The 60,948-nt window shown below is 33.1% G+C and overlaps 8 protein-coding genes across 9 annotated transcripts; 6 read left to right on the top strand and 2 right to left on the bottom strand.

The window, feature by feature from the left end:
- The first annotated feature begins 274 nt into the window (after window positions 1–274).
- Window positions 275–2,459, top strand: LOC11423688 (uncharacterized). The gene is made up of 5 exons (XM_039828960.1): window positions 275–465; window positions 690–1,297; window positions 1,592–1,700; window positions 1,782–2,102; window positions 2,197–2,459. Exons 1-5 carry the CDS (start codon window positions 313–315, stop codon window positions 2,233–2,235), a joined length of 1,230 nt encoding a protein of 409 aa, XP_039684894.1. The 5' UTR covers window positions 275–312; the 3' UTR covers window positions 2,236–2,459.
- Window positions 1,230–5,877, bottom strand: LOC11423689 (putative pentatricopeptide repeat-containing protein At1g68930). Of its 2 annotated transcripts, XM_039828959.1 has the most exons (3): window positions 3,024–5,877; window positions 2,031–2,133; window positions 1,332–1,364 (listed from the first exon to the last, which is right to left on the bottom strand). In XM_039828959.1, exon 1 carries the CDS (start codon window positions 5,591–5,593, stop codon window positions 3,347–3,349), a length of 2,247 nt encoding a protein of 748 aa, XP_039684893.1. In that variant the 5' UTR covers window positions 5,594–5,877; the 3' UTR covers window positions 1,332–1,364; window positions 2,031–2,133; window positions 3,024–3,346. The 2 variants fall into 2 exon arrangements, with proteins under 2 accessions (XP_003628710.3, XP_039684893.1); XM_003628662.4 differs by lacking the exon at window positions 2,031–2,133 and having other exon boundaries at window positions 1,230–1,364.
- Window positions 5,878–6,900: 1,023 nt separating this feature from the next.
- Window positions 6,901–11,076, bottom strand: LOC11423690 (transcription factor bHLH49). The gene is made up of 6 exons (XM_003628663.4): window positions 9,623–11,076; window positions 8,905–9,132; window positions 8,757–8,822; window positions 8,586–8,654; window positions 7,982–8,053; window positions 6,901–7,886 (listed from the first exon to the last, which is right to left on the bottom strand). The coding sequence occupies exons 1-6, from the start codon at window positions 10,355–10,357 to the stop codon at window positions 7,653–7,655; spliced, it is 1,404 nt and encodes a 467-aa protein (XP_003628711.1). The 5' UTR covers window positions 10,358–11,076; the 3' UTR covers window positions 6,901–7,652.
- Window positions 11,077–17,281: 6,205 nt separating this feature from the next.
- Window positions 17,282–20,776, top strand: LOC25501373 (pyrrolidone-carboxylate peptidase). The gene is made up of 5 exons (XM_013590568.3): window positions 17,282–17,441; window positions 17,685–18,009; window positions 19,065–19,169; window positions 19,312–19,359; window positions 20,284–20,776. Exons 2-5 carry the CDS (start codon window positions 17,749–17,751, stop codon window positions 20,524–20,526), a joined length of 657 nt encoding a protein of 218 aa, XP_013446022.1. The 5' UTR covers window positions 17,282–17,441; window positions 17,685–17,748; the 3' UTR covers window positions 20,527–20,776.
- Window positions 20,777–22,134: 1,358 nt separating this feature from the next.
- On the top strand, window positions 22,135–24,567 carry LOC25501372 (putative pentatricopeptide repeat-containing protein At3g05240). The gene has a single exon (XM_013590567.3). The coding sequence runs from the start codon at window positions 22,221–22,223 to the stop codon at window positions 24,192–24,194; it is 1,974 nt and encodes a 657-aa protein (XP_013446021.1). The 5' UTR covers window positions 22,135–22,220; the 3' UTR covers window positions 24,195–24,567.
- Window positions 24,568–24,708: 141 nt separating this feature from the next.
- LOC25501371 (probable polygalacturonase At1g80170) lies at window positions 24,709–28,127 on the top strand. Its single transcript, XM_013590566.3, has 9 exons — window positions 24,709–25,094; window positions 25,213–25,341; window positions 25,425–25,595; window positions 25,706–25,726; window positions 25,817–26,024; window positions 26,385–26,466; window positions 26,972–27,080; window positions 27,533–27,649; window positions 27,744–28,127. The coding sequence occupies exons 1-9, from the start codon at window positions 24,849–24,851 to the stop codon at window positions 28,044–28,046; spliced, it is 1,386 nt and encodes a 461-aa protein (XP_013446020.1). The 5' UTR covers window positions 24,709–24,848; the 3' UTR covers window positions 28,047–28,127.
- An 11,359-nt stretch (window positions 28,128–39,486) lies between these two features.
- LOC25501370 (polygalacturonase At1g48100) lies at window positions 39,487–43,405 on the top strand. The gene is made up of 7 exons (XM_013590565.3): window positions 39,487–39,945; window positions 41,125–41,256; window positions 41,361–41,585; window positions 41,923–41,967; window positions 42,061–42,268; window positions 42,366–42,556; window positions 42,758–43,405. Exons 1-7 carry the CDS (start codon window positions 39,574–39,576, stop codon window positions 43,148–43,150), a joined length of 1,566 nt encoding a protein of 521 aa, XP_013446019.1. The 5' UTR covers window positions 39,487–39,573; the 3' UTR covers window positions 43,151–43,405.
- A 1,364-nt stretch (window positions 43,406–44,769) lies between these two features.
- LOC25501368 (1,4-dihydroxy-2-naphthoyl-CoA synthase, peroxisomal) lies at window positions 44,770–47,567 on the top strand. The gene is made up of 9 exons (XM_013590562.3): window positions 44,770–45,163; window positions 45,234–45,356; window positions 45,946–46,047; window positions 46,125–46,163; window positions 46,248–46,346; window positions 46,473–46,520; window positions 46,611–46,706; window positions 47,032–47,154; window positions 47,292–47,567. Exons 1-9 carry the CDS (start codon window positions 44,924–44,926, stop codon window positions 47,406–47,408), a joined length of 987 nt encoding a protein of 328 aa, XP_013446016.1. The 5' UTR covers window positions 44,770–44,923; the 3' UTR covers window positions 47,409–47,567.
- The last annotated feature ends 13,381 nt before the right edge of the window (window positions 47,568–60,948 follow it).

The raw sequence follows: 60,948 nt of genomic DNA, 5'->3' as shown, positions 1-60,948 counted from the left end.
AAAATTCCAAGAGCACTGCAGATTTTGGCCGGCATAAGGAAAAAACCATTTTGAGGTATCAAGCAACTTTGAAGTTGCCAAATAAACCTGTAAATTTGGTTTGTTTCGTATAAGTAGTACTTATCAAACTTAAACATCAGTAAATGTTTTTAAAGATATAAGTTGGCCATATACGGCAGAGTAATAATTTTAACTAGCTTGTCACATCATTACCCAAAGCTATATTAAATCATATCTTGCATCATACAAATGCACATTTATATGATAACAACATCACTCATTCAGATCAACCATTCCAAGTTAGAAAAAAGAATGTCTTCATTTTCAATAGAAGAATTTATAGGAAATGGAGTTTTGAAGGAGCTGCTCCCGAAATTGTTGGATGAAGGTTGGGATGATGTGCCAACAATGAAGGTTATGGACTCCGATGATATGAACTCGATAAAAATGACACAACGGCAAAAGGTTGGTTATTCTTTTCGTCAGCTTTCATCAAACTCGAAACACGTCTATATCAAAGTATGCTTTTACTATCTTTCAATTATAGTCCCTTTCAGAATGAACATTTATCATTTAACAGTTCCCATCGGATATGAATCCTCTACACCCACTTTAGAGTGTAAGGCAAGTGATATCAACTATCAACTATAATATTAATGTTTCTAAGTCTTTATTTTCTGATTGCATAGGACTCAATTGGAATAAGGGCATACCTACACGATCGTGGATTGATGCAATATGCAGATAAGCTAGAGGCCAGTGGAAAAAATCTGTCAGAGCTTATGAGTTTAAGCAGCATGGATCTTTCTACTCAGTTTGACATGAAGAGAGGCCATATTGTCCGTTTCATAGACAGAACAATCGATGAGTCCTTTAAATTACGCGGAATTATGGCTAGGAGAAGAAGCAGCTTGATGTATAGACATGAAAGCATCCCAAATAGACTTGCATCTAATGGCTCCAATAGTATGATGAGAATGCAAATGAGGAGTAATACAATTTCTGATAGATCATTTGAACAATCACTTACTGAGCTAAAGATTAAAGATGGATATGTGTTTAAGGGGATTGTGGCTTCTGAGCCAGCTGATCCAAGAGCATGTGGTTGTGTGCAACCTCCTCCAGTCAGTGACCAAGTTGCTCCTTATGTTGCTATTGAAAATATATCGGTTCAGAAAATAACTCCAGAGTATAAGATTGGCATGGAACCATTGGTAAAAATGAAGACACCTCCAATGAAAGCTGCAGAACTGTGGCGAGATAAACCAGCTGTGTTCCTTTGTCTCCGGCGACCAGGGTAAATTCCTATAATATCTGTAATTTCCATCATTGTGTTGCACCCGTGTCCTTGTTAGTTGTAATAGCTGCATGCACGAGTTCAGAGAAGTAAGCTTGCAACAGTTGTTATATGCTTAACAGCTTAAGTAGACAACACACACACACACACACACACTACCAGAACAAATAAACAAGAAACAAAAGAAACGGTATACACAACAGGGATGGGATGAACAGATGCAAAAGTAGAACAAAAATATAACTTTAAGCTATAAATTCAGGTTTGATTAGTTCCCCTTGAACATGCAAACAGGTGCATCATGTGCAGAGCAGAGGCACACAAGCTCTTCTCCAGGAAACCCATATTTGATGCACTTGGGGTTCAACTATTTGTTGTTGTTCATGAGCACATAGAGTCAGAGGTATTAGCAAAAACATCAACTTCAATTATTTGTTCTTTCAATCAACTAATCATTATTTGACTTATTATCATATTGGAGTAGATCAAAGATTTTTGGCCTCGGTACTGGGGTGGTGGTGTACTTCTTGATCGGGGTAGGGATTTCTTCAAAGCTCTTGGAGGGGGAAAACTACTCAAGGAAAATTTTTTCTCAGGATTTTTGTTGAACCCTCGAGCAATTTGCAATTACAAGCGTGCAAAGGCTACAGGATTTCAAAAAAACTTTAGAGGGGAAGGAGAAATAAAGGGTGGACTCTTCATAGTAGGGAGTGGAAGGACTGGCATTGCTTACCAATTTATTGAGATGAACTTTGGTGATTGGGCCCCTATAGCCGAAGTAATCGAAATTTGTACCCAGCTGCAGGTTATTGTTCATGTGTTTTCCATTTCCTGCCCTGTATGAATATTGTTCCCCTTTATTTTATAGTTTTTAACCAAATCTTCTGTATCTCATGCAGAAACAACAGCAAGATCTAAGTGTACGTGAGGAGCCTTAAAAGGAAACGGTGACTGGATATACTGCATGAGTATTCACTATAATTCTGTTCCTTGAATATAACTCCATCTCCATTACAATTATTGCACAACATAGTAATATAGAAATCAGCAGTTGCTCATGCAATCTAAATGGATCAACACTAATTCCAATGTAAATTGATCCAATACTGTATTATTTTAGTTTTTACTATCTGTTTTCTGTTAAAAAAGTATATTACATAAATATATAGAACCAAATAAAATGATAAACTAAAACTGATGAAATGGTATTACTAGTAAACTCGGAGGATCGACCCGCTATACAAAAGATACCGATACAGTAAATGAACAATGGGTGGAGATGAATCTCATTGAAGAATGATAAAAGATACATGACACTCTCAATGAGAAGAGGGAGCCCTCTGCTGAGATGAGAATCAACTCCCATTACTCATCGACAAACTACCAACTACACACTCAACATACCCCCATGTTACCCTTTATAACAACCCCACCTTACCCTCCAATCACAACGTGCCACCTGTCTATTCAGCTATAATTTCCCCTCTCCTTTCTGACTGTTTTACTCTATACTCACTGCACTTTGTTGCATGCTCATCAGAATTTACTAAGATATAGATTCATTAGGGAAACAGTAACCTGAATATGAAAGACTGCCTTATTTAGAGAGAAAAAATCAGTATCTCCAAATATGCTTTTGATAGTTGAAATTATTGAGAAAAATCAAAGTCTCCCATTGACTAGAGATAAGATCTGAAGGAGTCTATAAGGAATGGACACCACTCACCTTAAAGTCGGATTTGTTGGGTAGAATCCAAATCTAAGATGGTGTTGAAGTCTGTTCTATTCTATCGGCCACCCACTATAGTATTCACCCACCAAACTCAAGCGGGGCATATTGAAAAAAACTCCAACTGTCACATTTGACTAGAGATAAGGCCTGAAAGTGTTAATAAAGAATTGGAATCTCTAATCTTGAAAGCTGGCTTTGAGACGTTGAGTTAGATCCAAATCCAAGAGAAATAAATAATCAACAGGGGATAGTGAAGAAGTTTAATTGATACAAAAGAACATAGACGATATCCCATCTGCAATGACTTCAATACACAATCACCAAAAGTCTCCACATGAACACGTTCCATCTTTAAACAAGTGGAACCGGGCTGTGTCTCTTACAAGAATCTCTCTATTGGTGATCTTAGAGATATATTTAGTTGCATTGTGGCAATCGCTACAAACCCTCAGATTTTTAACTACTCGTATGGGCAGACCAGGAGGAATAAATAACAACCCAAAGGCAATTGCAAGCTTTTCACTGTGGTGGTTAAGCATCTTTATTTTCTCTGAATCACCAACATCATGCAGAACAGAATTCATATCAGGCACATAACCCTCTTTTATCATTTTGTAGTTCAACTTTTCAAGCTCAGAATATATCTGATCTGAAAATGGATTTGACTTATCATCGGCAGAGAAAACGTGCACTTGGTTCTTGTATTTGATCCAGCTACATCCCGGTTCCTTTCTCAGACCCTTATCTCTCATATCTTTTCTTAACCTAGCAACTTCCTCCCATTTTCCTTTAGCAGCATATACGCTCGAAAGTAAGACATAGCTAGCAGTGTTATGTGGGTCTAATTCCATAAGAAACTCAGCTGCCCACTTGCCAATGTCCATGTTTCCATAGAATCTACACGAGCTTAATAAGGTTGCCCAACTAATTGCATCAGGACTGAAAGGCATCTTGTTTATAAAATTCCTTGCTTCTTCTATCCTCCCAGCTCGGCTGAAGAGATCAATCATGCAAGTGTAATGATCTTGAATTGGTACAATCCCATGTTCATTAATCATAGATTCAAATATCTGATTTCCTTTTTCCACTAATCCTGCTCTACTACAAGCTGAAAGAACCCCAATAAATGTAACCTTGTCCGGTTTTAAACCATGGGCTAGCATGCTTTCAAATAACCCGATTGTTTCATTGGCTTTACCAAACTGAGCATATCCAGAAACAAGTGCAGTCCATGTGACTTCATCCTTGAAGCTAATTTCATTAAAAAGTCTATGGGAGTCTTCAATGCTTCCACATTTACCATATAATGTAACCAAAGCATTGGAAACAGTGATAAAAGAAATTAGACCAGAAGTGAGAGCTCTAGCATGGAATTGAGCACCCTCTTCTAGACTTGCAAGGTTTGCACATGAGCTAATTACACTTCCGAGGGTGAAGTCATCCGGCTCAATTCCATATTTTTGCATATCACTAAATGTTTTAACAGCTTCTTCACTATAACCATTTTGTCCGTAACCCACTAACATTGCAGTCCAAGACACAACATTCTTGCAAGTCATCTTTTTGAAAACTGCTTCTGCTGATTTTATATTCTTACACTTGCAATACATGTCAACAAGAGCGCTGGCGACAAATATGTTATCTTTATAATCCGTCCTAATAATATAGGCATGAACTTGCTTTCCTTCTTGCAAAGCCATAACACCGCCACAAGCAGTTAAAACACTTCCAAACGTATACTGATCCATCTGTAGATTTTCCAGTTTCATCTCCCTGAAAATATCAATTGCATCTCTATCCAACCCATTCTGAGTAAACCCCGTAATCATCGATGTCCAAGAAATCGAATCCCTTTCTCGCATTTCAAAAAACAATCTTTTTGAATCTTCAACCCTACCGCACCGCATCAATCCCATTATCAACGTATTATACATAACAACATTCTTCTCAGGCAACTCATCAAAAACCTTCCTTGCACAAGATATCATCCCCATCTTCGAATACATATCCACTAACGGACTCCCAACAAAAACATACGACATAAAACCAAACTTCACCACATGTCCATGAATCTGCCTACCCAATTTCACACACCCTCGTTTCGAAGCAAGTATAAGCAAAGTCGAGAACGTAATCCGATTCAAATTAAACGACCCATCATTCTTCAACATCAAATTATAAGCCTTTACAGACTGATAAATCAAGCCACAACCAGCATAGCCCGAAATAAGTGAATTCCACGACACCCCATCTCGTCTCGGCATTGCATCAAACAAGTATTCCATCTCAGAAACACGACCCAGTTTCGAATAAGCGGAAAGAATGGTGTTCCATGAGTAGAGATTTGGGTGGGGCATTTGATCGAACACCTTGCAGGCGTAAGGGATTGAGCCGAGTTTGGCATAGGAACTGATGAGATTGTTTAAGAGGAAGGTTTCAGGGTATGGAAGGGTTTTGATGATGTGAGAATGGAGGTTTTTTGCTTTGGTGAAGTTGTGAGTTTCGCAGCAAAGTTTGAGTAATGCACAGTAATGGTTTGAGGAAGAAGAGTGTGAGAGTGACATGTATTTGGAATTGTAGTGTAATGTAGAGTGATTGTGAGGAATGGAAATGGATTGAATTGTTCAACATTAGAAGAACATGAATGAATTCAATGGTTTTGTTTGAGGAACAATAATATGATACGCTAAATTCTTCAAATTTTCCTTGTCAAAAAAGAAATCTAAATTTTCATAGACATTTATTTGAGCTCGTTAATTGTAGAGCATACTTTTGGTTTACTAGAAAAAAGAAAGAAAAGAAAAAAAGTAAATGTCGAAATTGCAAGCTGAACGTCGTGACTCGAGTTCAAACCTAAGACCATATAGTTGTGTGTGAGTTTAACTTTAAGTGGTAAATATCAACTAAGAATAAAAACATTATATCTTTTATTTGTAGACAAAGTGATAAATATCAACTAAGAACTCGGTCTTATAGATTTTCATTATCATAGGATTAATTATAAGTTTTGTTTTCTTTTTTTACTTTTAATTGTTTGAATTTTATTTTTGAAATTTTTCAATAAAAAAAATTATCATCGCGGTTAGGTCTAACAGAAGAGACTAGACTCTTACAATGTACAAACTAATGTTTGAATTAGACTCGCGCCTAAATAATGGTTATATCAAATAGAAGGAACTTGCGAAAAGAAGAAGGAAAAAAAAGACAATTTTTAGGGCTCAATTTTTATTTTGAAGGACGGGTTAAAACTATGTTCCTAAAGGATATATTATGTTAGTTTATTTTATCAAAAATAAATATTTCAATAGTATCGAACAACTTGAAATCATTGTTTTAAAATTTTCTTTTCTCTTATTATAACTTCTAATGCCAATTACAAATAAAAGTTCTAATTTTTTTTTTTCTCACATAAGAGGTTTGATGTAAAGGAAAATAAAGATACTTAATCACCATGATGGAAAACATGAAAAGTTGATTCACAAAATGATAAATGAGGGTTATGTGCGTGATATGAATTCTATGATGCGTGATGTAGAAGACTCCGAAAAAAAAAAGTTTAATTAAATGCAACTAATATCATTAAAAATATGTGCATTCTCAAAAGTAGCATTCATGAAAACTTGTTTCATGAGAATATTTTAAGAATAACATCATTAAACATATTAAAAGTAATTAAATATATTTTTGTTGGTCAAGAAAAGTAATTAAATTTACTTATATTTGAGACTAATAGAGAACTAGAAAAAGATACATCCCCCACCAATTAATTACCTAAGGCAGACCTACATAACTTACCCATTTTAGTTACATTGATTAGTACAGTTATCCCCTCATTTTATAAAATTTAATATTTGGAGTGAAATCACAATACAAAAAAAAAAGTGAAGATACATTATTTTAGTCAAGTTAAAACATTAAAGAGCAAATTTAACACTGAACAAACAAGGCATTAAAATTAGACTAGTAATAAGAAACAAAACCATTGATTACTTCCTTTAACCTAGAGTTAATCCCCTTCACAGCCTTGACACTTGAGAATTACCAAGTATTTCATCCATAAAAGGTATTACACCGGTTATATATATGATACTAGGGTATTTGTGCATTTGAATCCAGAAAATACCAAAGAGGCACTGTGCTGCATTGAATATGCGCCGTATGATGAAGAAAGAGGATCAAGGCTTAACTTTCATCTGACCTGCTGGCACGATACCTGCATCAGCATGGAACAGGGCAGTCCACTACCTCTCTCTGGCAAAATTTTGCTGTATTGAATATGCGCCTTGTTTGCTTGCGACAGCTTACCATCCAAGTTGTGGCTGCTCGGGAGAAGTTGCTGTGAAGGTTGTTTGTGGCGTGTTAAGAAGTTCAGCCTCGCACACTTCATGCAGCTATATTGCAAATTGTATCAAATTTGTACATAAATTTATAAAACAATCAAAGTAAACCTAGTAGAAAGAAATAAACTTTCGAATATTGCAATAACTGCAAAATAAAGCACACTAAAGCAAAATCATTGTTCATCGACTCCAACCATCATTCCTATTTACTATTTAGCATGCTGTAGAAACTAAATTTTAAGTGTAAAACTGAAATTAAAAAAGGATTGGTGTTGAGGAAATTTCAGTCCTTGGTTGCTTGCAATGGATTAACCTGATTTGGCTCTTTAAACCCTCCAGCCAAAGGTTCCAACTGTGGTTGAACAGTCTGCCTAAGCATATCTGATAAATTTGCCATGTTAGGTAGAGTTGAATGAATCAGTCCTGGTTGATATGAATGTGATAATGGAGGAAAAGCCATTGGCATTTCTCTGAGAAACCCCAGAGCAGATGATGGACCCGGTTGATGTTGAAGAATCTGACAAAATATTCAATTTTATAAAGGTCAGTCAGGCATATATAGCTACTTGTAAGCTTTAGAATTGCTGGTATGCAAATTGACTAGAACCGTACATCTTTAGGAAGCAGCCGTTCCATATTAAAATCCACATGTGGATTTACTGTTGCAAGTTTCATTGATAAAAACTGCCAAGAGGGAGAAAAATGTGTCAACTTCAACTGAAAAAGATGCATAGATTTCTAGAAACATATATAAGGGACAACTAACAAAACAGTTTATCGTATAATTATTTGTCATCCTTTACCAATTGTAACAAAGATGACACTGGCATTTAAATCATCAGCGGTGAGAGTTAAAATTATTGCAATTTCAAGCAGGTAAAATAACATTATAACAGTCAACGATGTTAATGAGACTGGAACATATGCTGATAGTGTACTGAAGCCTATGTTGTCAAATAACAGCTATAGCACCAATAGCTAATGGCATAGAAGAATTTGAACAAATTGCTATTGTTTCACGATACACTTAGAGGACAAGTGTTATCAAATAGAGGCTATAGCAGTGTGCTATAGCACTGTGGAATAGCGGAATTTGAACAAATGTATTTTCTCTGATTCATGATTGACAACACTTACTGAAGCAAAATCCAAAATTATGGGAAAATAAGTTGGATGATTTAATAATCAGTGGTTAGAAATATGCTTTTATCCATACCTCAACTTGTTGCTGAAGAGACTGTACATAATTAATGATTTCATCTAGCATCACTGCCTTGCCAGTGACCTACAAGCAGAATAACAATAAAATATCAAAAGAAAACAACACTCTAAATCCTCATATGAATATAAGGTAGTGAAATCTTCCAGTCTCAAGTTTTAAATGTACCTTGTTGCATCCAGGTACAAGATCTTGAAGAAACTTCATTCTTTCACTGATCTTTTCTCTCCTCACCTACAGTTGAAATCTAAATAATTAGAAATCTAAATCCAAACAATTTTTTTCTCATCACATAAATTTAGTTAGAACATCTTACTCTCTCTGCAAGGCTATGGCTATTTGTTGCTTGACCACGGCGAGCCCTAACATGTACGTATCCCTCATTAGGCGGATCAGAAGCTTGAGACCCCTGTTTGGCATTCTTCCCAGAAGCCTTGGCTGTTGAACTTGTTTGCTGCTTTCCCTTTTTTCTGCTCTCACAGTTGTCCTTTGCGGTTTCACTTGGTAACTCAAGAGTTCCGGTGGCTTTATCACTATCACCGTCCTAGCAGAACATAAAATAAAATAAACTCACATGGACAAGGGGAAAACAATATCAATCATGGTTATCAATATCTTACGATACATGTTAATTGTATATCGATTCGATACAAAACTAAACTCAATCAATACAAATCCCTAGTGTATATATTTTGGATATGAACCTCATTTTTAATCCCAATTCACTATGATGAATTTTGATTGTTTCTAATGAATCACAACTAAAATTAGTGTAGCTCTAGTCACTTTCCTTTTGTCGTTTGATTAATGACTTGGACCTACGACTATATTGAGGTTCATCTACAGCTTATAATTTTGCTATGTCGCTTGATTTTACTTACAAAATTCATATTTTATTGGTAATTCATCTTACGATTCATAATAAAAGATTCAATCCACGATTCAGAAAATAGATCGTCCGAATCACGATTTGAACCTCAAATTGATAACCACAGTATCAACTATACTAAAAAATACAACTCAGAGAAATATACCTGTCCATTTCTTTTCCTTTTCTTTGGATTTAGACCTTTAATAGAAGGTTCTCCACTTGCACAATCCAACATTTGGGAACCATCATCACCACTTGATTCATCTCCATCAGCTTCATTACAAGACCTACCAAGAACTTGTTTCCCTTCATCTTGAGACATCACAGGACAGTCACTTCTTCGATCATTCTGGATTGGACTTCCATCACTACCAAGATGCTCAACAGACCGAGACACGTGTAGAGGTAGAGCCATAGATTGAGGAATCCCACATGAGTTCATCATATCTACGAAACTCCCGGCACTAAAACAAGACATCCTTGCAGCATCAACAAATCCAGAATCAGTTGAAAACTGAGACAAACTTTGAGGAAATATCTCAGCCCCATTTGGTAAAACACCATCCCTCTTTATCATAGAACTACTACCAAGGTCCCAACCCATTCCAACTGTTCTATCATCACAACCAACTCTTGCAAAACCAAACCCATCTTTTCTCACCTCATTACTCTGACCATTAACATCACAAAAACCACCCAAGTTTTCAGAGTTAGTAAGAAGGTCCAAGAAGTTAGGACCATATGAATCCACCATTGAATTAGGACATGAAGAAGTACCCATCATAGAATTTTCCATGGAAACCAAACCTACAGATGAATTTGCAAGGTTGCCACTAACAAACCTCCAATCTAAAGTACCCTCTTTTCTATCTACCTCAAAATTTTCACTTTCACTCATTTCCTCAAAATGTATATACCAAAACCACCACTATCAAACCCTCTCCTATAACTTCTTTGAAGTAAACTCAAAATAGTTAACTTCAGATTAAACTAGACAATAAAGTAACCTTATACAGTGACCAAATAGTAGATTATATAGAAAAATTAAACATTATAAAAAAATGTGTTAGAGAATTTAACATTGAAGTAAATGAACAAAGCCCAAATCAAAATCTAAAACCAAACTGAACAAATGAGACAATACCCAACTCCTAAAAAGTTGCAAAAACACTAAAAATTGTAACTTTTCTCAATTTTTGAGAAAAATTTCAAGTTCCCAAAAGATGTACTATAAAGGGTTACACATACACACACGAGTTTGCAGAAGAGGGTAAAAAAGGGTGTGTTCAAAGGAGTGGTGAAGGGAAAGCATGTAGTCAATGAATCAAAGAAAGAGAGAGCATTGAATTGAGTATCATAAATAGCCCCAAATTGAAAAGCTAGGTCAGAAATTGCAGAAGCTAGAAGAAGGTAAAGAGAAAAGGAAAAGTGAAGCAAAAGTGGGAAGAGAGAGAATCCATTTATGATTCTGAGCTACTTTTAGCACCCTGCTTTGAGCTTTTTTACTAGAAAACGTTTATTGATTTTGGGAACTCTATTTCTGTTTTCTTGCTATCAAACATGCCATTTACTGCTCAGAGGAGAAAAGAGAGTGCACACACAAGTAAAGTAGTAAACAAAGCCAACTAATTAGGGTGTGCAAATTCTAATTCAATCGATAAAAATATCAAAATTGTTCGATCAACATTACGATAGTGGTTTGAATTTCAACTCAGATGTCTTGTTTGGGTTGGGTGAATTTTCAAGTCAACTAATTAGTAACTAACGTATATGTATCTTGATGGATAATTGTAAGTGATAGGGAGAAAAACACCTTTATTAATACTTGGGTTCGTGTAAAATCCTAGTAGTAATAATATTAATGGTAAACTAAATGCGATAAACGACATTTAGAATAAAAGATCTAAACAATGATATTTAAATGATGAAAAAAAAATGGTTTTTGACGAGTGTTCCTATACAAGAATGTACTATTTTTCCTTTAGAATTTTCTTCCATTTCTTTTTTTTCACGGTAAAATTTTAATAAGTCGTATCATTAATGATTTGTTGAATGAAATGTTTTAATTATAGTTAGTTGTCTATATCCCTCAGCCTTTTTCATATTTCATAGAATTCACTAATAATTTAGTTTAACACAAGTTACTGCACTTTATATGTTGGTGATACATCGTGTTAAACTCTAGATATGTGTGTAAGTTACAAGTCTCGTGTTCTATAAATAAATATGTCTTGTGTAGCATTGTGAATGATAGCCTCAAGAGTAAAATATAAGGTTAATTTTTTAAATTGATCTTGTAATATACGTGAAGTCTTAAAAATAACCATGTAAAAAAAAGACCATGTGCTATCGTTATAATTTGAAATTCTTCCTATTTTTGATCTCTTATTTTTGTTTCGGGAGTTTTTACACGCATGTTTATGATGTTAAAATATTACTTTCCACAAAAAAATGTAATTTTCTGACAAAGGATAGAATAATTATGAATTTTTAAAACACCAAAAACAAAAACAAAAAAAAAAATTAAAACTCAACCTAAAAATCAAATTTTGAGATAATTGTTTGAAAAGACATCTATACAAAAACATAGAAAGGATCTAGAATTTTTCAGCACATATTTTAAAGATGTGTCAAATTATTTTGATTTTTTAATCAAGACATATAAAAAGAAATTTTGAAGTTTTTAAACGAGGGATAAATTAATTATGAGGGTGTGAATAATTTTTATTAAATACGTTGACGGATTCTGTAATTCAAACCATGATTATTAAAGCCATGATTATTAATTTCGTTTATTACAATTAGAACTAGAACTATTACCAGAACATTTGCTACTAGGAATCTCAAGAACATGAAGAGGGTGTGAATTAGGTGCAAGACAAATTTAATTCTAAAGCATCAAAGAAAATTTTCTCAGTAGAAGACTAAGCGGGTCATAACACATACATGGTTTTTGTTCAAAATCTTTTTCCATCAAAATATGGCTTATATATTTCACTGCTTCTGAAAAATTAGCATCTTTAAAGGTAGAATCTTTGGTTGCATCAGAAGAAAAAACGAGTGGCTCCAAATTGGATGGGCCCACATAAGAGTTGGTGATAGTGAAATCTTTAAGAGTTGTGTTATTTGAACATCCATATATGTGACAACTTTCGTGATAATCAAAATTTTACAAAGGAAATGAGGTAGTGGCACAAAAACCAAAGCAATAGAGAGAGAAAGTAAAAAGATCATGTGAGTATGAGAGAGAAAGTTGTCACAAAAGTTGTAAAAAATGGTTGTTCAAATATCATTTCTCAATCTTTAGGCTATGTTTGGATATTTTAAAACGAATGGAATGGAGCGGAGCGGAATGGAATGGAGCGGGATGGAATGGAACGGAGCGGGATGGAGTTTCCATTCCATTGTTTGGGTATTTTATAGAACTCATTTTACGACGGAACGGAACAAACTTGTTTATTCCATTTTTACCCTTATTTAAAAATACTATCATATATAGAATTGTATAGTTATAATAAAATAGTAACAAAAATAATAGTAGCAAAAAAGTTTTAATTTTGTTTGAAAAATTTGTCCATCACGTTACCCCCACCATCTCCATTCGTTGCGTTTTTTACATTTTTTTATTTAATTATAATGAACTTTCATTGATTTTCATGAGTAGTTTGGCTTTGTAGAAAGGATTTTGATGTATTGGACTGTCTAGTGCTATGTAGAACAGTGTTGTAGAGTTTGATGTTGTTGGGTATAGAGATAACGTGTGTAATTAAATAAAAAACTGGGTTCAATCGGAAATTCGTGGCTACCAATTGGAAATTAAAAAAAAACTAGGTTAAAAAGGTAATTGTCAAATTAATAGACCTCATTCCATTTTATACACTCCAAATTGGGAGGAATGAAAATAAAGGAAGATGATGGAATGGGATGGAATGGATTCCATCATATACCACTCCATTCCACTCATTTTTTAAATATCCAAACAATGAAACTCTATTATATACCACTCCATCCCATTCCATTCCACCACATGCCATCAATCCAAACAAAACCTTAAGGTTTGAATTTGGATCAGAGAGAAAGATTAGGTTAACATGGTCATCGAATTTGCAGGTTGTTTCGAATCCAACAAAATTTGGATCCATAGCAGGGGCGGAGCCACTCACATGATTGTGGGGGCTCCTACATGCACAAATTTTTCTAAACTTTTTTAATATATATATATACTGCTAATAACACCCACCCACTATTGCTTTAGTAACATATCAAACACACCCACCCAGCAACCCAACTGCCCAAACCCAATTGGCTAACACAATTTTGATCCACCAACACACGTCCTGCCGTCACAATTCACAATTATAGAACACGTTTTCTTTCTTTCTTTCTCACGGTGAACAAACAAACTCCCTCTCTGTTTCAACCACATAAAAAAATCAACCACTTCCACATCCTTGTTTCAAAACAAAACTTCCTCCTCTTTGTTACTTGTGTCTCTAATCTTCTTATTCCTTTACTATTTTCTCTCTTCCTCCATTGGTGGTGATCTTCTAAGAGGTAAACCCTTTTCTAATTTTATGATTTTAAACTTATTTGTTTCATTTGTTTATTATTGTAATGAGAGTTAACATCTATTATCACCTTGTTGATTGTCGCGTCATTTTTTGGAGATCAAGGCTATTTGATTAGTTTTTGACTCGCTAATTTATTTCACGACTGAACATTTATTTTTTTTAGAAAAGGGGAAAAAGAGGTTCAAACTACCCCATTTTGAAAAGATTTAGGGTTCGGGGGTTAGTTACATAAAGGGAAGGTATTAGCACCCTTTTGTGTGTAGTACTCTACGGGAACCTCTTGGTTTTATTTAACGTTTTGTTCTATGACTTGTTTATTTTTGAAAATAGAATTTAAAGTGATAAAAAGGGAAAAGAGGCTTATTTTATTTACATTTTTATGATTTGAAAGGACGAGTGTCCTTTGCCTACATACCCGTGAGGGATCAAAACCTCGTAGTTCGGGGTAGAAATTAATGTTTGATTAGTTTTGTGTTATTTACATTCTGGCTTGTGTTGTGTGCCAGACTGGACCTTTTGCTACGTGTGTGTTGACTGATACAGGTTCGGATTCTGGTTGCTTGCTGGTCGTCGGTGTAGGAACGGTTGCGGTTCTCTGCTCCTCTGTGATGTGCAATTCTAGAATTTCATGTGTGTTTCTCTGGCTGAAAATGGTTGTCTTTTGCAGGTTTAGGTGTTTGGGTTTTATAGTACTAGATTGTACTGGAAAAATGTTTGAATTGGGGAAGGGGCAACACACTTTTGTTCCTGGTTTTGTTGCAGATAGGGTTGGATTGGAACAAGTTAATGTGACAGGCTGTTTAGAATTGGATTGGGATGAATGCCGTGACAGGTTTTTTTGGATTCATCGAATAATAACAAAAGAATAAGATAATAAATGAAAAATAAAAAATAAAAAATAAAAAGAAATGCAGAATTGACTTTTGGACTTATCTTAAAAAAATGGAATAATTAAATAAACAAATAAATAAAGACTAATATAGAATAAAACAAAAATTAAATGGTTTTTTTTTAAAAGAATAAAAGATGGAAATTTCAACTAAAACAAAAAATTAAATGAGAGAAGAGGGCCCGACTCAGAACCAAAAATGAGGTATTTTAAATTACTTCTCTTCCGAATTTTTCTGAAAATTTAAAGACTGATCAGGATCCAACGACAAAAATTGGGGTATGACATTGATATTGAATTTATGTTGATTGTGTAAACTTTATTGTTAGGGTTTGACAAATGATTATTTAGGATTATTCAATAATCTTGAACTTTGCTGTTATTTTATTGCTTTAAGTGTTTGCTTTGATGTTTTTATGTTGATTGATTTTCTATGATTGTTATGTACTCATGAACAGTGTTTATTGGATAGTAGTTTTTTGTAGTTTTTCGTGCTACATTCAATTGATTGTATTATGTGTTTGGTTGTCCATAAAGCAACATACTCCACAACCAACATCCACTTTCTCACAACACAAGCCATTGGGTTTCAATTCCATTAGTAGAAAAGGTAAGATGGGATTTTTAAATGAGTTAAACACCACCGCCAAGACACCACTTTAATATCGTCCACCAATTCCAACACCTTCATAATGAGTTTTATTACTTATGTGAGACTCATTTTCAAAGTGTAAAACCGGCGTGAATCTCATTAATAAGAAAATGATTGTTAAAAGAATGTTGACAATAGAGTGATCATATCATTTTTTATGTTTATTTCATATGATGCTGCTTAAATAAACGTCGTTGATTCAAATAAATTAAGAGTGTGTTTGGATGGGAGAATGTTTTGAGGGAATGTAATGTTTTAAAGGAATCAATCCAATTCTATTTTTAATATCCTTTTAACATTGATTTTATGGTGGGGTTTAGGATGGGAAATGGGAGTTGTTTCCCACGATGGGAAAGTTATTCTTGACCATTAAATTAAAGAGGTGTACAGATTTTACGATAGTCAATCAACACTATATATTTTCCCCACATCATCTTCAACCTTGAGAATGCAAATCTGCAGTTATAGATTTCTTATCTTCATTTTTTTTTCCTCAACATGAAATTAAAAAAAAAAATACAAGGAATTGAAGCTCTTTTGCAAAAATTCCAAAAATAAAATACATGAAATTCGTGTGAGCACTGAATTTTGTGTTTTCTGGATTCAAAATCTAACTCTTGTAAATTTAAAATTAGGTAGATTTAGAAAAGTGCTTTTGGTTTGTGCTGTATCTGGATCTGGTTGCTAAAAGTCTTAAACTAGGATGATAATAAGCATTAAATGGATAATGAATAGTGTGTCCGTTGTACACGTGAGCAGGTTGACGATTTTGCAAAGCTTTGTCATGAATGTGTAAGCAATTTATGAGAGTTTAGTCAATACCATTTGAATCACTACTCATGGAGCTTGAAGGATGACGAGGGATGTGGTAAAGGAACTGCAAATCCAGGTCAGTGAGATTGCTGCAAGCAGGGGCGGAGCCACCCCCAGCTAGCCTGGGCACTTGCCCAGGCTCAGCTCCAATTTTCTTTGTAGCAAGCCCAGCCATTACTAAAACTTTTAGTTTTTCCTGCGGATTTTTATGTAAATTCCGCAGGAAACACATTTCCTGCAAATTTTGCCTAGAATTTCCTGCAGATTCTGCAGGATATGTGAAATTATCTGCAGAAAATGTGAAATTATTCGCAGGAAGGAAGTAACATTTTGCGATAATTTTTTTGCCCAGGCTCTATAAAATTTCTGGCTCTGCCATTGGTTGCAAGTGGTGTGTGAGAGATATGAGGAGAGTGAAAAAAATCTTGTGTTGAGGGTTTATAATAAAATCATGTTCTCCATTTAATCTAATGATCAATAATAACTTTTTCATGGTGGGAAACAACTCTTATTTCCCATGCTAAACCCCACCTGATTTTATAGATGAAACTCATGTAAACCTCCATAAAATGATTAAATCCAAATTTCACTCGATAAAAGAGTGGTTATCGTAGAATATTATTATAAAAAGAATATTTTTAACATTTATTAAAAGAAAGTGTTATGTTAACCCATACCTCCGAAACACTAATTAAAGAACTAAAAATAACACTTTTTTCAAGTTTTAAAAAGTAAAATGCTCAATATTTGAAAAAACATTTTCTTTTATAATTTATTTCTTAAACAAAACAAAGACCGTCCAATGACATATTCTCCCGCTGTCACTCCCAATATACTATACTAATCACACGAGAAACACGACAGTGGCATTACTGTAATATTTTCATATCCCAGTGGCATTTTCTTCAAACAGAAGAAGAGTCAAACAACACGGTACCGCAAAGCATTGCTTTCTTCTTTCTTTCTCCTTTTTGTATTATTTTTATATTTAAAATAAAAATAAAAATCATCAAACCAAACAAAATTGTCACACGCAACACACTTCGTGAATTCCCAGGTACCATTTTTCTCTGCTTTTCATGTTTTTTTTTTTGCTCCAATTATGTTTCTCTGTCTCCACAATCTTAATTATTCACTAATTTTTGTAAATTATGTATGAATTAATCAATTTAGTGAAAAGGGTGTTATTTATTGATTTTGATTGAAAATTAAGCTGTGCAAAAATATTTTTTTGCTTTTGAAGTTTTTTATTGATCAACTATAAGCATAATTTAGTGTGACAATTATTGAAAATTTGCAGATTAATTGTTTGTTAAAAAGTTTAAACGAAAATTGGGAACTGTATAAGAATTCAGAATTCAGAAATGGGATCTGAAGGGCCAAAGAAAATTACAATTCATGTAACTGGGTTTAAGAAGTTTCAAGGAGTGCCAATAAACCCTACAGAGATTATTGTTAATAATCTGAGGGATTATGTTGAAAAGAAAGGTTTTCCAGCTGGTGTTACTCTTGGAAGTTGCACTATTCTTGAAGTGGCTGGTGATGATGCACTTCCTCAGCTTTATCAGACCATGGAATCTGTTGTATCGAAAACGGATACAGAGAGTAATGCAAATCTTGTGTGGGTTAGTTTGTTTTCTCTTGTTCAATTTGTTGATATCGTTTGGATTGACTTATTTGAGCTTATATATCAGTATGAGATTGTTTTAGAGATTTTATAGAAATAGCTTATGATATGTCCAACCTATAAGCTGTTTTCAGCTTATTTGTATAAGCTTTTCAGAATAGCTTAAGTAATGAAAATAGCTTACTTGTAGCTATAATGGAAATAGTTTGACTTTATTTATCTTTTGCTATAGGAATAGCTTATACGTAAGCACTTATGTGATAAGTGTTTATGCTATAAGCGCTTAATTAAATTGTTTTTCCAAACCGATTATATGATAGTACCTTTAAAATTTTAGTAATAAATACCATACAAATATAGGATCAGTTGCTTTAGATTGTCTTAATTACGTCTTTGAAATAAGTTTAATAAAGTATGCAGCAAATTACTATCTATTAGACTTGAAGATTGTTTGTTACACTTGTCATTTTCACCACATTTCTGGTAGAAACAAATTGAATTGCATTAGAAATTTGGGTTTTCTTGTCATGTAATCTGTAGCATTTTATTTCCCTCGTCACATTAATGACCTGAAATTGCTGCTAGACATTGTAACACATCGGCTTAAAGAGAGTTGAGAAGAAATCTCGCACCATTACTGTTATGCAATCGACACCTTGTTGAGTGTTATTTTGTTTCTCTCCGTTTTCTTTCTGTTTCTAAGTACTCTTGTTATATGATCCTCATTAATCATGAGATAGTTTTATATGTCTGTGGGAAACTAGTGTTGTCAATCGTGGATTGCAGAAAATAGTCCTACAGTGCTTCTATAGCCACTGTTTGACAATACTTTTTACTAAATCACGTATCGCTAAACAATAATGGTTTGTTAAAATGGCACCATGCAATAGCACTATAATGCCACCATAACTGTTATTTTACAACCTTATGGGTAAGCAATGATCGGTAGATGTTGAATAAAAGATACTGTGATGCAGAAATGCGTGTTGATTTTATAATCATATTTCCTGGATTATTTTGATAATAGAATTTTTCCTTGAATTTGTGCTTCAGCTTCACTTGGGGGTGAATAGTGGAGCTGCAAGGTTTGCAATTGAGCGGCTGGCAGCGAATGAAGCTACTTTCCGCTGTTCTGATGAATTAGGATGGCAACCACAAGTGAGTTATGATCTTGCTTCTTGTTTATCTTTTATAGATGAAATTGGAAAAAAGCTACAAGGTTTTCTTGTATGGTTTGAAGAATACCATGTTTGGCATTATCTGAATTCGTTTTTCTTTGTTTTCCGATTTTCTTTTGCAGCAAGTACCAATAGTCCTTGAGGATGGGGGAATTTCTCGAACAAGAGAGGTAAAACTGCAATTACTTGTAAAATTCTATCGCATGATCTGTAACATGTTGGATTGCATTTTATAGGACAAGTTATGATTTGCACAAACTAGTTTTTCATTCTTTTTAATGTATAGGGAAAAACCCGAACTTCACGTTAGTCTGAAATAAAGGCTAAACAAAGCTGATTAAGCTTACAAACTCTCTTCACCTTATAAATTGGTTTTGTGAGGTTGAGTTAGGTCTAAAACGCTAATGTTGTATTAATTGGTTGAGGGAATATCTATTCTTTACTCCTAATAACTGAATGAAGATTATACTTTTCATTGATGTTGTATTACTTAGTTGAGAAAATTAGAGAAAGAACAAATCAATAAGGAAAGAAAAACAGTTTTTTTTTTTTTTTTTCTTTTTCTTTCTGGTTATGTTTGTGTTAAATAATGTGTATACCCCACGATTGATGTTGCAAATTCAAATGCCCTGGAAAGTGTTAAGTGGATGCGTTTATGGTTATAGATTTGTATGGTTGGAGTTTGTTAGAACCGCAACCTTGGTTCAAAAGTAAAAAGATACAAAAATCGTAAAGAGAGAACACACGATACCCATTATGCCTATGTCCGACTGCAGAGCGGCTGCAGTACCTTTCTATTATTCTAGCATAGGGTTGGCATAGTACGACCCGGTCTTAATATTATGATCCAGTTCGCATGATTACCCCTGAACTGTACCTCGAGCGACCTACCCACTTATCAGTAAACTATGTGTCATACCCAACAGAGTTCAGTGATTATTTGAATCTTTAAACCGATGGAAAAATACTTTAAACTATAATGAACTTGCAAAGGAATATCTTGTTCATGTCTCTCGTACTTGCATACTATTGTAGCTTTGCTATGATTGTCTTTATTATTTTTCTAACTTGCTACTATTTTTTGTTTTATATAGACTTCTCTACCCGTTGATGCAATCTTGAAATTCTTGAAAAAGGGAAAAGATTATGATGTGATGATATCAAACGACGCAGGACGATTTGTTTGCAATTATGTGTATTACCACTCTCTTCGGTTCGCAGAACAGAAGGGTAACAAGTCTCTATTTGTTCATGTCCCCTTATTTTCAAGAATCGATGAAGAAACTCAGATGAGATTTACATCCTCTCTTTTGGAGGCCATTGCTTCTGCATGTTAATAATGCAATTGATTGAATTGTATGCAAGGACTGCCATGTCCTGTCATCTGGTTGTGTATGTAAATCATTTGTCTCAATAGAAATGCAATTGTATAACAATTATTGAGTGAAGAACAAAGTTGTTCTTTGATTTATTTTCTTTGGCGAGTCGTTAATCGATGTATAATTCATGAATGTCTGTTCTTGGATTGCACAGATATATACATATGCTTGTGATTACTGAATCTTATTAACTGCAAATGTTATGCAATTCCACATCATAATATAGTTCTAAGTCCACCATCAAAAGAAATAAATAATTTGCTATTGGTAATGACACACATGTTGGCAAAAAGGACCAACCTTACGCACAATAAGTAAAAATGTCACACATGCTGGCTGAAAAGTCTAATATCTCTCAGTTTGCTTTAAGCATCTGCATCATCACTGTTGAGTCAACCTTGTATGGTTGAGTACAGTTTTAAACAAAACATTTGAATGGCTATATTTGTGTATGACTAGGATGGTGTGTATTTTATTTTCTTCAATTGGAAGGAAGTGGAATATAAGGTTGTTAGCTTTACCTTTTATTACATGTGAATGTCATGATAAGGTTATAGTTGGCGGTAAAGTTAGTCTAGAAGGAAAAAAAAAATTAGTATATGTGGGAATTATCTTCCAAGAATGGTTAAGGTCTTAAGGATGATCAGCTTTTGGATTTAATGTTTTGAAGCTTAATTGAGTTTTATGAGTTGAAAGCAAATATTGGAGTAGATTGGAAAATGGGTAAGTGATTAATTAAGTTATTACAATTATTCATTATTATACGACTTGATTTACAATTTGTCTAGTGCAAATTTCTGGCATATAACATCATTTGCTATTGGATATAATTAATTAATTTTAGTTAAAAGGAACAATCGAGTAAAAGTAAATAAATTAAATCTATTGCAATTAAATAATTCAAAATACAACATGATGTATCTGATGTATATTTTTGATATATTGTATGTTAATAAAAAGTTTAGATGAATTGAATACCGTATAACACCAAATTCTAGATAGATGTCATGAATTATAAAAGATTAATCAAGTTACTTAGAGATCATCCAACAACCAAATCTTTATCATCTAATTTGAATTCAGGCTCTTGCGCCATGATTTGAACATCATGAATCTGTTTGGTAAAACACTTTTTTGATTTTATAGTTTATGTCTTATAACCTCATATGATTAGAAAAGGTCGTTTGGTAATAATCATTCTCTCACGAGTTTATATCTTATTTTTATTAGCTTATAGCATTTTTTGGTAAGTTAATTCAAGTAGTTTATAGCTTATAATATTTTATCACAATTTGACCCCTATAATTTTAGTTGAAAAAAAATTAAAAATATATTTTTTATGACATTTGATATTTATAAGCTACGTCAACCGTTAATTTTTTTTTTTGTTTTTGTTTTTGAGGGAAACCGTTAATTTTACTAAATAATACAAATTCAATTAGTTAATTTATCCGTTATAAGGAAACTTATCAACAATCTACTATAAGATCGCACTCATCATTATAAACTACCTAATTATCCATTCTAATTTTAATTTTACCACTCCCATGGTCCCTAAATAACAAAATTTTGTCACCTCAATCATATGAGAAATTTTCTTCCTTCTGAAAAATCAATCAAACATTCAGTTTCTGAAAATCTTCTTCCAAATTATGAGTATCTTAACCAAACAATTACAAACTAAATGTTGCCGAAAACTCAAAAACACCATCATCGTCAGAGCCATAACAACATCTACACAAATGCTGCAAAGTGACTATGTTTACATTAACAATCGCCAAATCGATGCTTTTATAAAATCAAATAACCCAAACTCAGCACTTGATCTTTTCCACAACATGCAAATCCGTGACACTGTCACCTACAATTTACTCATTTCATCCTCTTGCTTGCCACCCAAGAAAGCTTTTCAACTTTATTCCGAAATGGGGTTGTATAGAATAAGAGAAACCGCGACTACGTTTGCTTCTGTTGTAGCTCTTTGTACAAATAATGGGTTTTGTAGAGAAGGTTCTCAGGTTCATTCTAGGGTTGTAAAGTTTGGATTTTTGAATAATGTGTTTGTTGGTGGTGCACTTGTTGGGTTCTATATGAATCTTGGGCTAAGTGGGGTTGCACTGAAGTTGTTTGATGAGTTGTCAGAGAGAAATTTGGGTGTGTGGAATGTGATGTTTCGTGGGTTTTGTGAAATGGGTTGTGTGGAAGTTGAAGAGTTGCTTGGATTTTACGCTAGGATGTGTTTTGAAGGTGTAGAAGCAAATGGGGTTACTTTTTGTTATTTGCTTAGGGGGTGTAGTAGTAAGAGAAGGTTTCATGAAGGGGAGATGATTCATAGCTGTGTTTTGAAGATGGGTTTTGTGGAATATAATGTTTTTGTTGCTAATGCTTTGGTGGATTTTTACTCTTCATGCGGGTGTTTCGTTAGTGCAAGGAAGTGTTTTGAAGGGATAAAGGTTGAGGATGTTATTTCGTGGAATTCTATGGTTTCTGTTTATGCTGACAATAATTTGGTAAATGATGCTTTGGAGTTTTTTAATTTTATGCAAATGTGGGGTCATAGGCCATCAGTTCGTTCGTTCATCGGTTTCTTGAATTTGTGCAGTAGAAATAAAGAGATTGGTTTGGGGAAGCAGATTCATTGTTGTGTTATGAAATTTGGTTTTGATGAAAGGAGTGTGTATGTTCAATCTGCTTTGATAGACATGTATGGAAAATGTTTGGACATTCAGAGTTCTGTGAATGTATTTGAATGGCTTCCTAAGATGACATTGGAATGTTGTAACTCATTGATGACATCTTTGTCTCATTGCGGTTGTGTTGAAGATGTGGTGGAATTGTTTGGTTTAATGGTTGATGAAGGTCTTATGCCAGATGAAGTAACCGTCTCGACGACACTGAAGGCGTTATCGGTGTCTGCTTCAGCAAGTTTTACTAGCTCTCAGTCACTGCATTGTTTTGCATTGAAATCTGGTGTTGAAGGAGACACCACGGTTCTGTGTTCTCTTATGGATGCATATTCAAGATGTGGACATTGGGAACTTTCTCATCGGATATTCGAGACCATTCCAACACCAAATGCTATTTGCTTCACTTCAATGATCAATGGTTACGCTCGAAATGGGATGGGGAAAGAAGGACTTCTGTTGCTTCATGCTATGATTGAGAAAGGCGTAAAACCGGACGAAGTTACCTTCTTATGCGCATTAACAGGGTGCAGTCACACTGGACTGATCCAACAAGGGAGAATACTCTTTAACTCGATGAAATCTCTTCATGGTGTCCACCCAGATCGGCGACATATTTCATGCATGGTGGATCTTTTATGCCGTGCAGGACTTCTACATGAAGCCGAAGAGTTTCTTCTAAAGGCTCAAGGAAAAGGAGACTGTTTTATGTGGAGCTCTTTGCTCCAAAGTTGCAGGGTTTACAAGAATGAAGAGGTTGGAACAAGAGCAGCACAAATGTTAGTTGATCTACACCCAAATGACCCTGCAGTGTGGTTGCAAACTTCAAATTTTTACGCTGAGGTAGGAAAATTTGACGAATCAAGACAACTAAGAGACGTCGCTCTAGCAAGGAAGATGTCTAGGGAGATTGGTTGTAGTTTAATTGAGATAAGAAAGTGACAGAAGAAAATAGAGTTTCTGAATTGATGAACCATCTTGATCTTGCTCATTATTCACACAAGATAAAACACTCATGGAAAATTTTTCTATACTTGTGTTTATGTTAGTTTTCCTAAGATGGTAGTGTCTTGTCTATTCTAGCTATCCTAAAATTTAAGGGAAAGGTTTCTTTTTGGAGGAGTTTTTGGTGGGCATGCCAAGAAAATGAGGGTATGCATTTGTGTTTCCCTTGTTTGGTGTAACAAACTTAATGATTCTATAAGTAGAAAAATAATTTCCCGCCCCATTTTGTGTGTGACATTGTATTATGCAAAAAAAGATATAGTTTAGAATATGCAATAATCAAACTTTCCTATCTTCAATTCTCTTTCAGAGAGGCATAGTGGAGATAGTGCATAATGGTTGTGAGTTCTTTAAATGGTTGATGAGTAAAGCAAACTATTACAAATATTTTTATTTCTTGTACTTTAAGTGTAGGCATGTGGAAAAATGTAACACCTTCATCCACTTACAAGCCAAGCCATAAAGCCCTCCAAATCCTTCATTTTCCAAAGCTAATCTATGCTATATAAATTATAACCAAAGTATTCATATGCATTAATCAAATCAACCACATTCCTTACAATATACAGCCAACAAACAGGAAAAAAAAATATGGACAAATTCTTCTTGGTTTCTTTACTCGGTTTGCTTATAGTGGCGAATGGAGTTTCAGGAAGCATGATGTGCGACAACAACTTTGGCATGCTAGAAGAACTCAACAACCTCGACACAGAGGAAGATTATGAGGTAGAAGAACTTTCTGACATACCTTCATGGACAAGTGAACGCGGCGGAAAAGTTCTTGTGAATATTGATAGCTTTGGTGCTGCAGGAAATGGAGAAACTGATGATACTGAGGTAAAGTTCTTTCATTATTTGCAAATTAGTCCTATTTTTCTATGTTCAACATGCACTTTACACATTCGAGGTTGTTGAACATATGAAACTGATGATACTGATCAATTCTTATTTATAGGCTCTTCAAAAAGCATGGGGAGTTGCTTGTTCTACACCAAAATCTGTTCTATTGATTCCAAAAGGACGCCGTTACCTTGTTAATGCGACGAAATTCATAGGGCCTTGTAAAGACAATCTAATCATCCAGGTGATGCATACACAAAAATAATTATTTAGTTTTATCAGCGACTCTTCATTACAATTACTGACATGGTATTTGCATTTCTCCAGATTGATGGAACACTGGTTGCTCCGGAAGATCCAAAGAACTGGGATCCAAAACTTCCACGCGTTTGGCTCGATTTTTCTAAATTGAAGAAAGCTGTTTTCCAAGGCTCTGGAGTTATCGACGGCTCAGGAAGTAAATGGTGGGCAGCATCTTGCAAAAAGAACAAGACTAATGTAAATTTTTTCATAATTTTTGGCTTTGTTATCTTACAAATATTTTTAAAAATAACTTATATTGCAAGCAATAATAATGTTCTGTGTTTTTTTTTTATCTTTTCTCACAGCCTTGCAAAGGTGCACCAACGGTAAGAACAACTTTCTTAAACCAATGCTGTATTCTATATTTTAAGCACAAAAAAAATGTAGTTTTAACTCCGGAGGGTGATTCATTGCAGGCACTAACTATCGATACAAGTTCATCTATAAAGGTTAAAGGACTAACTATCCAGAATAGCCAACAGATGCATTTTACGATATCGCGATGCGATTCTGTTCGAATTTTAGGAGTTAAAGTGGCGTCACCAGGAGACAGTCCAAACACTGATGGAATTCATATTAGTGAATCAACAAATGTCATTGTCCAAGACTGCAAAATTGGAACAGGTTCTGAACTTAGAATCAACATGTTTATGATTGAGTCGTGCGGTCCTTGTTAAATGCATGTTTCTTCTAATCACAGTTGCACCACGATTTTGTTGAAACTCCGGTGTATAACTTTTACCAAAATCACGGTGGCACATTGTGCTTATGTCAAACTTACTGTCAATCCAAACATGCAACTAGAATTTAATTAAAAGTGATTAAAATAACATGTTATGTTGAAATTTCACATTAAACATATCTGAACATAAATCGCTTTATTTCGAACTCAATTATACTCAAAACAATTTATAATTTTCATTTAAAATCATATAAAATGGTCACACACAAACACATTGACTATATGTGTGTTATATTATTCAGGGGATGATTGCATTTCAATTGTGAATGCTAGTTCTAATATCAAAATGAAGAGAATTTTTTGTGGACCGGGACATGGAATCAGGTATCATCAAAATCTTCATCCCTCAATTTAGTCCAAAATCAATGTTAATACTTGTTTGTTACGTTTACAATTAGAGTGCTTATGGTTGCACAAAAATTTTCTGACACTAATAGCCGTTCATGAAACTTGTGTGTCTAAACGCTTTGTAAAACTATCTACTTATATAATAAGTGCTTTATTAAGTTGTATATACAATTAGACTAAAAGCATTCAAGCACAACTAACTTTACTTCAAAGTATTTAACTCAAATTTAATCAAATCAAATATATTCAGCTCCAAACACACATGAAGTTGATGCCACGGTTGTGGTTCCCACCATTTTTATCTTTCTAGAAGAATTGGTTACAGGAACCACATACATAACATTATTTTAATGGTTACGTGACTTGTGTAAACATAGGATATTAAACTCAAAGATAAAAATAAATTTATATTGTACTGGGAAGTGGAAACCATATTAGGTAAAGTAGTTATTTTCTTTCTCTAAACACTACTTTTTTACAGCATTGGAAGTCTTGGTAAAGATAACTCAACTGGTGTAGTCACGAAAGTGATTTTGGATACAGCATTTCTAAAGGGGACTACCAATGGTCTTAGAATTAAGACTTGGCAGGTAGAATTTTCTATTTCTATCTTGATTAAATTTTGGTAAATATTTATTATGTAGTATTATCAATTAATTTGACAACGAAGATCGACTCAATTGGCAAGGAGTTTAATCATGAGTATTTCAATAACATGAGTTACATTACCGGTGTGAGGATTTCTTTGTGGGGGATTTGTAAATACCTTGTTAGCGTTCTTTTGAGCCTTAAAGTTTATTGTAACCCTAATGAGCCCCATGAACCTAACTAACATAAACTTTATTCTATTAAAAAAATATCATTAATTAGTTTAACTACGAGTTTAGTGGATCTACACATAGAGTGAAAAATAAAATTATACCACATTTAATTGGACATTTTATAATTATTTTTCACTTACATTTTAAAACTATGGGAATTGATGAATTTGAAAATGACAAATAATGCTTTCTCTCTATCTTGTTTTGTTCGTGACATGTAGGGAGGTGCAGGATATGTCAAAGGGGTACGCTTTCAGAATGTGAGGGTGGAAAATGTATCAAACCCCATTCTTATAGATCAATTTTACTGTGATTCTCCAACCTCATGTCAAAACCAGGTACTCAAAACCAACACATCATTTTAAAGATTTGAGTTCTTTAATGTTTCATTTTTTTTACTGATAGCAACCCCTTGTTTTTTTCTTCTTCCAGTCATCAGCATTGGAGATAAGTGAGATAATGTACCAAAATGTAAGTGGGACTACAAATAGTGCTAAGGCCATTAAATTTGACTGCAGTGACACTGTTCCATGCAGCAATTTAGTCCTTAGCAATGTTGATTTGGAGAAACAAGATGGCACAGTTGAAACATATTGTCATTCAGCTCAAGGATTTGGATATGGTGTGGTTCATCCTTCAGCTGAATGCCTTAATTCCAGTGATAAAACTTCTCAAGATGATGAATCTCAATCTATTATTTCTGAAGATGATTATACCCGTCACACCGAACTATAGTTAAATTACATCTCGATACGCATGCCTTATACAATAACTCTTTCCTTAGAAATCGGAGAGTTAAAGATATAAAAAAAAAAATACAATAACCTTTTGATTATAAATTTAATATATCAAAAGGGGGTGTAGACATTGTAGTAGTGGTATGTTTGAGGTGAGGTAAGAGACTAATGGAGGTATGTAATATTGAATATTTAGAAATTACATTGAAAATAGATAATACTTGCTCATAAGTATTCCATCTACATTGGAGATTAAGAAGAAGAAAAGAAGACATAAATTTTAGAATATTGATGTAGATTTTTATTTTAAATCCTACTATTGTGTTTCCAAGTTTGCATAGTGATATTTTATGAACTTTTGAGTTTTAAATTTGTGTAACTACTTTCTTTCTTGGGTTGACTTTTGTTGATGTAATATAAGATATTAGTAAACGTTTGATTTGACATTGATATTGAATGTTTTCTTCTTTTGACCTTCTTTTTCAAAAAAGAGTGAAAAAAAAGAAAGTAATATAGTATATTGATGCCAAATAGGGTAGTATCCTAACATTATTCATCCAAAGCAAACATGTATCGACTTTGACTTATTATGAAATTGTTAGCTAATAGGATTGCTCGTGGTCCGTCGAATTGAATTGAAAAATTGCTTTTCTTCCATCTGTTTTTCCTCATTTCCGTCCTAACAATATTATACTCTAGTATAGTATTAATTAATGACAAAATACATGAATAAATTATAATTAAGAAGTTGTGTAGTATTACTAACATCAACTAATGTTATTATTTTGTTGTCGGCCACTGCAAAGAAACAAACATATGAATGAATTCCACATAACAATTTCTGTGCCTGCAAGTGCAAGGCATTACAATGTGGTCCAAAACATTGAAAAGGAAATGTATATTCTTTAATAAAAAAAAAGAAATTATTTCTTCAGTTGTCTATGTTACATAGCTTATTAGTTTGTATTTTGATTGCAATAATGTTGGAGCTGGTAGCATTTGTTTCTTTCAATTGGTTCATACAACACATGCATTAAAACAAAATGTTGGTCTTAAAAATTTGGCTTGGAGTTCAACTTATAACTGACCTGTAAGAAACTCAAAACAAAATACTTATTAGGCCTGCAGTGTCCATGCTCCATTCCACATGGGTTTCAATTCAACAAGAAGCTAATATAAATGGTATCGTAACCGTCTCCGAAAATGTAGTCTAGTGGTATGAGTTGAAACGTTAAAGGAATATTATGAAAGTGGTTGCGTCTGCTACTAATAAAGTGGTTGATGTGCAGTGTGTATGACAGTATGAGTATTGTAAACCCTAAATTAATGAATTAAATTCCTAATCATAAAAAAAAGATTGGATAGACATGACTCAAAGACAAAAAATATATAATATATTCCATGTGTGGATGGATGTAAGGGTCCAATTTTGTATATATGCTATGCTATTTAAGGGTTCTTTCTCTCTGGCTTTTGGACCACCTTATTTCATTCTCCTAATTTCTGTACATTACGACCAATCACTTCAGCATAGGTTTGTCCAGGTTGTAGGAAAGCAAAAAATCATGAGCTTAAATGTGACATTATGAAAATCTAAAAAAAAAAAAGTAAAAGATTTTGGTGATGCATATTTTAATTAAGACTAGTAACACCAATTGGGAACTAAAACCAAACATTAGAAAAAGTATTTACCTAATTTGATTATTTTTGTAAATTTTCCTTGTTATTATTATTTCACTTTTATAACTTATGGTCCCTTGCTTTTTCCCTTTATATGCAGAGCTCATTACAGCAAGAAATGCATCAATTATACATATGTACAATTTTATAGAACTTTGTATCAAAAACTATGCATTGAACATTTTAAATTGACACGGTGGGCAAAAAGTCATATCTCATATATGTATGAAATTTTGTTTAACAAGACAAAAAATAAGTCAAAAGAATTTAGGAATCTACACTATGATACTACATTTTTTTATTTCAATATTATGATACTACATTGATATCATATTAAACTAGTGATACCAATTTTTTAAAATTTTATTCACAGAAAAATGCTTTGTTTTACTGTTTATTTAAAATGTATCGCGTCCCTTTGTTGACAAATCGTATCGATGAGATATGGCTGAAAATATGTTTATAAGTGATGGATAATCATCATCTTATAAGTTGGTTTTGAAGAATTGAATTATATCAAACCAAAACCCTAAGATAATATCGAGTCTATCTAAAATTGATTCTCCCACTCAATATCGGATCACTCAAATCACGCTCCAAGTATTCAATCCTCAAATTCTAGTGCTTGAATATTTTACATCTATCCTATCATATATTACCTATTATGGAAGCTGTGATCTAAATGACAAAATGAACATTCCATAGTAGATCATATATAAAACAAAAGGGCACATGGATGAGCATAGTGTACAGTAATCATAGCCACAATGAGGTGGTTATTTGTGTGTGTCTCATTTTCAACCGTGAGATAAGGGTAATGCAAGTGCATTATAGGCCAAGAATTAACAGATAAATGTCTTTGCATTTTCCTCCAATGAAATTGTTGGTGAAGAGAAAAAGCTTAAAGGGTTCATAGTGATCCGTGAATATATATTGCTAACATGGCTTTTTGTACTTCATTACCAACATAAGGAATAGCAAGGACCATGACATATATAAACAAAATAATAAAGACAAAAATAATTTGTTTTTAGCTTTTAAATAATTTTATATAGATTTCAAGATCACTCACATGGACAAACCAATTTTCTTTCAACTAAAATTTCACATGCACCACAGACTATAATATATATCATTGCAACAAATTAGGAAATTTTCAGATTGCATCTGAATTGTTGGATATGAAATTTTTTATAAATGTGATTTTGTTTTTACATTCTTAGCTTCAAATTCTAGAAATATCCGTGAACAAAAAGTTGTGACTAGCAAGAAATAGCACTACCTCTATTGCAGCACATTTTCTACAAACATTTGCATTCATTATTGAGGTATAGAAGAAGAATTGAATGGTTGTTGAAATGAACTAAGCTTACAAATGTGTACTATATGATTAAAACTGCCTATAGTTTGTCATATTAGTCCTTCCCCACCAAAAACATATATTTGGATTATTCAGAAGAAAACAAAAAGAAAGTTGGTAATTAAATGAATATCAATAATTCAATAATAAAAATCTTGAATAACTAATTTCCTTTTAATTTTTTTCAACTGAATATGATAGCCCAAATTGGATATATAAAATGAAAATGTGACCCCACATTAATAAACGGGTTCCATAGTATCTAATGCTATAATAATCAATTCTTATTGAGAAGAGATGTATAATTAACAATGAAGGACATACATAAACACCTGATACGATACAAACACTGATACGTCGACAATGATAATAATTATAAGTGTTGTGTCAAAGTTGGATACCAACACTTATCCGATACCAAGACACGTCTAATCCAAAAGTATTCATGTTTCATAGATAATTAACCCAATTTGTTGCAAGGGAAAAGAATAGACAAAAAGTTATATAGGAATCTTTCTAACAAATTGTTATGGGCCATATTTTGGTGGCTGAATGGATGATCATAGCTTCAAATTGTTTAATAATTACCCTTTATTTGGTTGCTTTGAAACATATTCACAAATAATGGATCAGAAGCAAAGCCAATCAATCATGTGTTGTGTGCATTGATGAAGTTCACGAGTGGAGACTTAATAGTTCACGAGCACATTAACACAAAAAGACGGCTAACAAAGATGTGTGGTACACCTTTTTCTGATTATTGTTGGTACCAAATAGTATAGGAAAAAATTATAATATGCAAGTAGGGCAAATTTGGAAATAAAGAAATAATAATGTATACCAAATTGATAAGTGTACGTGAAACCAAAATTTTAAAATAAAAATTGATAAGTGTACGTGCCAGTTTCTTGTGACTTGGTAAGCTGGAATAAATGCAATTTAGAATAGTTATTCTGCTCGTGAGAGACATCTAGGGACACTTGAACACTTTCTTTTATAATGATTTTATGTTTTGAATTAATATTATGGATCTCTCTAATAAAACTTGTCACCAATGAAAACAAACAGAGTCACAGGAATGTGTAAAAAGGTACCAATGGGAACTTGATGAATGTTATTATAATGTTTGAAAATAGGGCATGTTATTATTATTAGTTATTACCTCTGCATGTTGTAAACATAGCAAGAATACGGTTGATTGGGAATTAAAAACTTCCAATAAAAGACTATCATTTTTTTTTATAATAAAATTTTAAGGTGAAGGGATGATGCACAATTTAAGGAGGATCGTTTACAAAATGGTGTCTATTTATCTTCCTTCAATGGTGCAATTGAATTAGAACTTTTGGATTCAAGATCTATCTTTTTAACCCTAAATCAAACCTTCTTTTAACTCTAGATCAAACCTTTAGAGTTATAATACGCCATCGATTAATATTTAATTCTAGCTTCAACTTTATTTCAAATTTTGTTTGATTAGCTGGTTGTAGGTACAAAATATTTACGATTGTTAGTGTTGATTTATCTCGTCAAAGAATTTATCCTTGTTTTAATTTTTTAAGTAATAATTGTTCTCGATTGACCTAAGACATATAATCCACTGCCTATAAGGTGATGACACGTCATCTTACATTATTTTCAATATATTTTTTAGTCATTTTATTTAGGTTTGATCCAATTAGAGGAGTTTTAGTAAAAATGTCTATGGTTTTCAGAACATTTTGTAATATTTTCATTTCGAGTCATGTAATTCTAGCTTTCTTAAAATCAAGTAGTTCTTAGGTGTTTTTGATGTAATTCAATACAAATTCATGCAAATCAGCAAAGCAAAGCATCTCAAGAGGATTTTGGAAAACAATGAATGATGATTTAAGAGGCTTCTTAAGACATTACAAAGAGGATAAATTCTATTTCAAGTCCCAAGGCAAGTTTCAAGGAAGAAAACACTCAGAAAGACCAAGAAAAAAGGCAAAAATGCGTTGCTAGCGCGCACCGGGTGTGCTCTTGCGGGAAATCCCACATGCAAGAGGCGTGCGCCTCCGGCGGGTGTGAGGAAAAATCTCAATGTTTCAACCCAAACTCACTTGGAAATCAGCCTATAAATACAACTTCTCTCATTCACAAATTCTCATTCAGAACAAATTAGTTCAAGAGGAAGGCAAACACTAGGATCTTCAAGGAATGAGTCTCTCTCCTCATTCTCAGTCTCTAGAGTATGTTTTATTCTTTTGTAATTTTATCATAGTAATTAAATCCAAATTGGGTAGGATTCTAAGATAAACCTCTATTTAATTGTTGGATCTTTTTAATTCAATTATGTTATAATATCTATTTAATTTTATTAGGCAAAAGTCTTAGTGCTTTCACTAGGACTAGGGAGTGTGACATACCTAGCACCTATGGCTGAACCTAGAAACAGAGCAAACACTCTCTTCTAAACGTTGGATATTAATCTTATTCTTCCCCCTTGATAAGGTAGACGTAATAAGATTTCCTATTTGTTGAACTACTAAGATTGTATTGAATATGTTATGAACTTCTAAGATTCATAGACAAAGTTGGAGTATTTAGATAAGGATTTAAGAATATCAATTTACCTATGTTTCAATTATCTACGAGAGAGTAAGGGCCCACTTTAATATTATATGTGTACATCTACTAACACATGTAGGCTTGACCACGCTTATAGTGTTGTGTATAACCTTAGAGTGATCAACATGTGAAACTTGACAGTTGGAGGGACATATGGCCCACAAACTCATAATAGAATTATTGTCGTAAAACTGAATGAAGATTGTCTGATTAATCCAACAAGAGAATAGAGTGGATTAGAAGAATTCTAACCGTTACTAACATTCTGCAAATAGAATAGAGGAGATTCGAATAATCCTAATCGCCGCTAACATTCTACAATCAAACTAGGTTACTAACTCACTCCCGCTTTGCACAATCAAATCAAACTTGCAAACCCTTTAATTTACCCGCTTTATTTTATTTAACTGTTTTTATTTTCTGCATCTAATAAATAACACTAGTTGCAACAACAATCCATGTAGAGACAATCTTACTTACCCGAACTCAATCATGATCCAATCCAACAACTTAGGATCCCTTCCACCCAACAAGCGCCTCAACGACTAGTTGGACTCATCCATTTCGTAATGCCTCAATGACTTCTAAAATACACCGAACTATCTCTTCATTTTAAAATGAATGTTGTTTAAGTTTTTACACATAAATTAATAAATACAATAATATCGTCAAAAGACATAACAATTTTCATAAACAAATTATCGATGTGTTTCCCACCTTTATTAATGTAGAGTAAAACATATAATGCTATCCAGAGTCTAATACTCTCTTTCTAACACATGTGGATTCCACCAATTTTTGTGGGATCCGATTCTAAATTAAAAAATAATATTAATTCTATATTAAAAAGTGAAAAAAAAATATTCATTTAAAACAAGTTTTTTTTAATAGTAACATACATTGTGAAATCAATGAATTATCTAAAGAAAACATAAATATAATAGAAAATGATTAAAATAAGTTTGTATTGATTGACATGTATAATATAATTTGTGGAATTATTATAGTATAACTCCTACCCGCCTCTATAAATAAAAAGTTACAATTGGCCAATGAATGGTCACGAGAGAGGATGAAGAAGGTGATGATTGTTGGAACTTGGAAGCAGAGATAGATATATGTGGGAAAGGGACCTATGGAAAAGGTGAAGGAAGTCACAGGTAAACACTGTTAATAGAATTGAATTGAATGAAGAGTGACTATCAACAAGTAGTGGCATTTATGTAAAATACGTGGCTGCAGTTGACATTTGATTCAACCAGCACCTCATGTACTATTGGAAGCAAAAACATGGATTGGAAGGAAATAACAAAAATCCATATTTGATGCATATGACACTCTAAACAACCTCGTGCGCATCACTATCACCACCACATACAAAATGTTATTATCATATTCATAAATATAAGATTTTGGGTTAAATAAGTAAAAAGTCTACGTATTTCAGTCACATACACATTTTGACGCCTTTGATCAATAGGTAAACTAAAAAGTCTACTAACTTTCTCACATAATAAATCTCCATCCTACTAAGAATCACACCAAAAGGACGATCAATCATCAATATCCATCACTCTGAAATGATGATCATCAAACCAACTTTCCATATTCAACGTAATCCATATTTTAAGAGTTTGCAAATCCATCCACCAAAAGGAGTCATTTCTCCTTCCATCCAACACCATACCTCGATTTATCCCATACTTGTGGGATAAAATCGTAAACCATGATTTCCACTGATTGGTCATAATTCTCCAACGCCATTTACCTAATAAAGAAACATTAAATTCACTCACTCTACGCACTCGTAAACAATTGATGCTGATAAACTTATCCTAATGTATCCAATGAATTTTGTGAGATTCCTCCCCACCTCCCTACCGAATTTTGAAGAGATTATACATGAGATAACCTTAAAGAAGATAATAATGTAAACATGTAAGGATGACACGACATATTTAAGTAAATTTAGTTGATGACACATTAATAAGTTGTGATTCTTCATGCCAAAGACCATATTCCTAATCCATTCAATCAGAGGAAGCCAAAGCAATTCTACATTGGTTACCGTCAATTGCAAGTTCAAGATATTTAAATGACATATGACCAAATTTATATTTAAGAATATATGACACATCTTCCAACCAATAACTTGACATATTTATACAAACGAACAAAACAAGCTTTTGTGAAAATTTACTTTAAAACAAGACATCAACTCAAAAAGAATTAAATTGGCCTATATACGCCCTAATGTTGACTCAACTTTTCTCTCACACAATCAAACCATCTGCAAATTGTAAGGGAGAGATCCTAAATTATGTGTCTTGCCTAATCTCAAAACCTTTGAACATGTTTATGTTGACCGAAGCATTCAACACAATATCCAAACATTCAACTGCTATCAAGAACAAAAATGGTGAAACACAATCTCCTTACCTAAAACTCCTACTAAATTTAAACTCTGTTGTTGGGCTATCAATAACAAGAACTCCGACAATCAAACAATTTTTTGCTTATTCTCAACTTTAGGAATCAACACAATGAAAGTGAAACTTCTACCTTTTACCAACTTGCCATTAGCATGAAATTCATTCAATTAGTCAAAATTAAAGCAATCGAATATCAACATGTATCAAACACATCTTTTGTATAGTACTTAAGTGCATGTTTGAATTGACAATGTGATTTTCAAACACATCTTTTATATACTCCCTCCGTCCCATAATACATGATACAATTGACCCTATTACGCATGTCAATGCATAATTTTGAGTTTAAATATCTTGAATAATATATTATAAAAAATTATGAAAATTTAATATTTTGAAAATACTCATCGAGACGAATCTAACGACATCTTATATGATATTATTTATCTTTGTATATTAGTAGAAAAATATTGTCAAAGTAAATTATATCAAAATTGAATATTTTCAAATGAGTCATCTATTGCAAGACGGAGGGAGTAATACTTAAGTTGAGCATCGAGCATAAGCATTGCCCCCTCATAATCAATCATCAATGATATACACTCTCTACTCACTCACATTGGGATTTCAACATAAGTTGAAATTTCTTCATCCTTTGAATTCCGTGAACCCTTTTTTCCTTGCAAAATTTCACTTTTCCCTGTTTTGGGGGGCCTCAATAGATTTTGGAGAACCTTATGCACAGAAATGTGCTCAAAGAGGATCACAATATTGCACTTTGTCTTTTGTTTTTATCAATTTAATAATGTGTACAACTAAAATGTTGTCTAGCACATAATCATGTAAAAATGGAATGCTGCAATCAGTGGGCTGAGAATATAGTTTCTCATAAGAAAACCCTCTTGGAAGTACAATATATATTGTTTTATTTTCTCGTTCACTTTTAATTCTTTACCATGAAATTTTCACTTTCAATATAATAACCAAAAAAAAAAAAAAAAATACGAGTTTGGAAAAAATAGTCGAAGGAGTTTCTCTCTGACAAAAATCTTGGCCCGTGAAGATGACACGTGATCATAAAAGCTGTTATAGTTAATTAGTACTCACGTGGATTTGCATTTTGCAATTTTTTAGTACCAAATCTTGATTTATCATTTTACTAATAAAGTTTTTTTTTTTAAATGCACCATATGTGCAAAGGAAACAAGCAGCAAGAATATGTGAGATAAACATCATACATACATCTTGTCATTTGACAAAAATGAGGAACTTAGGTTGCTTGAATTAAATAAAAGTTCTCGTTGTTATACGATAATCTGCATCGTTTAAGTCAAATAAGACGATTTACATTATATATTCGTCAAATTGATCTTTACTCTTTAAAATTTATTTGTTTTGATATAATTTATTTTGACTTGATAAAAAAAAGTAATGATTGTTGATATTCTTTTATACCATTTACATGTGTTACCCAAGGCTACATGTTAATTTGGAAGAATTTTTTGTGAGGTAAGGTAGAAATGCAAATTTGATTAGTGATTTATGATGAACTTTACATATAATTTATTGGCTTAATTGCACTTTTGATCCTCTATCTTTTTAAAAGTTGTAATTTTGGCCCCCTAACTAATTAAAATACAAAACAGCCCCCTATGTATTGGATATTTGGCAGTTTTGGCCCCCAAGACCACTTTTGACTTAGTCTTCGCTGACGTGACACTCACATCCCTTAAGTGAGGTGCCACGTGTTGACCATTGTGTGTACCACGTCAGCGAAGACTAAGTTAAAAGTGACCTAAGTTGTAGTTAATGTTGAGTAGAAAGGTCAACCATTTGTGCAAACCATAATTGATTTACAATAATTTTTAAAGATGAGTGATATTTGAACAACTCTTTCGGTACAACTTTTGGGACAATCTTGTTGTATTCTCTTCTTATTGGTCAAAAACAATAGAGAGAGAAAAAGGAAGAGAGAGAATAAGAAGATAATGTGAATATGAGAGAGAAAGTTGTACAAAAGTTGTACAAAAATGGTTGTACAAATATCATTTCTCATTTTTAAAACAAGTTAGATAATCCATCTAGAATAAACTATAAACACAAATGATATTTGAAAAGTTTACGTATGTAGTTGGAATTTTAGATTACGTAAACAAATTTTCAAAATACCAAAAATATAAAAGTTCATTGTACGTGATACGAATATGCTAGCTGAATAAAACAAGGTTAATATTTTGGAAGTTTTTATTTCTTTGCAGAAATTAGAAAAACTTGTAAATAGCATAATGCATTAATGTCATGGCCTAAGTGAGACTAAAAACAAACTTTTAAATAGACCTTTTTGTGTTTTAAGTAAGAGAACGATAGGATTAAACTTTTTACTAGCATGTGAGGTTTCATTATTTCTTAAAATACGTTATTAACTAATACTAGAGATGTCCTATAATAAGTTAATGACATAATAGTATAGTTGTCCTATGTGAGTGAGTGAGACTAAAAACAAACTTTTAGATAGACATTTGTGCTTGATAAACTAAACCTTTTGCTAGCATGTGAGTTTTCTTTTCTTTTTCTTAAAAATAAATAAATCACTAATATTAAATAATAATAATTAAGCCTAAAGTCATTTGCCTAAATCCTAGGCTTGTACTGATTGCACAATCAAGTATTTATTTATTGTATAAACTCATCAATTGTACATCCAAAATCCCTTGTACCACAGTGGCACTGTCTTCATATAAAAATGTAGGTACTTGCAAGAATCCCAAAAAATTATTAAAGAAAAAACCAAATTTTTTACTAACCCAAAACAATTAAGATTTTTGACATGTAGTTGCCTAAAAATATTCCGACGACTTAATCCATTTAAATCAAATGTAAAATTAATCCTAAAATCTACAACGAAATATTAAATTTTTTAAAAAAATATAGTTGAATTACCTTCTAAATAAGTGAGCTGAGGAATCAAATCCGAATTCTCCCAAATTAAAAATATATTTTGATGCCAATTGATGGTGTACACCACATTTTGAAACCATAAGGAAGTTGGAAAAGACAGCAGATAGATTTTTGAGTATAGTAAAAATATAATATAGTAGCCCCCAACTGTCTCTTAGTTTGGTCACATGTAATGACTTTGGATATGTGGCAACAAGAGAATAGCAGCCCCACTTTTGGACACTAAACAAAATTCTAACCAAAATTCACAAAAAAGTAAAAACTCTAGTTAATAAAAGATGAGAGGATGAAAGAGAATGAAATCATCAATGCTTGGCATTATCAAGAATATTTTAGTGTTTTTACATACACACTTATTATTATTAGTCTTCAAACAAAAAACCAAGTTTTATCCTTATATAAACACATAACCGTCACTTGGTTTTTTAGCAACACAACACAAACAACCTCTCTATTTCTCTTTTCTTTCCCTCTCTCTCGTTTCAACATAATCTACTAAAAAAATGTGTGAGTTGAGCTTAAAGGGTTTCACATATATGTTTCTCATTGCAATTCTTATTTGGTCTTCAAATTTTGAAGAGTGCATTGCAAGAAGAGGAAAGCATTGGAGGCAAAATAGAGAAGAGATAGCTTCTTTGTTGAAGAAGAAAGGAAAGAATCATGGCAATGGACATAGCCATAATGGTGGAGGATCAAAATCAAAGTCTCCTCCACCACAAAAAAGCATTCCTTCACTCTCACCACCACTACCTCCTCCACAAGAAGAAGTTACACCTTCTACTCCTCCACCACAAACTTACATTGGTGGGTCCTCTACCACCTTTAATGTGCTAGATTTTGGAGCTAAAGGAGATGGAAGAAGTGATGATACAAAGGTAAATTAAAACATGAATTTTATTATAATCACCAATTGTTTAAGGTAAACAACGATTCATCTGATAAAACTATCAATGTATCGTTCAACCAGTTGAATTGTCTAGTTCAGTTCGATTTTTAAAACATTACATATTTTGCTACAAATTTACTTGTAGGACTAAGATTAAACTACTAATGAAGAAAAAAGTGGCACAATTATAATCATGTTTTTATTTCATTAATCTTCAAAATTAAACCATCATTACAAGATTATATTATTAATGTTATGAATTTTTATTTTCTTTTGCTTTGCTAGTGCCGTCCGTGTTTGAAATATTTTGTTTCCTTCTAACATGTAATCATTTGGGTTCAACTACCATAGTTTATGGTAAAATAATATGTCATTAGGAGCATAAATAATTTGTTATCTTTCTCTCTTATTATGTTTGGAATGTAGCTCTAGTGTTGGTAATATATGCCGTCAAATAAAGTTCACAAGGACATTGATTGAAAGCTAAGTAGTGAGAAATACAATAACTGAAGAAGAAAAAAAAAATACTAGAACAAACCAAAGATGTGGGACCTACTTGATAAATGATTCTAGTTAAGACAGTTAGGTCACGATTCCAACAGTAATTTAATTTCTATAAGACTATAATACACTCATATGTGCACTTTGTTTGTCTTATATCAAAAAAATAAGATTTTAAGTATCTGTTTTTCTCAATATTTGTTACTTTAAAATATTAATAAAACTATTTGTTGTATTTTAATGTATCTAATAATTACTCCACTAAATTATTTTATGAGTAAGAATATTTTTGTCAATGAACCTCATTCTATCATAGAAAATAGTATACTTAATGATGTTCTTAATAATAAAAAGTGTGCATAACCCTAAATTACTTAATATAATACGGTGGATGCATTACTTATCTTTCAACTAAATTTCATATCAATCCGACCTCTATTCTATGAGGGGTTGAATAGATAAAATAAAATGTCATGATAAATTATTTAATATTCACGTGATTATTCGAACAAAACACATTTCTTTAATTTAATATCGATATAACTTATGAATCAAGAAAAATATTGATGACTTATGATTAACTTGTATAATTTCTTATGGTAGAAATTGGTATTGTAATTGAAGTAGCTTAACTTGTTTTCCATTTTTGGTTGAAATGAAAATGCAGGCATTTGAAGCCACATGGGGTGCAGCATGTAAAGTAGAGGCTTCAACCATGCTCATTCCAGCAGATTACACCTTCTATGTGGGGCCCATTGTTTTTTCGGGCCCATACTGTAAACCCAGAATCATTTTCCAGGTAACATTTTTTTTACATGAGAGAAGGGTGCAGCTATTAACACCACCATATTTACTACTACACCAAGGTGTTCGAAGTCATATTTTGGATGTGTATTTTTTCAGGTAGATGGAACCATTATTGCACCAACAAACTCCAATGCTTGGGGCAGAGGACTATTACAGTGGTTGGACTTTACAAAACTGGTTGGATTTACTATTCAAGGAAATGGCATTTTTGATGGAAGAGGTTCAGTATGGTGGCAAGACACTCAGTATAATGATCCTTTAGATGATGAGGAAAAACTCTTGGTACCTTTAAACAACACAATTGTGAGCCCACCAATGCAGGTAATTTTCATTTTTACCATGCAATTTCGCGGATTTATCTCCTCGAAAGTGATCAATTCATTTTAGAGTATAAAACAAGTAATATCAACAATTATCAGTAGTCGATATTTCATACACACTATGAAACGCAGACACAAACACAAATGTGACGTTGATAGCAACACATAGACACTAGTAATAGTTTAAGACAATAGAAGGGATGAAATGTAACCACATGTGTCCGTGTCATGTCAATATTAGACAGTGACACATGTCGGGCACCATACACGCCTATTTTTCCATAGAAATTTTGTTGTTCACATTAAGCTAATCATTTATACCTTTGCGATTGTACTAGATTGAAAGTTCACTGGGAGGAAAAATGCCAAGCATCAAACCAACTGTGAGTAACATTTTAAACCTTTTTCAACACCAAATTTGATTTATGTTAAGGAGATTTAGGAACATAATGAAGCTAATACATGTTTCTGTACAGGCTATAAGGTTCTATGGAAGTATTAATCCAACAGTCACAGGCATAACAATTCAAAATAGTCCACAATGCCATCTCAAGTTTGACAACTGTAATGGAGTCTTGGTCCATGATGTGACCATATCATCTCCTGGTGATAGTCCTAACACTGATGGAATTCACTTACAGAACTCAAGAGATGTATTGATATACAAAAGTACTATGGCTTGCGGTAATATTTCAATTACGGATAAATTATTGCACATTTCTATTTATCCAAACAACAGTTGGTATTAGGCCAGGTTTGAACTTTTTTTACTATTATGCAGGAGATGATTGTATTTCTATACAAACTGGATGCTCAAATGTATACGTACACAATGTCGACTGTGGACCAGGGCATGGAATCAGCATCGGAGGTCTAGGAAAGGATAATACTAGAGCCTGTGTCTCAAACATCACTGTCAGGGATGTCAACATGCATAACACAATGAATGGTGTCAGAATCAAAACATGGCAGGTAAAAAAGATTCCTATATGTTCATCAAGCTTATCAGAAAATTTAACTTCAAAATCATTTCATACCGATAATTGAATCTTCTCTCAAAGCCAAATAATTATGATTCAATCAAATGCTGCAAAGCTCTCATTCAATCCAAATACCTTCATCAAATTGAATGAAAAATTTGATCTCTAACAAATTAAATAAAAAATTATGCAGGGTGGATCAGGTTCAGTACAAGGAGTACTATTCTCAAACATACAAGTTTCACAGGTTCAAGTTCCGATAATAATCGATCAATTCTACTGCGATAAAAGAAACTGCAAAAATCAAACAGCAGCTGTGGCTCTCACAGGAATCAACTATGAAGGTATAAAGGGAACATACACAGTTAAGCCGGTTCACTTTGCATGCAGTGATAGCTTGCCTTGTATAGATGTTTCTTTAACAAGTGTTGAGTTACAACCTGTTCAAGATAAATACCATCTTTATGATCCATTCTGTTGGGAGACATATGGTGAACTGAAAACTGCTACTGTTCCACCTATTGATTGTCTACAAATTGGGAAACCACCGAACAATCGGATTCAGACAGCTCATGATTTATGTTGATCATGGAATTTTAGCTAGTTAGATACATTATTATGTATATTATTATATATAAGTCTTGTTTAATAGGAAATTTTCTTCATTAGTGTATACTGGCCCTGCAATTAGCAAGAGGTCAATAATAGTGTGATTATAGGGAGGTTTGTTAGCTATGGTATTATTTAAGTGTGAGGTATGTTTATACGAGTGATAGCATATATAATGGAAATATTGTACTTAAATTTAATACAATTTGGGATTTGATTTGAGGTATCAAAATAGCATACTGTAGTGAAGACTATACAGAAAATGAGACATTCCTGCATCCACCACATTAGATAGATGTTCAATACTCGGTATAGATGCGCTGCACAGATTCAATAGGCATAAGCCAAATATGAAGAACTTCAAGCTTCTCTATGTGTTGGATGCCAGTCGGTACATTCTCAAGTCGGGGAATTGAGCCTAACTGAAGCTTTTTCAGATAAGGCAATGCTCCTTCGTCGATAATAATATATCTCAATTCCATCGAGAATCCAACGTACAGCTCCTTTAGTCTCTGAATCCCTCCATCTTGAAAATACAAACCTAAACCTTCATAAGCTCCAGAGTCTATAGAAAGGATCAACAAGTGTTGCAAACTTTTATACACGATAGTCAAGGTGATGGAAGAGTCTATTGAGACACTGTGATCCATACACGATAGTCAAGGTGTCCGATGACATCCTTGCTGTCAAAAACTTTCTTGACTAGAGTGGTTTTTCCTTGTCCTCCCATTCCTACCACAGAAACTACAGTGCCCTCTTTCCTTCCCTTTACCATCCAATCAAAAAATAGTTTTCAACGTCCTCAATGTAAAGAGCAGCCACTTGAGGGTCGTGCCATTTGGCATTCCGGCTTCCTCAAAAGAACGTTGGAAGCCATATCTTTCACTTCTTTCCTTGATCCCGCGAATAGGTGATCACTTCATGTCTTGAATTTCATATGCTATTTGATGGAGAGGGATCATAGTTTTGAGAAAGTGACCAATCTTATGGAGTAACAGACTTTTATATTAGAGGCTATGCTCGTAACAGACTTTTTTAAGGCTAGGTGAAATACATGTGACTCACGCCACTAAGAGAATGGATCCACTTAATGTTGAAAATAGTGTGTTAAAATGACCGTTGTTAGCATTATTCATAAAACAATTGTTGCAAAACTATACATTTATTTATTGAATTTCATCCAACTTAATTACTCCACTAACTGCAATTAATAAATATATTTTAGTAAAAGATACTAATTTTATCATTCAAATGAACACAATTAATAACTTCTTTAAAAATCGTGCACAAACCTTAACCAACTATTATTTTGAGACCGAAGGAGTATTAACTAAGGGTATTTTAAGAATGGCATCATTAGCTAAGGGGAATTTTTTTTTTACTTTTTTTAATTTTAACTCTCTAATTTATTAAGAAAAGAGGACACATTTAATTTGGAGTTGGATAAAATTGTATTCCATTTGGTCTTATTTATAAGAGAAATTTTGGTCAACTCACACATATAATTGGACGAACCGGGATTCGAACCCTATCATTTTAGTATTTTTTCCAATTGATTTAGATTTCATTTCTAACTTAGTTAAATGACAAATTCAACCAGAATAGGTAAGGAACAGAGTTTCACCTTATCTTATCCATATCCTACAAGACAAACTTAATAATCTCCCTCCATCATCATCATCATCATCATCATCATCATCTTTGATGAAAAACAAGTGCTATAGCTTATACCTCATATCTCCAATATCCAATGGCAGATAACAAAGACATTGAAACAGTGATCAGAAGAGTCACCTCTGTAACCAACCACCTTGTTTCCTCATCACCACCTCAACTTATTTCCTTGTGTCACACTTCAACTTACCAACGTGTTCATGGTGATGTTCCTTCTCACGACGTAGTTTGGAAGGTTGTTCCTTCTGATGATGATGAAGGAAAGGTTTTCACTGACATTCTCTATGAGAAATCCGTTGGTGAAGGAATTGCCAAGGTTGTCCTTCCACCTTTCTCATTTTCTTTTCTTGTTTTATTCAATTTTGTAAATGTTGGGAATTTTGCAGATTAGCATTAATAGGCCGGAGAGGAGGAATGCTTTTCGACCTCATACGGTTAAGGAGCTTATTCGTGCTTTCAATGATGCTAGAGATGATCCCTCTGTTGGTGTCATCATTCTCACGGGAAAGGTATACCTTTTCTGCTACTGCCATTTGTTTTATTGTTTTGTGAACTTGGTCATGTTGAGGTAAGAAATGGATTAATTGCAACTTGTTAATCGAATCATTATCATACAACTAGTTCACTACTAATTTGTTATGTGACTTAAGCATTGCTTTAAGTGATTATTAGATTGTTTTACTGTATCAGCAATTGACTCAGATATAAGCTTACCATGTTGTCCCTTGTCATGAAATGATCAACTTGATGGAAACAATTATTATTTCTTAAATAATCATATGATGCTTTCAGTACAGCTATAAATCAATGTTTTCAAAACCAAACCAACCGGTTGAACCTTGAACCAGACTTTACCACGGTTTGATCCCAGTTTCGTCTAAGTTCAAGCAGTTCAAATCCGTTGACTTGACTCAGGTCTCATCATGTCAATATTCGTTTCAATTTTTATACACTGCAGTTAACATATATTTATGATTTGACCATGTAGTTTGTCACTTAAGACACAACTGATCCTTTTTTTGAAGAAGCCAAACTAGCCAGACACAACTGATCCTTAATGCAGAATTGAATGATTTTAGTGACATATTGATGATGTAGGGAACAGATGCATTCTGTAGTGGTGGTGACCAAGCCTTGAGGACTCCAGATGGTTATTCCGATCATGAAAATATCGGTCGCCTTAATGTGTTAGACTTGCAGGTATATATCAATTTATTCCAGATTTTTCTATTTGTGTGAATGAAAGTGATTCTCATGGCTCAAGTTATCTCTTACAGGTGCAGATTCGCCGCCTTCCAAAACCAGTAATTGCAATGGTACTCTCCTTATTTACTCCAAATCTCAATTTTTTGTGCACAAAGCCTTCAACAGCTGCAAATTATTTGCTAACATTAACACAGGTTGCAGGGTATGCTGTTGGAGGAGGGCATATATTGCATATGGTTTGTGATCTAACCATTGCAGCAGATAATGCTATCTTTGGCCAAACCGGTCCTAAGGTGCTTCGATAATTTGCCATTTTCATTTTAACATTTGTAGTCATCAAACATTTAATCACAAGATAGGAAAGTTTATTTTCGGCCCCTCTTCATCTTTTGTAACATCTTGTCTTTGTATCTATAAAGGTTGGGAGCTTCGATGCTGGTTATGGAAGTTCTATCATGTCACGTTTGGTGAGGATTAAAGTTATATGATAGATTTTGTTTGCTATAGCATTTTGATGTTTCCAATCCAAAAGATAAAAAATGTGCTTCTCAATACAGGTAGGTCCTAAAAAAGCACGCGAAATGTGGTTTCTCACAAGGTTCTATACGGCTGTTGAAGCAGAGAAAATGGGCCTTATCAATACTGTTGTACCAGTAAGCTTCTTTCCATTCATAGAACACTCACCACTGTAATTTTAGTTTCTCCTTTAAGGTTATGTTTGGAATTGCGTCAACCTTCCATTTCTCACGTTCGAATGTCTTTTAGACATTATGTTTCTGATGCTACAAATTGCAGCTTGAGACTTCACGTGCGTTCAACAGTTTCTCACTGCAAATACAAACAGACATTTAGTCAAAATCATTCTTCGTTCATTATCATTGTATTGCATGGAATATAAACAGTGATACTAAAACATTAGCAGAATGACACATGTTACTAACATCAAATAGTTAATGCAATATTTTTGATTTGGTGTAGCTAGAGAATTTAGAAAAAGAAACAATCAAATGGTGTAGGGAGATACTCAGAAATAGCCCAACCGCAATTCGGGTTCTCAAGGCAGCTATTAATGCAGTGGATGACGGGCACGCTGGACTTCAGGTATATCATTATTAAACTTGTTTTAGTGGTTATGATTAACATTTCATACTATATACTTTCTAAGCAAGAAAGATGATTAATCCTTCCTTTAGAGCATATGTATGCATATTTTATGTTTTTTTTTCTCTCAATTATAGGAAATGGGTGGAAATTCAACATTGATATTTTATGGCACTGAAGAAGCAAATGAAGGAAAAACTGCATATATGGAGCGTCGACGTCCAGATTTTTCTAAGTTTAATAGAAGACCATAATTTCAAAAGCATTTATAAATTATATGTAAGTTAATTTTTGTTGTCAATTTGGGTTATGGACTAAAATCTATAGAATAACACTGATTTGGTTCATCAGTTCATGTTAGTTTATTTGAGGCTGATTGATTTGTGAGCTCTAAAGCAAAAGAATGTTTATGATGTTTGTTTTTTCTTTATTTTTCTGTGTGTATCAGTCGGTTGAAATTGCTCTGATACAAACTATATGTCTATAGTTTAAAAGTAAAATGCAACAGAATAAATAATTAATCGCTATCAATATGAGATTAGAAAAAGAAAACACTCTTTGAAGGACCATTTGCTAGCTAAATCATGGTATCAGAGCCTGGTTAACCATGTGCTTGAACAGGAGTTGAACTCAAGACCACTTGATGAAGCAGGTCCTGACACCATGAAGGAAACCAACCGGCCCAAAGAGTTCAATTTATTATTTTTGTATATTAATAAATTATATCAAATAACGCAATGAACTATGGATTTTTGTTTGCCACATTTTTATTTGCTTCAAATGTCCTATGATGAAATATATATATAAAAAAAAAAAAAAGTCGAAAATTGATATGGTAATTCCAAAGCTTAAGATTAAAAAAAAGAAGCACAGCGACTACCTATTTGAACTCCAAATTATCTATTTATTCACTTTAAAGGTGAATTCCTCTTGCTACTAATAAGGTCGATCCAATATATTTGCTGGTCTAAAATGAATTTTAAAAGGAAACAATTTAAGTGTGTATTTTTCTTTCAAAAAAAAAAAACAATGTGTAGACATAGAAACATTAAAATTAAGAGCACACAATGCGTAATTTTATTTGAGGCATGTCAGACACTAAATATAAGTATCACTCCAAGTAAATATTTAAATATTGATTCATCAGGTGGTGAGAATTTAACTCATTCTATTAGACTTAACCTCGTTAATACAAGAACTTTTTAAAAACAAAATGTTAGTTTAATCTAATAATATATGTTGAAAATAATATTTAATATAGATGTTAATTACCTATTCTCAAACCTTGAAATATCAAAGTATAATATTGAATTCTAAGAAAATATAAATTACTCATTTTATTTTGCATATTTTAGTTGCACACAAATTACAACCTGCTTAATATATTTTCAAAAAATAACATCATATTCATAGAAATTTGAAGAAGAAAAATGTAAGATACGTATAACCAATAAAGTATCTACCTTTGAGATCAAACTTGCAACATGAACTAAAAGTCTATAACTCTTCATTTAACTACTAACCGAGTTAGATGCAAAAAAAAAATTAAAAAATTTGACTTACGAAAATATATTTAAAGAGAAAAAGATTCAGAGGCCTAATATGAAGACAACACTTGGGTGACATTGTGACGTCAATGTCATGTAACATTGACCAACCACATCATACCATGTGGTCACCCTTTATTTTTAAAAACAAAAAAACAAAAAAAAACTAATTTAATGAAGAAAAAGAGAGAGAGAGAAGAGACCGAGGGAAATAAAACAAACCCTATCTTCACCCTTCACCCTTCTTCTCCCTTTGAAAACAAAAATCGAAGACAAATGGTAGCGTAGGAGATAGGGCTCACCACCATTATACGCCTTTCCGACGTACAATGTTCTAATGATGGCATGTTAGGGATGAATCAAGTGTTGACGGCAGTGCTGGAGATGGAAACAAACGACGACGTGGTTTCAAATGTACAGTCGGCTTTTGTGAAGGGTCGATAGATTCTTGATGGGATTTTTGTTGCCAATGAGGTGGTTGATGAAGCTCGTAAGCTTATAAATGAGTTACTTCTTTTTAGAGTAGATTTTGAAAAAATTTATGATTCAGTTGATTAGGTTTACTTGAATGTTTTTATGGGTAAAATGATGTTTTTGATTTTGTGGTGTAAGTGGATGAAGGAATGTATAGGTTCGACAACAACTTCGGTTTTGGTTAATGATAGCCATACCGATGAATTTCCTTTGAATAATTTATTTCTGGTTATCGAGTTAGTAGGAACGAGCATATGGTTATTGCTCATATTCAGTTTGCTGATCATACTTTGATTATGGGGGGAAAAGTTGGGCTAATGTAAGAGATTTATGGGTCATCCTTCTTCTTTTCGAAGTTATATCGGGATTGTAAATTAATTTTAATAGAAGTTTGGTTGTTGGTATTAATGTTAATGATTCCTGGTTGAATGATGTTGCCTCGGTTTTGAATTGCAAAATATCTCGACTGCCTTTTGGGTATCCCTACCGGTGGTGACATGAGGCATCTGAATTTTTGAGATCCACTCCTAAGAGTCTCTTTGTTTGAGAAAGGAGTATGGAGGCTTGAGGGTTAGAAGGATGAAGGAATTTAATATATCTTTATTAGGAAAATGGTGTTGGAGGATATTGGTGAACATATGAGGTTTATGGTATAGGGTGTTGGCTACCCGTTATGGTGTAGAGAGGTGTGGGTGAAGGAGGGTGGTAGGGATGGGCCTGCTTGGTGGAAAAGAGATGGTGTGTATCCGTCATTGAGTTAGCTTAGTGATGGGGGATTGGTTTGTTGAGAATGTTATGAGGAAGGTGGGTAATGGTGTTAATACTTCTTTTTGGATAGATACGTGGTTAGGGGATGTTACTTTTCGTGATAGATTTAGGAGGTTGTTTGATTTATCGGAGAATCAGTGGATGTATGTGGCATAATTGTTTCGGTTAGGGCGGGGGAGGGTGTCTAGGCTTGGAAATGGAGTCGCTGGTTGTTGGCTTGGGATGAGGAGTTGTTAGAGGAGTGTAAGGATTTGCTTGACAATGTGATTTTGCAGAATACTCAGGATGACAGGTGGCTTTGGCAGCTCGATCCCAACGCTAGCTATACTGTTAGTGGTGTTTACAATTTTCACAATGTCTAGGAATCACAACATTTTACTCAAGTTTCTGATTTCATATAGCACAAATATGTCCCTTTGAAGATATATTTGTTTGCTTGTCGTCATTTTCGTTATAGGTTTCCAACAAAGGATAGTTTGTCTATACGAGAAGTAATCCCTCATAATGCTCAATTATGTGTTACTGGTTGCGACAACATTGAATCAACAAATCATTCGTTGTTGGGTTGTAATGTCTTCGGCTCTTTTCGGCATCTTGTGCGTAATTGGCTTGGTGTCCTTTTGTGATTTCAGACCATTTCCTCTGGTTTGGTTATCCAGTAGGTGTCTCTAAAGTTTAACGATCCATGATGCATTTAGTTTGACTTTCTTATGCGTGGGTAATTTGGAATGAAAGGAATAACAAGATTTTAAAAAATAGGACAACTTCTTCTTATAAACTTTTAGATAAAATTAACTTGTTTTCTTACTGGTGATTGAATGCAAAATATGTTATATTGTTTTCGGTTATCATAATTGATGGCTTTCTCCTTTTGGTTGTCTTGGTATTGGTTAATTTACCTTTTGTTTTCTCGTCGATAGCTATTTCGGCGGAGATTGTTGTTTAAACTCTAGTGTTATTCTCTGGTACGTCAAGACGAGAACTAATGTGTCCTCTTTTCGCCTTTATTGGCAATGAACAATTAAATGGTAAAAATAATTAAGTGAAAAGTAAAATTGAAAGTTTTTTTTTAATAAGGTCAAAATGAGATTTTTTTTTTATAGTATCCAATATTGTTTATATTATTTAGGTTTGTTCCTATTTTAATGGAATTTAACTATTTTTTAAATCCAAAATTTAAATAATATTATAAAAAAATATTTTAAATTTTGATAAGGCCAGAGCAAAATGACATCAGACAGAGAGGCTTCCAACTAAGTTGGTACCCTACTCTAATCTTTGTCAGATGCTCATAAATTTTATTAAAAAAAGGAAAAAAATACATAAAAACTAGGGGACATAAACCTAACCCAGTAAAACCACACAAGAGTGTAAGTCGATCCCAAATGGGTGATTAAAAAATAAAAACAACATGCAAGTGTATCAACCTCTAATTAATTCTAAAACTAATTAAAAGTCTTTGATGCGGTGATTGAACCCTCAGTCAACACGGAGGTGGTTCATGTACCATCAGCTCCCTGCAACAATGGCATCAATTTAAACGACCCTTTCGAGCCTCACAGTCCAATCAAACAAAGTGAACAGCGGTTCTTAGCATGGCGTATGAATCGTCTGCCAACACAGAAACAATTCAAGATCCATCAACTCCCTGCAAAAACAGCAACAAGCTTTACACGACTCTTTCGAGCCCATCAGTCCAACATCAGACATATAGAATGATGTGGATTTTTAAAACTGTCTGAAATCAATCATTAAAATCGATACGAATATTAAGGCGGCAACTGTTCGGAGGAGGCAAACCTTAATCTTGATACCTGCAGATCTCAACAGACCTGGATAATGATCAGAGAGTCAAAACATCGAAACGCCTACCTCGAATCGATAACACACCTTCAAAGATTAGAATCGTGAAACCAACAACAACTTCCTTTCGAAAATGATCAGGAGCAAACTTTAGGGCAAACCACGGCGGCGCCGACGGTTGTGAGGACTACCCCTGTTTGGGTTTTCGACACCAACATAAACAGGCCACGACGAACAAAGTGTCCGCCGATCAGAACAGACGCGACGGTGGTCGAATCACATACCAACGCGTTATAGAAACCCATATACCATACTGCCCGGAAAAGATGAAAACAAGCGGCACCACCTGTAACACCCCGTTTTCCCAATATGAAAATTTCTAAACATTTATCAGAGTAAACAACATAAACGGGATATCACATTCTTTTCTTAAAATCATAAACTGAATAAATAACTATTTATCCTTTAAAATTCAATAACAAAATCTTAAATACTTTGTAGCGGAATTTCTTCAATAACTAAAAACAGTCTTTGGCACTAAGGCCTCTTTATAAATGTCTCATAAAAATCCAATCTAAAAACATAGTCATGAATCTTCAAAAACAATACGTAAGGAATATAAAAGTAATAACAAAGTTCCCATCCCGTTACGTATCAGAGCACCTAAAGACACACATGAGAGCTAATCCACTCACAACAGCAACTTAAACTCGATCACCTGCAAGTTACTCATACGAAGAGCAACATTTCCAAGTAGAAGGGGTGAGATTTCACAAAACAATAATATTAAGCATATAATTCAACAATTATATTTAATCAACATCAAATCATCTTAATATTCATTATAGATAGTAATATATCATTTAGCACTTCAATCATAGTTTGTATAAACAATTACAACTTCGCAACTTATCAACTTGAACATCCTTGACTCGACAAATGTGACTCCAACTCGATTATGCAACTTAGACCTCTTATATGCATGTGGTACCAATACGGAGCATCAAGCCCCTATCGCTATTTGAGTATTATTATACTTCCAGAGCATCAAGCCCCAATCGCTATTTGAGTATTATTATACTTCCGGAGCATCAAGCCCCAATCGCTGAATGCTAATGCATGGACTCGACCTCTTAAACATCTTAATTCAACGACCTCTTAAATAGTCCAATAATTTGGAACATCATCATCAACATCTTAATCAACTTAGACCGACTCATGCAACTTAGTTAAATAACAACAGCAACACAACAGTATACAAAAACAGCATGACATAATAATATCAAATGCAAGTCAACAACGTCTCAATTATTCACATATGATTCAAGTAATGCATATATAATTATATCACAATATAACAACATCAAATGGTAATCAACATCTTAAAACATCAATATATACATATAACACTTCATCAATCATGAACAATATCATATTCACAAACATATACATACATATACTAATTCTTCAATCATATTCAATTATTCACTGTGACCTACGTGCAGTAATTTGACCATAACTCAAGTCCTATAAATCATTTTGAAGTCAAACCAACGGAAATAGAAAGCTAACATCCATACCTACAACTTTCGTGTTTACACCTAAGACCAGTTCTGTACCAATCAATACCAGTTTTCATTTCAAATTCGGACAAAGTTGTGCTGAAATTCATAAAAATTTACTGTGACCTACGTTCAGTAATTTGACCATAACTCATAAACCGAAAATCATTTTCAAGTCAAACCGACGCCACTGGAAAGCTAACACAATTATCTACAACTTTCATGTTTACACCAAAGGCTAATTCAAAACAGAAACGTGTGAAAAAGACGCAAGAACATGAAACAGGACATGCTGTCAGAGAGCAACTCGGGAAAAACACACTTTTCACCCCAAAATCCCAATTTTAACTTCCCTATGCCCAAATTTGATCCCAAAGTTTGTCTAAACATTTATATACATCAAAAGAGACTCAAAACCATATAAAACTTGACCAAAAACATTATTTTAGAAAATCATCAATTAACCACTTTTAACCCTAATTCTCAAATTCTCAAAAACGAAAACCTACAACATGTTGAATCCAATTTTCAGAATCAATGACTTAAGATTATTGAATGTTGGTCCCACCCTTACCTTAGAATAAGAAAATCGCAGCCTCTATGTGCTTCTCCCTTCTCTTGGCTTTTTCTCCCTTTTCTCCAAACTTGGTCGTACGTTCTATTTTTCTAAACTAGGTTTCTCTTATTTATAATCTTTTATTCTATTTTATCTTATTTCTCTTTCTCCCCAAAACTCTCTCAAATCTCATAACAACCCTTAAACTCAATATTATTTTATTTTCAAATCTTATTCTATTAAATAATATAATAATCTACTTAATAAATCACATAATCATATAAATATATTCTAAACTCTTCTTAATAAATTATAGACTCAATTAAATAATTAAATAAATCAAAACAGGCGTTACAACTCTTCCCCCCTTAAAAGAATTTCGTCCTCGAAATTCAGTTCACAAAAGAAATGAGTTCAATTATTGCTTAAATATCTTAAACTACATATAGCCAAATAGAAACTTCAAACAAAACATACAAACTACATTAAAGTTAGTCAATCAAACATGATCACATAATAAACAAAATTATTAATTAGAAACACAACAACAATCAAACAAACAGCATAAAGACATTAATACCAATGTTACTCGACACAACTCTACTCAACTACTTGGCCGGACGGACTGACCTGCTCTGATACCAATTGTAACACCCCGTTTTCCCAATATGAAAATTTCTAAACATTTATCAGAGTAAACAACATAAACGGGATATCACATTCTTTTCTTAAAATCATAAACTGAATAAATAACTATTTATCCTTTAAAATTCAATAACAAAATCTTAAATACTTTGCAGCGGAATTTCTTCAATAACTAAAAACAGTCTTTGGCACTAAGGCCTCTTTATAAATGTCTCATAAAAATCCAATCTAAAAACATAGTCATGAATCTTCAAAAACAATACGTAAGGAATATAAAAGTAATAACAAAGTTCACATCCCGTTACGTATCAGAGCACCTAAAGACACACATGAGAGCTAATCCACTCACAACAGCAACTTAAACTCGATCAAGTTACTCATACGAAGAGCAACATTTCCAAGCAGAAGGGGTGAGATTTCACAAAACAATAATATTAAGCATATAATTCAACAATTATATTTAATCAACATCAAATCATCTTAATATTCATTATAGATAGTAATATATCATTTAGCACTTCAATCATAGTTTGTATAAACAATTACAACTTCGCAACTTATCAACTTGAACATCCTTGACTCGACAAATGTGACTCCAACTCGATTATGCAACTTAGACCTCTTATATGCATGTGGTACCAATACGGAGCATCAAGCCCCTATCGCTATTTGAGTATTATTATACTTCCAGAGCATCAAGCCCCAATCGCTATTTGAGTATTATTATACTTCCGGAGCATCAAGCCCCAATCGCTGAATGCTAATGCATGGACTCGACCTCTTAAACATCTTAATTCAACGACCTCTTAAATAGTCCAATAATTTGGAACATCATCATCAACATCTTAATCAACTTAGACCGACTCATGCAACTTAGTTAAATAACAACAGCAACACAACAGTATACAAAAACAGCATGACATAATAATATCAAATGCAAGTCAACAACGTCTCAATTATTCACATATGATTCAAGTAATGCATATATAATTATATCACAATATAACAACATCAAATGGTAATCAACATCTTAAAACATCAATATATACATATAACACTTCATCAATCATGAACAATATCATATTCACAAACATATACATACATATACTAATTCTTCAATCATATTCAATTATTCACTGTGACCTACGTGCAGTAATTTGACCATAACTCAAGTCCTATAAATCATTTTGAAGTCAAACCAACGGAAATAGAAAGCTAACATCCATACCTACAACTTTCGTGTTTACACCTAAGACCAGTTCTGTACCAATCAATACCAGTTTTCATTTCAAATTCGGACAAAGTTGTGCTGAAATTCATAAAAATTCACTGTGACCTACGTTCAGTAATTTGACCATAACTCATAAACCGAAAATCATTTTCAAGTCAAACCGACGCCACTGGAAAGCTAACACAATTATCTACAACTTTCATGTTTACACCAAAGGCTAATTCAAAACAGAAACGTGTGAAAAAGACGCAAGAACATGAAACAGGACATGCTGTCAGAGAGCAACTCGGGAAAAACACACTTTTCACCCCAAAATCCCAATTTTAACTTCCCTATGCCCAAATTTGATCCCAAAGTTTGTCTAAACATTTATATACATCAAAAGAGACTCAAAACCATATAAAACTTGACCAAAAACATTATTTTAGAAAATCATCAATTAACCACTTTTAACCCTAATTCTCAAATTCTCAAAAACGAAAACCTACAACATGTTGAATCCAATTTTCAGAATCAATGACTTAAGATTATTGAATGTTGGTCCCACCCTTACCTTAGAATAAGAAAATCGCAGCCTCTATGTGCTTCTCCCTTCTCTTGGCTTTTTCTCCCTTTTCTCCAAACTTGGTCGTACGTTCTATTTTTCTAAACTAGGTTTCTCTTATTTATAATCTTTTATTCTATTTTATCTTATTTCTCTTTCTCCCCAAAACTCTCTCAAATCTCATAACAACCCTTAAACTCAATATTATTTTATTTTCAAATCTTATTCTATTAAATAATATAATAATCTACTTAATAAATCACATAATCATATAAATATATTCTAAACTCTTCTTAATAAATTATAGACTCAATTAAATAATTAAATAAATCAAAACAGGCGTTACAACTCTTCCCCCCTTAAAAGAATTTCGTCCTCGAAATTCAGTTCACAAAAGAAATGAGTTCAATTATTGCTTAAATATCTTAAACTACATATAGCCAAATAGAAACTTCAAACAAAACATACAAACTACATTAAAGTTAGTCAATCAAACATGATCACATAATAAACAAAATTATTAATTAGAAACACAACAACAATCAAACAAACAGCATAAAGACATTAATACCAATGTTACTCGACACAACTCTACTCAACTACTTGGCCGGACGGACTGACCTGCTCTGATACCAATTGTAACACCCCGTTTTCCCAATATGAAAATTTCTAAACATTTATCAGAGTAAACAACATAAACGGGATATCACATTCTTTTCTTAAAATCATAAACTGAATAAATAACTATTTATCCTTTAAAATTCAATAACAAAATCTTAAATACTTTGCAGCGGAATTTCTTCAATAACTAAAAACAGTCTTTGGCACTAAGGCCTCTTTATAAATGTCTCATAAAAATCCAATCTAAAAACATAGTCATGAATCTTCAAAAACAATACGTAAGGAATATAAAAGTAATAACAAAGTTCCCATCCCGTTACGTATCAGAGCACCTAAAGACACACATGAGAGCTAATCCACTCACAACAACAACTTAAACTCGATCAAGTTACTCATACGAAGAGCAACATTTCCAAGCAGAAGGGGTGAGATTTCACAAAACAATAATATTAAGCATATAATTCAACAATTATATTTAATCAACATCAAATCATCTTAATATTCATTATAGATAGTAATATATCATTTAGCACTTCAATCATAGTTTGTATAAACAATTACAACTTCGCAACTTATCAACTTGAACATCCTTGACTCGACAAATGTGACTCCAACTCGATTATGCAACTTAGACCTCTTATATGCATGTGGTACCAATACGGAGCATCAAGCCCCTATCGCTATTTGAGTATTATTATACTTCCAGAGCATCAAGCCCCAATCGCTATTTGAGTATTATTATACTTCCGGAGCATCAAGCCCCAATCGCTGAATGCTAATGCATGGACTCGACCTCTTAAACATCTTAATTCAACGACCTCTTAAATAGTCCAATAATTTGGAACATCATCATCAACATCTTAATCAACTTAGACCGACTCATGCAACTTAGTTAAATAACAACAGCAACACAACAGTATACAAAAACAGCATGACATAATAATATCAAATGCAAGTCAACAACGTCTCAATTATTCACATATGATTCAAGTAATGCATATATAATTATATCACAATATAACAACATCAAATGGTAATCAACATCTTAAAACATCAATATATACATATAACACTTCATCAATCATGAACAATATCATATTCACAAACATATACATACATATACTAATTCTTCAATTATATTCAATTATTCACTGTGACCTACGTGCAGTAATTTGACCATAACTCAAGTCCTATAAATCATTTTGAAGTCAAACCAACGGAAATAGAAAGCTAACATCCATACCTACAACTTTCGTGTTTACACCTAAGACCAGTTCTGTACCAATCAATACCAGTTTTCATTTCAAATTCGGACAAAGTTGTGCTGAAATTCATAAAAATTCACTGTGACCTACGTTCAGTAATTTGACCATAACTCATAAACCGAAAATCATTTTCAAGTCAAACCGACGCCACTGGAAAGCTAACACAATTATCTACAACTTTCATGTTTACACCAAAGGCTAATTCAAAACAGAAACGTGTGAAAAAGACGCAAGAACATGAAACAGGACATGCTGTCAGAGAGCAACTCGGGAAAAACACACTTTTCACCCCAAAATCCCAATTTTAACTTCCCTATGCCCAAATTTGATCCCAAAGTTTCTCTAAACATTTATATACATCAAAAGAGACTCAAAACCATATAAAACTTGACCAAAAACATTATTTTAGAAAATCATCAATTAACCACTTTTAACCCTAATTCTCAAATTCTCAAAAACGAAAACCTACAACATGTTGAATCCAATTTTCAGAATCAATGACTTAAGATTATTGAATGTTGGTCCCACCCTTACCTTAGAATAAGAAAATCGCAGCCTCTATGTGCTTCTCCCTTCTCTTGGCTTTTTCTCCCTTTTCTCCAAACTTGGTCGTACGTTCTATTTTTCTAAACTAGGTTTCTCTTATTTATAATCTTTTATTCTATTTTATCTTATTTCTCTTTCTCCCCAAAACTCTCTCAAATCTCATAACAACCCTTAAACTCAATATTATTTTATTTTCAAATCTTATTCTATTAAATAATATAATAATCTACTTAATAAATCACATAATCATATAAATATATTCTAAACTCTTCTTAATAAATTATAGACTCAATTAAATAATTAAATAAATCAAAACAGGCGTTACAACTCTTCCCCCCTTAAAAGAATTTCGTCCTCGAAATTCAGTTCACAAAAGAAATGAGTTCAATTATTGCTTAAATATCTTAAACTACATATAGCCAAATAGAAACTTCAAACAAAACATACAAACTACATTAAAGTTAGTCAATCAAACATGATCACATAATAAACAAAATTATTAATTAGAAACACAACAACAATCAAACAAACAGCATAAAGACATTAATACCAATGTTACTCGACACAACTCTACTCAACTACTTGGCCGGACGGACTGACCTGCTCTGATACCAATTGTAACACCCCGTTTTCCCAATATGAAAATTTCTAAACATTTATCAGAGTAAACAACATAAACGGGATATCACATTCTTTTCTTAAAATCATAAACTGAATAAATAACTATTTATCCTTTAAAATTCAATAACAAAATCTTAAATACTTTGCAGCGGAATTTCTTCAATAACTAAAAACAGTCTTTGGCACTAAGGCCTCTTTATAAATGTCTCATAAAAATCCAATCTAAAAACATAGTCATGAATCTTCAAAAACAATACGTAAGGAATATAAAAGTAATAACAAAGTTCCCATCCCGTTACGTATCAGAGCACCTAAAGACACACATGAGAGCTAATCCACTCACAACAACAACTTAAACTCGATCAAGTTACTCATACGAAGAGCAACATTTCCAAGCAGAAGGGGTGAGATTTCACAAAACAATAATATTAAGCATATAATTCAACAATTATATTTAATCAACATCAAATCATCTTAATATTCATTATAGATAGTAATATATCATTTAGCACTTCAATCATAGTTTGTATAAACAATTACAACTTCGCAACTTATCAACTTGAACATCCTTGACTCGACAAATGTGACTCCAACTCGATTATGCAACTTAGACCTCTTATATGCATGTGGTACCAATACGGAGCATCAAGCCCCTATCGCTATTTGAGTATTATTATACTTCCAGAGCATCAAGCCCCAATCGCTATTTGAGTATTATTATACTTCCGGAGCATCAAGCCCCAATCGCTGAATGCTAATGCATGGACTCGACCTCTTAAACATCTTAATTCAACGACCTCTTAAATAGTCCAATAATTTGGAACATCATCATCAACATCTTAATCAACTTAGACCGACTCATGCAACTTAGTTAAATAACAACAGCAACACAACAGTATACAAAAACAGCATGACATAATAATATCAAATGCAAGTCAACAACGTCTCAATTATTCACATATGATTCAAGTAATGCATATATAATTATATCACAATATAACAACATCAAATGGTAATCAACATCTTAAAACATCAATATATACATATAACACTTCATCAATCATGAACAATATCATATTCACAAACATATACATACATATACTAATTCTTCAATCATATTCAATTATTCACTGTGACCTACGTGCAGTAATTTGACCATAACTCAAGTCCTATAAATCATTTTGAAGTCAAACCAACGGAAATAGAAAGCTAACATCCATACCTACAACTTTCGTGTTTACACCTAAGACCAGTTCTGTACCAATCAATACCAGTTTTCATTTCAAATTCGGACAAAGTTGTGCTGAAATTCATAAAAATTTACTGTGACCTACGTTCAGTAATTTGACCATAACTCATAAACCGAAAATCATTTTCAAGTCAAACCGACGCCACTGGAAAGCTAACACAATTATCTACAACTTTCATGTTTACACCAAAGGCTAATTCAAAACAGAAACGTGTGAAAAAGACGCAAGAACATGAAACAGGACATGCTGTCAGAGAGCAACTCGGGAAAAACACACTTTTCACCCCAAAATCCCAATTTTAACTTCCCTATGCCCAAATTTGATCCCAAAGTTTCTCTAAACATTTATATACATCAAAAGA

Source organism: Medicago truncatula, chromosome 8 (assembly GCF_003473485.1).
Source record: "Medicago truncatula cultivar Jemalong A17 chromosome 8, MtrunA17r5.0-ANR, whole genome shotgun sequence".
Classification (NCBI taxonomy): Eukaryota; Viridiplantae; Streptophyta; class Magnoliopsida; order Fabales; family Fabaceae; genus Medicago; species Medicago truncatula.
This window is presented reverse-complemented; position numbering and strand designations above follow the sequence as displayed.

Bases quoted from the DNA above. Each gene is read 5' to 3' on its own strand.
- LOC11423688 (XM_039828960.1), top strand. From the start codon at position 313: ATGTCTTCATTTTCAATAGAAGAATTTATAGGAAATGGAGTTTTGAAG. The intron at 1,298-1,591 runs GTAAATTCCTAT...ACATGCAAACAG, and splicing joins CTTTGTCTCCGGCGACCAGG to GTGCATCATGTGCAGAGCAG. The intron at 1,701-1,781 runs GTATTAGCAAAA...ATATTGGAGTAG, and splicing joins ATGAGCACATAGAGTCAGAG to ATCAAAGATTTTTGGCCTCG.
- LOC11423689 (XM_003628662.4), bottom strand. From the start codon at position 5,593: ATGTCACTCTCACACTCTTCTTCCTCAAACCATTACTGTGCATTACTC.
- LOC11423690 (XM_003628663.4), bottom strand. From the start codon at position 10,357: ATGAGTGAAAGTGAAAATTTTGAGGTAGATAGAAAAGAGGGTACTTTA. The intron at 8,823-8,904 runs GTAAGATGTTCT...TTTCAACTGTAG, and splicing joins GCCATAGCCTTGCAGAGAGA to GTGAGGAGAGAAAAGATCAG. The intron at 8,655-8,756 runs GTACATTTAAAA...TTCTGCTTGTAG, and splicing joins TTGTACCTGGATGCAACAAG to GTCACTGGCAAGGCAGTGAT.
- LOC25501373 (XM_013590568.3), top strand. From the start codon at position 17,749: ATGGGATCTGAAGGGCCAAAGAAAATTACAATTCATGTAACTGGGTTT. The intron at 18,010-19,064 runs GTTAGTTTGTTT...TTTGTGCTTCAG, and splicing joins GTAATGCAAATCTTGTGTGG to CTTCACTTGGGGGTGAATAG. The intron at 19,360-20,283 runs GTAAAACTGCAA...TGTTTTATATAG, and splicing joins GAATTTCTCGAACAAGAGAG to ACTTCTCTACCCGTTGATGC.
- LOC25501372 (XM_013590567.3), top strand. From the start codon at position 22,221: ATGAGTATCTTAACCAAACAATTACAAACTAAATGTTGCCGAAAACTC.
- LOC25501371 (XM_013590566.3), top strand. From the start codon at position 24,849: ATGGACAAATTCTTCTTGGTTTCTTTACTCGGTTTGCTTATAGTGGCG. The intron at 25,727-25,816 runs GTAAGAACAACT...GATTCATTGCAG, and splicing joins CTTGCAAAGGTGCACCAACG to GCACTAACTATCGATACAAG. The intron at 26,025-26,384 runs GTTCTGAACTTA...TATATTATTCAG, and splicing joins AGACTGCAAAATTGGAACAG to GGGATGATTGCATTTCAATT.
- LOC25501370 (XM_013590565.3), top strand. From the start codon at position 39,574: ATGTGTGAGTTGAGCTTAAAGGGTTTCACATATATGTTTCTCATTGCA. The intron at 39,946-41,124 runs GTAAATTAAAAC...ATGAAAATGCAG, and splicing joins GAAGAAGTGATGATACAAAG to GCATTTGAAGCCACATGGGG. The intron at 42,557-42,757 runs GTAAAAAAGATT...AAAATTATGCAG, and splicing joins TCAGAATCAAAACATGGCAG to GGTGGATCAGGTTCAGTACA.
- LOC25501368 (XM_013590562.3), top strand. From the start codon at position 44,924: ATGGCAGATAACAAAGACATTGAAACAGTGATCAGAAGAGTCACCTCT. The intron at 45,164-45,233 runs GTTGTCCTTCCA...GGAATTTTGCAG, and splicing joins TTGGTGAAGGAATTGCCAAG to ATTAGCATTAATAGGCCGGA. The intron at 47,155-47,291 runs GTATATCATTAT...TCTCAATTATAG, and splicing joins ACGGGCACGCTGGACTTCAG to GAAATGGGTGGAAATTCAAC.